The 65,793-nt window shown below is 43.3% G+C and overlaps 3 protein-coding genes, 1 long non-coding RNA gene and 1 pseudogene across 5 annotated transcripts; 1 reads left to right on the plus strand and 4 right to left on the minus strand.

Annotated features, from left to right (window-relative positions):
* Positions 1–5,039: 5,039 nt before the first annotated feature.
* Positions 5,040–7,643, minus strand: LOC133919322 (uncharacterized). The gene is made up of 5 exons (XM_062363685.1): positions 7,495–7,643; positions 6,775–6,820; positions 6,423–6,508; positions 6,242–6,300; positions 5,040–6,023 (listed from the first exon to the last, which is right to left on the minus strand). The coding sequence occupies exons 1-5, from the start codon at positions 7,609–7,611 to the stop codon at positions 5,921–5,923; spliced, it is 411 nt and encodes a 136-aa protein (XP_062219669.1). The 5' UTR covers positions 7,612–7,643; the 3' UTR covers positions 5,040–5,920.
* Positions 7,644–14,775: 7,132 nt separating this feature from the next.
* Positions 14,776–24,128, minus strand: LOC133919323 (uncharacterized). 2 transcript variants are annotated; one of them, XM_062363687.1, is made up of 5 exons: positions 23,933–24,128; positions 18,225–18,288; positions 16,170–17,975; positions 15,750–15,924; positions 14,776–15,662 (listed from the first exon to the last, which is right to left on the minus strand). In XM_062363687.1, the coding sequence occupies exons 2-5, from the start codon at positions 18,267–18,269 to the stop codon at positions 15,013–15,015; spliced, it is 2,676 nt and encodes an 891-aa protein (XP_062219671.1). In that variant the 5' UTR covers positions 18,270–18,288; positions 23,933–24,128; the 3' UTR covers positions 14,776–15,012. The 2 variants fall into 2 exon arrangements, with proteins under 2 accessions (XP_062219671.1, XP_062219670.1); XM_062363686.1 differs by having other exon boundaries at positions 14,776–15,665.
* Positions 24,129–29,913: 5,785 nt separating this feature from the next.
* LOC133919324 (uncharacterized) lies at positions 29,914–35,167 on the minus strand (annotated as a pseudogene).
* A 626-nt stretch (positions 35,168–35,793) lies between these two features.
* On the plus strand, positions 35,794–37,209 carry LOC133917600 (uncharacterized). The gene is made up of 3 exons (XR_009909701.1): positions 35,794–35,864; positions 36,004–36,069; positions 36,215–37,209. It is a non-coding gene; the product is annotated as an uncharacterized LOC133917600 (long non-coding RNA).
* A 1,912-nt stretch (positions 37,210–39,121) lies between these two features.
* On the minus strand, positions 39,122–56,486 carry LOC133919325 (CLIP-associated protein-like). Its single transcript, XM_062363689.1, has 21 exons — positions 55,969–56,486; positions 54,257–54,412; positions 54,100–54,162; positions 53,286–53,354; positions 53,000–53,165; positions 50,209–50,370; positions 49,466–49,563; positions 48,704–48,778; positions 48,553–48,621; positions 48,375–48,460; positions 48,178–48,295; positions 47,964–48,062; positions 46,924–47,281; positions 45,043–46,775; positions 44,822–44,920; positions 44,140–44,244; positions 43,989–44,063; positions 43,850–43,918; positions 43,680–43,748; positions 40,477–40,578; positions 39,122–39,658 (listed from the first exon to the last, which is right to left on the minus strand). Exons 1-21 carry the CDS (start codon positions 56,302–56,304, stop codon positions 39,500–39,502), a joined length of 4,266 nt encoding a protein of 1,421 aa, XP_062219673.1. The 5' UTR covers positions 56,305–56,486; the 3' UTR covers positions 39,122–39,499.
* Positions 56,487–65,793: the final 9,307 nt, after the last annotated feature.

Genomic DNA, 65,793 nt, shown 5'->3' on the forward strand with positions numbered 1-65,793 from the left:
CCAGGATAGAAGCTCGTGCAGCTCCTTCGGACGGCCCCACCTTTCGCGCCGTAGTGAGATGAAGGCGAGGACAGGAGCAGTGGTGGCCAGCAAGATGATGGTGTTGTTCGCCCTCGGTTGGGGTGCCGAAGTAGCTGGTTTGGCCGCCTCTAGTGGGGTGTTGACCGGGGCAGCAACTCCTCCTCCAGGCATGGTCACGACGGCTACCATGATGGCGGTTGGTGCCATGGGCGGGACGGCCCGTCTGCGGACCCCAGGATGCGGTGAGCACGTGGGATGTCCATAGAACGGGCGGCGCATCGTGTCTTTGGCCGCTTGCATTTTCCAGGCAAGGACACAGCGATGCACCGTGAGGTTCACCTAGACGGGCCTGCATTATGCCACTTCACCCCCCCCCCCTCGGCAAGCTAGGATCCCAACTCCGGGTGCTCTACTCACCAGTGGTTCCTGGGTTCCGGCCATTCCGCTTGGGGCGACCCGGTGGTCCAAGAGGGGCTCCTAGGCGCGCCGGTTGATCCTATGCTGTCGCAATGGGCCCTCCTGGAGGATGATCCGATGTCAATCGAAGCTTCTCTTGCGTGTGGTGTGACGGCGTGCAATATCCCACAGCTACTTGAAACCGTCACCCGGGTGATGCTGATTCCGGATGTGGCTGTGCTTGGCCACCTGGATGGGACCTCTGTGCTGGTAGCAGAGGTGACAACTGACATAGACCGTTTCATCTCTGAAATTGTTGTGTCTACAGACAGAGGCCTCATTTCCACGCCCAAGATGACCAGGCGCAATGACTCGTGGCCAGCAAATGAGAATGCAATTCATCGTAGTGGCAGGCTCGCTGACAAGAGGAGGACTGGAGGGGTCAAGTCTGCTGAGGAGATAGTTGTTGAGGTCCTTGCGAAGAAGCTGGGAGTGTTGTCTCCGGGTGAAAGCATCAACGCCCAGGACAAGGAAAGTTTGATCAAGATGTTCGAGGCCCCCCTGCCAGTTGTGGCACTGAATGCAATTGAAAGCTTGATCAAGGCAATGGACATAGATATGAACAAGCTGCCAAAGGGAGGGAGCAAGAGGAGGACTGAGATGCCGGAGTGATGCAGGTGTGGTGGCCGGTCAAGAAGTGAGATTGGAGAATGCAGTTCACCATATTGGGCTCTGTGTATCATTTCATGTTTTGTGTCTGTTGTTTGGGGGTCTTCGTTAGTAGGCTACTAACTGTTGCTCGGTTGTACACGGTTACGCGGTTTCTCCAATGGGAGAGGAGATCTGTGTTGCTGCTGGTTTCGGCCTGGAGTTCACCGATGTGTCATGACCACGGTGACCTTGTTGCGTGGTCAGCAGCCCTTAGCACACCGATTGCTCATGCGCCAGGGTCGCCTGCCCCTCATCATGTTTGTGTCGTTTGTGTTACATTTATGTACCGCCTGCTTCTGCAGTTAGCGAGGCTTGGCTTCTGTTTGTGTTGCTGAACTCCGCCTATGACTATCAGTGACATAAAGCTTCTATGCTGGAATGTTCGCGGCCTCAATGTGAGCATAAGAAGAGATGCAATCCATGAAATGGTTTGTGTTTTTCGGGCTTCGGTAGTATGCCTGTAGGAGACAAAATTGGATCACATTGATGATGACATCGTGGCGCAATCCTTGGGAGCGAGATTCACCGCAAACTACTCCTATGCAGTAGCGGAGGATATAAGAGGTGGAGTGCTGATTGTAGTGGATGATGCAAGCATGCATCTGATCTCCTCCACCAAGTCTGAGTATACTTTGATTGTGACTATTAGATACAAGGATGATGGAACTGAGTGGTGCCTAACATCTGTGTATGGTCCTCAAGGGGATGCAGACAAAGTGAGGTTTTTGGAGGAGCTTAAGGAAGTCAAGCGGGTAGCTGGCTTAATATGGCTAATTGCTGGGGATTTCAACCTAATTTACAGGACAGTGGACAAGAACAACGCAAGGCTGAATAGAGGGCTTATGAATAGGTTTAGTTCCACTATTGATGTGTTACGCTGGAAGGAGTTAGAGTTGCAAGGCCGCAAGTATACATGGACAAACGGCCAAAGCAATCCTACCATGACGCGGATTGACAAGATGTTCTGCCCTTTGGATTGGGATCTGCTATTCCCAACGACCACCCTAACAAGTTCAGCATCCACCCTGTCGGATCATTCCCCTCTTGTGATGCATGGTAATTCAAGCTATAGGAAACCACATTGTTTTAAGTTCGAAGCTTTCTGGGTGGTCATGCCAGGCTTCCACCAGGTTGTGCTTGATGCATGGAGCAAGCCGGTCTTCATTGCTGACGCCATGAGATCCTTTCACATGAAACTTTCGCGCACAACAAAGGCTTTGAAAAAAAGGAACTGGTCCTGTATTGGCAATATAAAGCTGGAGTTGGAGATTGCCAAATGGGCGCTGTACATAACAGAGGTCGCGCAGGAAACCCGATGCCTTTCCAATTTGGAAATTGAGTTCAGGGAAAGAATCAAAAGCAAAATTTTGGGGCTCGTTGCCATCCAGAAGATCAAAGCAAGCCAACGTGCATGGCTGAACCATATCAAAACTTCGGATGCAAACACCAAATTGTTTTACTTGCGTGCCAATGGGCGAAAGAGGAAAAACCACATTCATCTTTTGAAAACAAGTAGTGGGGTGGCAGTCACACAAGAGGAAAAGGAGGTGGAGATCCATAGACATTTCAGCTCAGTTCTTGGTTCTTCGTTCAGGCGTGAGCAGACCTTTGATTGGAGTAAGATAGGCTTGCAAACCCAGGACCTTTCAGTCCTTGAATAGGATATCAATGAGGATGAGATCAAGTTGGTTGTGATGGTCTTGCCGAGGAAGAAGGCGCCAGGTTCAGACGGTTTCACTGGGAACTTTTATCCTTCCTGCTAGAACATCATCAAAATTGACCTTGTCAAGGGTATTGAGCAGATAACTAGCCTCAGAGCATCCTGACTCAACTTGCTCAACTCTGCCAACTTAATTTTATAGCCAAAGAAAGATCAGCTAGAATTGGTAGCAGACTATAGACCAATTAGCCTAATCCACAGCTTTGCGAAAGTTTTCTCCAGGATTTTAGCCAACTGGCTGGGACCACTTTTGCACCTCCTAGTTTCAAATTGCCAGAGTGCTTTTGTCTGCGGGAGGTGCATACATGACAGCTTCCTTTACATGCAGTGCCTTTTACAAGACCTGCATAGGAAACGAAAGCCGGCCTTCTTCGTCAAGCTGGACATAAGTAAGACTTTTGATTTCATGCTCTGACCTTATCTTCTTGAGACCCTGCATCAGTTTGGTTTTGACTCAAGATGGAGGGAGTGGATCTGCTTAACACTGGGCACTAGCTCATCAAGAGTGCTGCTCAATGGCGCCCCAGGCAAACCTATCCAGCACAGAAGAGGTCTCCAACAGGGCGACTTACTCTCACCAATGCTTTTTGCTCTTGCGATGGAACCTCTTCACAAAATCCTGAGCCTAGCTTCTCATCTGAACATCATCTCTTCAGCGCATAAAAATTCAAGGGTCGTTGAGCATGCACTCTATGTAGACGATGTTGCTACTATGCTAAATCCAAGGACACAGGACCTGAAGGCAATAAAAGAGATCCTTTTGTTTTTTGGTGAGGTGTCCGGTCTTCATACAAACTTGGATAAATCTGAGCTATATCCGGTCAGGTATAGTGGCATCAATTTGGAGGAGATGCTACATGATTTCCCGGTGAATGTTAAGTGTTTCCCATGCAAATATTTGGGCTTGCCACTGCATTTGTGAAAAGTACGGAAGATAGACTACCAACCACTTATTGACAAGTTGGCAGGACGGCTTCCTGGTTGGCAAGGCTGCACCTAACAAAGGCAGGAAGGATTGAGCTAACGAAGTCGGTGCTGACGTCAACTGTGTGCTACCACGCCACTATTTTCAAATTACCGAAATGGCTAATTAAGGCGATTGACAAAATATGAAAGTGGTTCATCTGGCATCTGGACAGGTGCTAAAGAGAATGAGAAAAGAGGGTGCAACCTTGTTAACTGGGAGGTCACGTGTAGGCCGAAAAGCCTCGGTGGGGCTGGCATTTTGGACCTTGAGCATTTTTGTAGAGCTCTTCGGTTGCGATGGCTTTGGTTTTCTTGGTGTAATTCATATAGGCCATGAAAAAGGTTCCCTGTACACCTAGATGAAACTGAAGAGGCTCTCTTTGCGGCGTCAACGGAGATTATGATTGGAGATGGAACCAAAGCCAGGTTCTGGACCGATCGGTGGCTTGGACGGCAGAGCTTGGCATGCCTTGCGCCCAATCTGTTCAGCATCGCCAAGTTCAAATTGCGAACAGTCGCTCAAGAGCTCAACAATTCGCGGTGGATCACTAATATAAAAAACATTGATAACATGCTGCAACTGCTAGAGTTTGTGGCGGTTTGGATGTTGCTATAAGGGGTAGTCTTGGTGCTAGGCCAGCAGGATACGACCACTTGGAGATGGACTACAACCGATTCTTACACAAGGAGGTCCTCGTATGAGCTACAATTCAATGGCACAACACTACCCTTCCATGACATGTTTTTCTGGAAGGCGAACGCGGAACCGAAGGTGCGGTTCTTCACGTAGATGGCCATGCACGGCAAACTGCTTACAGCTGACAACTTGGATTTGAGAGGTATGGATAACGGAGTTGTTTGCGCCCTATGTCACCAACAACTGGAAATGGCGGATCATCTTCTTCTCCATTGCCCCTATGCCCAACTGGTCACTTCACAGGTAATGCTATGGTTCCATTTTGCTAGTACTGTTGAGGTGGCTGAATTTTAGGGCTCTCTCACGGATTGGTTGCATGACAATGCGGTGATGGGGCCGAGCAACGAGCGACATGCCATGCTTGGGGCAATCCTCTATGCGTGGTGAAACTTATGGAAAGAACGAAATCAACGTGTATTTGAAGGATGCAAAGAGGATTACAGGAAGGTGGCGTACAAAGAAAAAGAGGATATCAACAATTGGAGGATGACGATGACAGGCGAATATCAGGAGATCTATAGTTTTTTTCCCTTCTCGTTCAACCTTAGGTTGCCGGCCTTTCTCTTGTACGCTTTCTTTTTCTTTTCTTCCCGCCCTTCCTGTTAGTCTCTGCTGCTAGCCAACTTCGAGCTGGCTGCGCTGTCCGGCGAACTGCTTGTTGTTTATTTTGTGAATCATCCCTCCTTAAATGAATAGGCAGAGCACCTTCCTCTTTGCTTAAAAAAAAAACAAACCTTGGTGGCAGCTGATCGACCTGTGGGGTTGCCCAACCAACCTGATTCTTACAAAATTTTCTGAACCAGATTCTGAAGGCGATGACCATGCTGTCCGACGATGTGGGCACATAGCAAGCTTTCTGCCAGTTATCAAGGCCTGCCGCGGCAAATTTGCGCTCCTGAAAAGGATTTGAAGGGAAGAATGAAGATGAAAAAAATATAATGGCTCCATTCATGCATTTACACATAGCCTGAATGACTAAGCTGTAGGAATCTAGATATGGATATTAAAAAGAAGAGAGTTTTACAGCCTCATAGCAGACTGCGAGCAGAATGAATTTGTAATTTACTCAATTTTATTCTTGCTGGTGACTTGAATCTCTGCTTTTACTGTGCTTCTATAATTTTTTTAAGGTAACAAACAGAACTTATACAATTTGATCTCTTGAGTTACTGAACACAAGCACAAATGGATGATCAGTTCATGCCCCGAAAATTAAGCATTCTAATTCAGAAATTCTCATATATTCGAACATTGCTAAATCATTCATCAATTGTATTGTATACATCAGCAACCAATTTTCCCATGAACCATCCCAACATGGATCCCCACAACTCTTTCTCGGAGCTTTGAATTTGACGCCATCTGACCGTCGAAGTGCTCAAGCCATAGGATGGTCGTTTCCCTCTAACTCATGAAGAAGCTTCAGGCTGCTGCTGAACCCAGGAATGGTAGTCTCTCAGCAGCTGCTCCCCTAGCATTGGAACAAGTCTGTCCAGTAAGCCTTGCATCAGCCTGCCAAAAAATTCACTGCAAATGTTAAACCAAAATGATACCAGTGACAGTGTACATCGATCCAGCCTCAAAGTAAAACATTAGCCAGCATAATTTGAGATGTACTACGCGCCTAAGCGTCTCGATGCGATCCTTCAGAGAGCTAGTTTTAGAAATCTCTTGCAGAGTTTGTTTTTGGTAAACTTTAAGAAATCTCAAGAATATAAAGGCCTACGTACAAGTTGCCTGGTTTCTCCACCGCAGACAATGGAAGCAAGCTGAATGGCTTGGTGTAGACCTATAATAAACAGATAGCTTTAGTGTTCTTTCATTCTTTGAGGAAATTTCACAGTACAACACTGGTGAACTCGTCCATCTAGATGCTATAATGTGATGCTGATTTGAATGCATTATGCATACCTCTAAAGTGACCTCCAAATTGACATAGATGTCTAAGCACAGCCCCTCGCCATTGTCGCCCCATGTTATATGGTTCCTCATAAACGCTGTCACAATTCAGTAAATTCAGAATTTCATTAATGGTACAAGAACACCTAAGAGATTCTGCACAACTACCAATTTGATTGCGCTGTTGCAGAGAGACATGAGATGTTTGCAAATTGCAGATACTCTCATAGTAGAACTATTGACCATTCTTCTATAAGCTAAGGCCCTGTGAGAAATTGAATTGTTTCATGTAAAGTTCCTACAAAATTCCCATGAAATTCGTGTTTTCCAAACAGTCCATAGGTGGTGACACAAAGAAAGTTACCTGAAAAGAGTTCATTCTGCTGCTCAACTGACTCTGAACCCTCAAACTGCAACCGCAGGGGAATAGAAAAACACTCATCAGAGAAGACTTGCATCTCAAAGACGAAACCACGACGCATCAGATCATCGAGACCGCACATTCAACACTTGTTTTTCGATCGTCAGTTTGCCAAGTTTATTTAGAGAGTGGTGCAGATTGTTTTTGGTATTACACCTCCAAAAAGTATTTCACATGTTTTTGTAACTGGTTAAGCAAAATGAACCAAAAGTTGAAATCCCAAATTTTGGTTGGGGCACGTGCTTTATGTTTGGTCATTTGGCTAACTAGGAATGAAAAAAAAAATTGACAAATCAAAGCTAAATACTTACATACAGGTAATCTTCAGGGAACGTATTGGATCCGATAGTGGTCCTTACTACAAAAGGAGGACGCAAGACACCAAATGAAGTGGGCATGCTGTATCCTAGAGACTACCATAATGGAGATTATCGCCAAGCATGGGTGGATGTTTACTAGGAGGCTCGGACCTTGAAGTTGCCTTTTAATCATGTTCATGTTTGTGTTTAGTTCCATTTTAGTTTTGCTATTTGTTGGCCCTTTTTGCAGCCTACAGCTCATAAGTTGTAATAATGGATGGCTGTGTGCATGCCTTGTGTAGAGGCCGGAATAAAATCATTCCCTTATCTTAAAAAAAATCGAGACCGCACATGCGTCACATACCCTGCATGACAGCATCTCGATGGTGCAGTCAATGCCCGTTGGGTTGACGCGGAGGTCGAGCACCGGCACGACCTCGAACCCCAGGAGCCCGATGCGGCGCAGCGTGCAAGTGAACATGCTGGCCTCGGAGCCGGTCCGAGGAGGCGAGGAACAGGTCCAGCGTCAGCGCGGCGGTGGACGCTGCCGAGGCGAAGACGGTGCGGATGCGCGATGACGGGGTCGAACAGGATCTGGCGCATCGGTGCGAGGTGCGAGGCGTTGAGACGATTCAAGGTGGCGAGGCGTACAAACGATTCAAAGTGGCGAGGTGCGAGGCGTCGAGACGGCGAGGTGCGCTATCAGGGAGAGGCGCCAGGCAGCTGACGGCGGGCGCTAGCACATGGGACGAGGTGCCAGTGCGCCGTTAGGGAGATTGGCGAGCGTAAGGTTTCCAAACTAGTGTAAGAAGCGGGCGTGAGATTGTCAAATTGAGCAAATTCCTTATTTACCATTAAAATATTTTCCTCTTCCTTTTATGCCATCAAAAAAAACTAAGTTCCTTGCCTTCCAACAGTTCTTCAGTTTAAATGCACTGTTTATAGTTACTGTTCATAACAATTTTGATATAACAAATCAGTGTTTTCTATTTTTCCAAAAATTCTAAAAAAATTTATACGTGTTCCATAATACATATGCAACCTATTTTAATTGGATTCACTAAAAATACCATGTAGAATTTAAACTAAAATTCTTTAAAAAACTACTTTTATAAATGCTAATAATTGTTAGAGCCTCAAATAAAATCCAAAAAATCTGGAAAAAAATCACTAATATTCTTCTTATGTGATGGAATAATTTTTAAAATTATTTTCAGCTCTAGGTTATATAGAAAAAACCGAGTTCCTTTGTAATGCTCCATTTATATGCATTTTTATCAATATCAATGTATATAAATGGAGCATTACAAAGGAAATCACTTTTTCACCATATAACCTAGAGTTGAAAATAATTTTAGAAATTAATAAATCACATAATAAGAATATTACTAAATTTTAGAAAGGCCCTAACAATTGTTAGAAATTATAAAAGTAGTCTTTTTTGGAGATTTTAGTTTAAATTCTACACAAACTTTTGGGTTAATCTAATTAAAATAGGTTGTACATAGATTATGTAACACATAAAAAAATTTAGAATTTTTGGAGAAATAAAAGACCACTGATTTTTTAATATCAAAAGACCCCTTACCGATGAACAATACCGATGAACAGTCTGATGCCAGTGCAGTTAGACGGAAGAACCGCAGAAGGCTCCCAGAGTGGCATGGAAGGAAAGAAATATAAAATCGATGGAAAGAAGGAACTTTATTTTCTTTGATGGCATAGAGGGAAGAGTGAATTTTTTTATGGCAAATAAGGAATTGCCCCTTCCAAATTAGCATAAAATGCAGGGAAGGAAAGTGAGGGTAGGGGATAGGTAAAATCTTTAACTGTGGATCGTTTGATCATGTACAATGTACGGTGGAGATCGTCTGGATCTACTACAACTCATGTATGTTATAAAAGAACTTGTTATCTTCCCGTGCGTTGCAACGGGTGCCAAAAATTTGTTAAACAAAAGTGACATAACACATGTATAGTCATGCAAGGATCATTATTCCGCCAATTTCCTTATTTAATGAATGTCGTTTCGGATTCCTTCTAGATAAAATCCTGAAACTATGGTTGAAGTCAATGCAACGAGCTTTTCTCATTTAGATATGATTATGATGCTATGCAAAGTGCGGCGCTTGCTGCTCTTGGAGACCTTCATGATGAGCATAGAATTCATATGCTTGACTATAATGGTTTCCTTATTGCAGACTCTAAAGCTGAGTTTGCTGGTTTAGTGGTTAGGTTTAGAGGTAGGAAAAGCACGTACCAGAAAAGCACAGTACCTACTGATGTACCTTGGCAGCTTATGCACGATTTCAGTCTTCGGCATTTCATACGTTGAACTCCTCTTGAGCACAATAGTGCTTATTCTCAAACTGTCAAACAAATCAAGACCAACCGTTGGAGCACACAGGAAGCATTGTAGCACACAATTAGATATTATGAGAGCTGATGAATCAGGACTGGAACTCACCACAACGGCGGCGGAGCTTGGGCCATGTAGATTGATGTGGTCGGTAGTGACGGCAATAGCAAGCTTGGAGCCGGTGGTGTGATGAGGACAACGGAAATGGCACTTAGGTCTTGAATCTCGACGTATTCCTCCCCATCTGGCCAGCCCAGGAGCGCCCATGTCAAGCCAGCCCAGGAGCGGACATCTAGCTCAGTGATGGCGGCGTCCACTAGCGACAACGGTTGCATCTCGACGGCGTCCATGCGCGATGGTGCTGCGGCGTCCCGAAACCGATCAGCGGAGGCGCCGCATTCCGTTCTCCCCCTCTGATCCCGGCGGTGGAAGAGGACCTCGGTATCCCCGTCCCTCTGTCACGAAATCGATCAGTGGAGGCGTCACATTCTGCTCTCCCCATCTGATCCTGGTGGTAGAAGAGGACCTCGGCATCGCACATGACAATCCTCCTTGACCTCATCTGCGTCGTCGCCCACACCATCGCGCTGGCACCTGCATCACTGCACTGACGCAAGCACAGCCACACCCTCCTCCTCCATGACCTCTTCTGCCTGCCCAGGAATCGGACATGGCTGTGGCTCGGCACCTTCGACTCTACCGAGGATGCGGCGCTTGCTTACAACAAGGCGGCCTTCCGCCTCCGTGGTGACATTGCGCGCCTCAACTTCCCCTCCCTCCGCCAGGGCCGCGCTCACCTCACAGGTCCGTTTGACACCTCCGTCGACACCAAGTTCACCGCAATCTGCAAGAGCCTCACCGCCGCGTCATCGTCCAAGGCAAGCACGACGACCACCACCACGAGCGATGGTGTCGCAGTCAGGCCATCGAGGGTTAGTGGAACAAGGGCAGAAGGAGGTAAGGCAACAGCACGGTGGTGTGGGGGCAACATGGCGACGCAGTGGTCCAGGGGCAACATGGCGGCTCGGGAGCGTTGTGGTTGTGCTTGCAGGTGGGCGTTGTGAGAAGAATAGATTGCGTGGAATTATTGGATGTATTGCATTGAGCCTCTCGGGTGGTATAAATAGAGTACAGAAACTTGAGGGATAAGAAGCCTCCCTGATACATATGGCAGTCCGGGATTACAAATCCTAACTACCAAATATACTCTAACATTCCTCCACAGTCGTAACGGGACCATCGCAGATGGTCAGACTGGAGAAGAAGCCGAAGGTAGTAAGCTGACGGACTGACATCCCCCCGCAGTCGTAATGCCACCGCGTTGCAGGTGTTGCGACTGGAGTGGAGACTGACGAGTAGCTCATGCAAATGGTAGCCTTTTGTGCCAATGTCAAGATAGCCGAGAGCGAGGCGAGTAGCTGTGATCGAGGATGTTGTGCTTGAGGTAGCTGTGATCGACGTAGCCGTAGTCGGGGTTGCCGTGGTCGAGGGAGCTGCACTTGAAGCCACAGGTGCAAGGAGGCACCATGGTGACGGACACAGGGAGGCCCGAGGGAAGAAGATGGTGACGCGGACGAGGCGATCATAAAAGAGGAGGTCAATACCGTCGAGGATAAGATGTGCACTGGGTTTGCTAGGCCCGGGTACGCAAAGGTAGGGAGCCCAACCATACATCAATGTCTAAGGGACCAGTAGAGAAGGCATCAAAGGTCACGGTGCGCAGAGCAGCGAGGAAGAGAGTGCCGATGCAGCCCGCGGTTCCCGGAGTAGACAAAGAGGTTGAGGAGGAGGCAACGACTTGGCAACGAGGTTGTGCTGGACGAAGGTGGTAGAGGGAGGCAGAACCAGCTGCCTAGAGCGGCGACGCCGATGTCCGAGATAGCGTGGCAGCAGTGCTCGAAGAAACCGGCGAAGAAGACCCGAACAACATGACAAAGACCAAGGGCGCCGACGGATAAGGCGATGACGCGTCGAGAAAGGCGACGTCGGTCGGCCGAAACGTTGTGGCGCACGGACGGCGATGAAGGGCAACGTCGAGATCCTTTGCTCGGCCGGACCGCGCCAGGGAAGGTGTGGCGGTGCTGTGGAGGCTCGGCCACAGGCTGCAGCGCTACGGCCCGAAGGCGACGAAGCAGTAGCCCCGATGCTTGGGAAGAGATGCACGCATACTCGAGGAAGATGGGAGCCGCTGCCGATTGGCCAGAATAAACCCCACGCGATCGGCTGATCAGACCGATGACATGTGAGGCGGTCGAGACGTAGGCATCCTGAGTGATGGTGGCGATGACGAACCAGCGTGGAACGCTATGCGGACGGAGTGGCGAGGTAGCGACGTGTGAAAGTGTCCCTGGATCACCGCGCGCCCAGCCGTGCTGTACGGGTGGAGACGGGACCGACATGGCTAGACCTGTGGTCGACGTGGTCGGTGCAGACGTGACGGTCGAAGTAGTCGAGGATGCACGGACGTGGTCGAGGACGCGCGGGGGGCAGGCGCGCGACGTGGTCGGAGGAGGTAGCCGGGCTCATGCGCGAGGTCAATGCAGCCAGCATGGAGACGCGTGTGGGAGATGTAGGGCCAGTCCAGACGCGTGGCGCACGGAGCGAGCAGTGGGCGGTGCGGCATGGCAACGCACTGGATGGGCATGGGGACGCGTGGAGAGGATGGGCGATGCATCGTGATGCAGCCGACGTGACAGATCCAGGCGGGAGAGGACGCGTGGAGTCTATGGTGTGCTGCCGGGACGCGTGGAGACCGTCACGGGAGGCTGGAGTTGTGGCCGACCTGTGCGCGTGGAGATACACTGCGACCACACGGAGACGGAGACGTGGTCAGCACGTGTGGATCAAGCGTGTGGCAGCATGGTGATGGCGGGAGCAGACAGGCGGTGCGGCGTCAGCCAGATCGGTGGTGGCGTGTCGACCAGATCGGATCCAGCGCGTGGACGGGCGATGATGCGGCGTGGGATCCAGACGTTGGCGCCCGGCGGACAGAGACGTGCGGGAGCAACCGGACGTCGTGCGGGAAGCCGGATGCGTGGAGACCATGGAGTCGTGGACGAAGCGCGACGGGCACAGGAGCATGGAGACGGAGGGTGTGCGCCAGCGGGTGGAGACGGCCGACGTCCAAACGCGTGGACGGGGACGAGCGTCAGTCGACGGATCCCAGCGCGTGTGGAGACCGGCGGGAGCGCGACGTGGCGAGAAAGAAACAGGCGCTGTGCCGCGACAACACGTCTGGCGCGTGTTGGGCAGATTGACACGAAGTGATCCAGCCCGCCAGGCGACGCGACGTGTAGATCGACGGAGGCGTGGAGACCGGCGGAGGCGTGGAGTCGACCGACCAGAGGTGCGTGATGATGGACGGAGCATGGAGCCGTTGTTGTGCCGAGGTCGGAGAAGAGGTGCATGAAAATGACGAACGGCGGCAGACGATGCGAGCCGATTGTAGATCAAAAAATTAAGAGAAACGTCGATCAACGATGGTGATCGAGAAAAATTCGATGAAGAGATCAGAAGAAGACTTTTTAGGACGGCCGATCGACATGATCAACGGCGTGAACTCTAGGTACTGGTTGCACAGCTCATGGTGGAGATCAATCTCCCGATGGCGGCACGGCAGAAGCGGTGGTTTGTGGTCTAGGATTAGAACCTAAACTCATGATACTATATGAGAAGAATAGATTGCGTGAAATTATTAGATGCATTGCATTGAGCCTCTTAAGTGGTATAAATAGACTATAGAAATTTGAAGATAAACCTCTCCGATACATATGGCAGTCCAGAATTACAAATTCTAACTAACAAATATACTCTAACAGGCGTGATGATGTGGGAGAAGAGGGGCCCAGGCGCGAGTTGCGGGAGGTCACAACAGAAGGACGGGTGGAAGAAAAATCTACGGACGAAAATGTTAAGAGCGGAAGAAATTTTGACGCGGGAGGAAGAAAAAGTACTCACTTTTTAAGTAGAAGAGATAGATAATGTACTAGGTTGCATGCAGCTTATGATACAGATTTGGCCGAAAGTTTCTCCCGTTATCTAAAAAATATCGGAAGCTAGGACGCTATTCGCCAACCTACTTAGGGTTAAAACATTTCCGGGGTGTCAAACAAGGCCTTCTGTGCTGTGCTTATCTGAAGAAAAAAGCCTTGGCCTAGCTCGTATTGTTGTGATACATGGCCTAGGCGACCTATACTGGGTCATGTATAATTGTCGCTTCCGTCTCAATATGTCGATGCGAAGCCGCCACGCCACGGCCCACGGAACGCTTGGTCGAGCGACGGAGTGAGGCGAACTTGCGTGCTCCGCGTCGACGCCCCTCCGCCACTCTCCAGCGCGTGCCGCTGACAGGGTAAACCCAAAATAGCAGCAGGGCCTTGGTGGAGAACTGCAAGAGTCCAAGAGAGGACCATGCATTGATCGAATAAGCGGTATACAATGCAAGCGGCCAAAGATCATGCACGCAGCTACCAACAAGTGCGACACCTATCAACCTCACAGACATCACGAACACTCACGCAAGTGCGTAGCAGTCCATGTATTACGTACATCGCCCAGCGGCCAGAGAAGTCCGAATTTATTTTTATTTTAGCAATAGCTCGCGGCACAGCCACGCCGGCGCCGGCGCTCATTTCGGCGCCCGAGATGAGAAGCACGCACGCAAGAGCTAGCACTACTTTGGAGACCTGCATGTTGCACGATGCAGAGGCTGGCACAATCTATATTCTTCCATCTTAAAAAAATGTCGCACGTCGATCACTTCTTTCTCGGTGCTTCAGGATGGTCTGTCCTGCTTATAGTAACAGAGTTTCGTGTTGTCCGTCCAAAAAATTACTTGGAAGGCCGGAGTGAGTTCGGACAATGTACGGGCGGGGGGCCCAAGTGCTCCCGGACGGGTTCCTCTGACGTAGCGGGTGGTCACTGACGCGCTCAGAGGAACCGGTTCCAGTGCTCCCGGGGGCGGCGCCGCTACACCGACACACGAGACTATCAGCGAACTTCCTTTCCATTCGTCAAAGACGGGGACGCAGCCAGCACAACTTCTCAGCGCTGACGACCCTGGCAAGTCCCGGCCTATCGCGCGCGGCATTGCCGGGTTGATTCATCAGAGCACCGCCGATCTGAGGGTGCTCCGTCGCTGTACCTAACAAGATTGGCAATGTTTTGGTATACTGCGCCTAACAAACAATCTGGTTTCTGCCAGAGGAACTAAGGTCTAGTGCAGGGAACTGTGTGGCAAACGATTTGACCTGTGATTTTAGTGGACAAACTCTGCACATGCCACAGTGAGAAGCCTGGCTCGCTTATTTTTCCTTCAAAAACTTCTGACGAACTGCACAGTTAACATGATTTCATATACGAGGATGTTACAAAACTTCAGAATACTCCAGGCAGAACCAGTCAGAAAGACATACATAAACGAGAGAAGCAGGAGGATACAACGATTCAAGGAACAGCTGCCAAAACAAAGAGCATACACAAACCAGCTGTTTCCCAGAAAATTTACCAGTTACAAACGGTGCCTCATTGCCGAAAGCAAGTTGCGAAATCCAGCACAGTTTCTTCCACCAGCTCCTCCATTACTCCCCCTTCAAGCTGTTCAGTGATGTCAACCGCCTGCGACATCATTAATTTCACCCAGCCTCTTCCTTCAACCGCCTGCTTCACAATTCTATCCAAGATGACTCCAGAACTGTCTCTCTTGCTCACCACAAACATCCGTGCCCCATAAATCCAGTCCTTCAGAATACTCCAGATTTCTACCCCTAAATCAGGAGATGAGGTGCCCCTCCATGTTCTAAACTGTTTTTTACTCCATGGGAATGCACTTAGCAAGGCGTTCTCACCGATTTCAAGTAGAGCAACATTAACACTGTCAAAAAGAAGCCTTCGGTATGAACTTTGCTCTCGCAACTCCAGTACTTTGTTGCGCAGCACCGGGTCAAGAGGGTAATCGGGTAAATGCCAACCAGTGAAAGCCATACTTGATCGTGCACTGCCTAATCCAGCAGATGACATTATATTTTGCACGAGGACATGGCATTCTGATTCATCATCATCTACATCAGAAAAAAGAGAAGGCAGCCTTGGGGTGCAAAGTAACTGTGATTCTGAGGTGCTATCATCCCATGATAAGGAACAGGCGACAGCCTCAATTGCTGAAGATCTTGATACTGCTTCAAAGAACAGGTCAGCAGAAGCAATCAGGATATAACCAGATTGAGTAATGGAGAACTTTGGCACGGAAAAACAAGACTTACTTGCATTCTTGAAAGTTCTCCCATATGTTTCAGGTTCATTACAACTGCTATCTTCAGAGGGTGCATCAAGAACTGAGGTAGGGCTGGGTTGATCACGATTTAGGCCTTTATTTACTCCTAGTTTATCCAGGTTTCCACTTGGACAATCCATTGTTACACCAATTGAAGCAGTTCTCTGTCATGCAATTTCTCATCAGTTGTTTTGAGGCCAAGAAAACTGGAGGCCAACAATATAATTCTTATTCAGGAGTAAATAGGTAATCATAAGTAAACACACTCAATCGCGAAGGCACATACTGACACACTACAGGAATAAGTGCAACAACTGAAGCACTAGCAAAATATATTACATCACTGACCAGCTAGAACAAAAGCATATAACAGATTAGACTTGCATGATACTTGAGAAGAAATGCTTACCTCTATCGTGCTAGTTGATATTTGCGTGGCAAAACTATCAGTTTTGTCCTGGCAATGCACTTCTTTTTCGTTGGCATCCAGATTATGATTGTAATCCGGTCGACTACGAACAGCACAAGCTTCAATCCTCTCAGCAAAGCAATCAGATGGATGATAAGTGGATTTCTGCCTTCTTGGCCTTTTACTTCTAGGCAAGAAAAAATCTGAAACTCTTGCCTTGAAAAATGACTTTGACTTATTTGACACAACAACCACCTTCAGTTTGCGGCTCTCAGGATTTGAAGCTTGTACATTCGCCACCATGTTATCAAGCGTGGATGAAATCACTGGAACAGAATTTGATCTTGGCAATTTCCTGGGAGATCTCTCACCATTTTCACCGTTCTTTCTGGAAGTAGTTACATATGTTGATCGTATATTCGGTTCATTTTCCATGCCACATGACCGGTTGCTAGAAACAGAAAGTATCCCAGTGGTGACATCATCTTTCTTCGTTGCTTTAATGGAGAGTATCTCTGCTAAGGTGCATGTTCTCCTCGATGATTGCACTTGCTCTTGAGTGGTCTCATCACAGGTCACCATTGCCCATCGCTCTGAAAGCTGTTTCTTGCCTTCCCTGATTACTGATGACTCGGGAAAGTGGGAGATCTTGCTCAAAGATGAGCCTGAGCATGGACCTTCATATCTTCTGATGTAATTCCATGAATGTTTCGATAGGGGACTACCTCCCTCGGAGTCACTGAGGGTACCACCGTCTTCTTCAATGTCAGAACCACTGCTATGATCAACTTCTGAATCACTGAATGAGCTTTCATCCCCCACATATCCATTTGAGTATGCAGAAGATAATAAAGAGTCAGCTCTTTGAGGGCGGCCATGTTGCCAGTGCTGCATGTCACCATGCACTAGTCCTGCAGATCCTATGGTAGTCCTGTTATCATCTAATGATCCATTGAGAATATTCCGGTTAATTAACTGAATTGAAGTTGCCCTGGGGGTCAGCTTTGCCTTTGATATGCCAGGCTTCCCTGGTGTAGGCCTCAAAAGTACTATTCTACTTGGCTGGGAGGATATTTCTTCCTTTGAACTAGGATTCTGATGGAACTTTCTCATCTTCAATCCATTTTGCTTATTTACTCGTTCTGTTCCGGATTGCCTTACGCCAGTGATCTCAACAGATCTAATTGGTTTCAGTACTGTAATGCGTTTTGTCTGAGGCGGTGATCGGTTTGTGTGAAGCCCACTCAGCTGTCTTGAGAAAGCGGAGTTAGGTTCTTCAGGCAATTCAAGAAATATATCTTTAGTTGAACTTGGAACCTCAACATCTTCTTGTAACTCCTTTGTGTGAAGGAGCTTCTCTCCCATGGCAAAGCGTTTTGGTTCCATGAACTTCGCTTGCACAATATATAATTCCTTACTTTTGTTCTCAGAAGACCATCCTTTCTTTGAAGTTCGATCCTGAAAATCGCTTGTTCCTGATTGTTCTTCACATACTTCATAAACATCATTAGATTCAACTGTTTCATCACGTAATTGGTGATCTTGTCTCATCAAACTTATGGACTGATTATGCTCTTTCCCGTGTAAGGCCTTATTTGTTTCTTTTAAGTCTCTATTCAAGTCGTCGCATTTGGCATGGTGTACAATTGGTTCTTCAGTAGATAGATCCTCCTCAAGACCCATTAATCTGGCAATGACACTTGGAGGTCTTCTTTTTAACTCCACTTCTTTAGCCATCTCTTTTGCTAATAACATTTTCAATGAAGTTGCATTTGATTTTCTGCTTGAAGAACTGTCATTGGCTGCCTGTAGACAACCCACAATAGAACAAACAAGAATCAAGAAAAGTATCAATTGTATCAGGTCAATCAGAAGCATATATATATTTTACTAAATTAGTATTTTTTTTTCTACAGCTCATTCAGAAGCTTTCTTTTTATTTTTACAAAGCATCGTAACAGAAAGGTCCCTACAGTTCTTCATATCAAATGATATTCACCTGCATAATGTGTGCATGCAAAATGTGCATAAATAAATTTTGTATATGACACTCACAAGTTTTTCATCCACAGTATTGGTAAATTTCTTCAATTCTGACATGACTCTTTGAACTGGAAACCTGAGAGCAGCAACATTGAATAAGGTATTTTGTTAGAAATAACACAAAGTAAACAATTATACCTGGAAAAACTAGTCTTGGAAAAATAAATCAAGAAACAATTATACATATTGTCGATTTGGTCATTATTTGAAAGCAAAAGAAGGTGGAATATTATAATTCACTATCCATTGAATACAATGTCATCTAACCCCATATAAATCAGAATGATGACAAACTTTTAACAGAAATCCTGCAAGGTCTTAGTCCCAATGGCTCCAACTATTATTTCGCACAAGTAGCCCCACCAAACATCAAAAATTTAGCAATTAATATAGCACTTACTCAAGAAGCACCCAAAGAGACGATAACTGGAAATAATTGCAAGTGTGATATACATATGATCTTTATGGGCTTGACCGATAACAGGCCTTGCTATAGTGTAGCGAAAATAATCCTATTAAACTATAACTGTGATTTTAGTGATTAATAACAATATAGTTATTAGGACTAACATGTTTATTAAGAATATATGTTAGTATATTTTATAGATGCAATACATCAAGAAGCTATCGTAGTTAAGACAAAGCTTAGTTGAATTGGAGAAGTCCTAGGAAAAATGTACTCATTGGATGGTCTGGTGCAGAAGAAGTTGAACTCACCGAAACATCTCTAACAAAGAGAAGACAAGACTGAAGACTTCACCGGATAGTCATGTGCTCAGTAAGGTGTAATATCGAAGCTTTATCTGCAAAGAAGAACAGAACTGAAGAAGCCACCGGATAGTCCAATGTTGATGAAAAAGGTGCACATCCGAGTATTTTGACTCGAGATAGAAGAAGTTGAATTCACCGGAAGGTCCAGTGATCAGCGGAAGATATACACCAGAACAATTCTTGCAAAGAAGGTTGCAAGTGTTGAAGATTAGAGAACAATAGACTGGAAGGTCCGGTGATGGAAAGTGAGTGCGCCAGAGGCTTCACCAGAGCATTTCTTGTAGAGGCAATTCCAAATGTCGAAGAATGAAGATAAACTGACCGGATGGTCAGGTGTCAAGAGGAAGTGCACCGGAGGTTTACACCAGAGTGTTTTGCATAGAGAAGAAGTGACACGATCTGGTTTAGGATAACTCACTGGATAGTCTGGTGATGAAGATGAAGTATACACCACAGTATCCGGTGTTCACAAAGGCTTTGAGTGAAAGTCCAACGGTTGTTTCTGAAGATGTCACCGGATGATCCGGTGTTAGTACTACTATTCTCACCGAATCATCTGGTGTTAACAGCTTTTCTGAGCCATTGGGTTAACAGCTAATGCACGAGTTTGAGTCTATAAATACCCCTTCACTCAATTATTTAATGGTGTGGTTGTCCAGAGAAATCCATATACACTTAAGAAGATATCCAAGCCACTAAAGTACTTAAAGTGATCATCCAAGACGATTAAACACAAGATTAGAGAGTGTTTAGTGCTTATAACCCTAGAGTGAGTTGTAGCTAGATGCTGCAGCTTGAAGAAAGGATCAAGGAGTGATCCTAGCTTGTACCAAGTGGTACGCCAATGCCCTGGAGTCTTAGTGACTCGTCGGCAACTTGAGCTGGAGTTGCTCAAGCTTGTTAATCCTCTGACTTGGTGTGAAGCTGCGGCAAGATACGTGTACAAAGATACGGAGACCCTTGCCTTGGTGTATCAAGCTCCGAAGTGATCATAGCAGCAAGCGACCGGAAGAAATACTAGTGGTGAGACCTTGCCTTGGTAGCTTGGTGTTTTATCTGGTTTGAGGCCTTGGTGGCTCAAGAGCTGTGACCGGGTGCCGTCCGGACTCATATCCTTGGTGGAGCTCTAACGTGGACTAGGGGTGGCGTTTATGGCATCAATTCCACCAGATAAAAACCCCTTGTGCCAAGTTTGCTCTCTCTAATTTATTTACATTTTCGCATTTACATACTTGCAATCTACCTTGACGTATTTATCTTTCTAGAATAGTTTGATAGAATTGACTATAGGTTGCAAAACTCTTTTGAGCGGTAGAGTAGACACACTAGATAAATTTAGAGCATATTTAGATAAAAATTGAGATAGACTTATCTTGTAAAGTTTTTAAAATCAATTTAATTTAGATTAATTTCTAAGTATCCTAATTCATTCTCTTTTAAAACATCATCGATACTTTCACTACAGACCTTCCAGTGCTTAGGTTAAAGCAACTGATCAGTTCCTACTGATAATAGGTACCACACCCAGCTTAAAACCATTCATTTGGAATGTGGAATCCTGAGAAATAGACAATAGATTAAGTGAGACTCCAGGAACCTGGTGTGAGCTGGATAAACTGAAGCCAGGTGAACTAACTTAACTACAGTACTCCTGACGGAGAAAAAAATACTACCCACAGGAAACTTCGGCAGAATAGTGGCTAGCCGGAACCAAGGCACTAATGCTTGAGAGGATTGGATAAGTATGCTGAAAATATTTCACTAGCTCTTAGCATTTGGCACCGTTAGGATTTAAACTTATAGGATAAAAAAAGTCTCATGATATCACTGTAGGAAAATGCTCCTTTTCAGGAAAACTTCAAGAGCCACATGCTTAAGGGCAGCTCCAGTAGAGCCCTAAATTTACTGTGCCAGCATCACTGTTGCCTTTTTTTTTCTGATCAGCAACTCCCGTTTTCAAGTGTTACAGGAATAAGGGGGAAAGAGGTACTCAAATTTAAGGTACTCTCCCTCCTTCTTTATCACTGTTTATAAAGATTGATATGTGAGTTTGAAGGAAGGAGAAGAGTAATTAAAGGTAGGAAATAGAGTAGCTGTTAGAGATGAAAAAAATAAAGAATGCTATAATAGTGTTATAGGGAATTAATTTTTAGAATATCTGCTGGAGATAGCTTAAGGGCTGTTTGTTTTTTTATTATGATTCTAGGATTCTAATTTTAAAATCAAAATCGAAAATAAATAGGCCGATTCTATAATCCAGATTCCACAATAATCTAGAGACAGATTGTGCCAAAACCCATAATCCAGTAAGAAGGTGATTCTAGATTCTGGCTTGTAGATTATGGCTCATATTTACCCATCAATACCATTACAAACGTACCGTTTTCATGTTTTTTTCTCCCGCTAGCCCGTGCTCCCCGTCCAAGCTCCCGCCGCCTGAGTTCCCCACCGGCCCGATGCGTGCGCATGCCAATGGGGTACAAGCAGGAGCCGTACAGCTGCGGGCCCCAGCTTGGCGCCGTCGCGGTCACGCTCATCACGCTCACCGACCTCTCCGATCCAGCCACCGATGCCGCGGTGATGTCCTCTCTGCCAGCCTCCGTCGCGACCACGGTGCTCCCGGCAGCCGCACTTGACGACCTCCCCGCGGATATCGGCTTTGGCACCGTCATGTTCGAGCTCGTCCGCTGCTCGCTCCCGCACCTATTGACTGACTTCTTCGGCACCGAGGCGCTGTAGTTCATCACCGAGCTCAGCGTGTCGGGGTCCATCATGCGCCACCTCATGAAGGTCCACAACGACACCGCCGCCAGCGTGACCTCTCGGACCCGCTCCCGCTCCCGGGTGGCCCGCTGTTGTGCCATGCGGATCTCCCTCGACGTATTCCGGGACCGGACCGACCTGGTCTACACCATCCTGACGGAGGTGACTGGCGTGGTGCTCACCATGGTTGATGGGAGGTGGCTTGTGGCCGGAGCAGGGAGATTGGCGATGGCCTTCCATAGGAAAAATGGGGAGGAGAGAAAAGAGAGAGAGAGGTAGTCTGGAGGGGGAAGAGATTTTAATAATCGGATACTGTTTGTTTTAGATTACACAATCTAGATTTTAATAATCTAGATTCTAGATTGTGAGAATTAAAATCTAAGATCCTAAAATTATAATAAAAAATAAACAGTCCCTAAGGCTGAACTTCGCAGGCACTTGTAGGCCAGATTGGTGCAAGAGAATAGCAGAGTTCATGGCCTGCTCTTGTTCAATATTACACGAAAAGAAATTTGGCACGGAGAATGAAAATATTCGAGGGGGACAGAACAGCACTCGGCAATATGGAAAAGTGCAAGTTTAGCAGTCTAGTAGATAAAAGGACACAATAAAAGCAAGTCTGCAGAATCAAATGAGCACAAGTACGGTCCTGTTTTTTCAGCTAGAGAATGTAGATTATGATCTATAATCTATAAGTTTAAATAAACAGGTTCTTATTACAATCTAACTTGAAACAATTTTGTCTTTATACTGTAACACTCTATCAATCTGGGTTTCACCAAATTCTACGAATTATACACTTCAATTTTTACCATCTAACTTCTTACAATTTATAAATTATTTTTCACAATCTCTAACCCAAACAAACGAATCTTACTTGCAAAGATATGGACCCATGAGGACATGACAGTAACAAGACCCTACGTACTCCCAAAAGGAATCTTGTAGGGGGGAAATAATCTCTGAAAGGCTAATTTTTTTGGCAGATAGAGTAACCTGAAAAATACCCATCAAGAATACGGATTTCATTTTTTTTAACATTTCTTCAGATCAGACAAATATGACAACGAGATATGAATAGACACAAAGTAACTACAACGCCATATACAACCAAAATACTACCAAGATTTAGAGTATACTGAGTGTTTTCCTTCACGGTCTAAATTCCCGTCGTGAAGGGATTTTTATTTTCTTTAGTGCTTTAACAGTTTCTCTTCACGATTTCCGTCATAAAAGAATTTCAAAAATCATTCCTTTCAGGACGGGATTCTCTCTCTTTTTCCTTCGCAATTCTTTTTAAGGAAAGTTGTTAAAAATAAAATAAAATTAAAAATATAAAAACAGAGAAAAAAATTAGGAAGTGAACGAAATAAAGAAAATCTCTGCACCAGCACCGTCCCAAAGCTCCAGATTTTCTCTGAAAATCTCGTCAGCACTTCGAATCTTGACAGCGTAAGGATAGGAAAAGAGAAGGATGCTGTAATAAAGTAGAGGACATGCAATCTGCGAAGAATAAAATACACTGCCAAGAATGAGAATAACGAGACGTTTAGGCATGTACGTCTCCAAATGAGCCCTGAAACCGAGACAATTCCCCGATGTTGCAGTTTTTGCAGATTAAAATACATCATGAAATATAAACTTTGTCTTGGTTTGCTCATTGCTGACTCTTACTGTATTCTACTATTTTAAAAAGAAGCCTACAAGTAATTGCAGAACTACTGTCTATGGAGCACGACATATCGAGAAGGTGAAATAATATGCAAATCGATGTGTAATTGCATTCCACTCACCGAATCATAACTCTCTTTTATTTTTCAATAACCAAGCATTGAATCATAACTTTGCCTGAAATCATTACTTGTAACCCTTTTCTTTTTCAAGCGTAATTTTATTGGTAAAGCTTATCCCCAAATTTGCAAGTTCAACAACCCAAGCAAAGCAGGCTCCAATGCCCGTGGAGCGCATCAAATCCCCAGCAGCCAAAAATAGCGCGAACTCTGCAGAGCAAAACTCGAACTGAATCGGGAGCTGGCATCTTTACATCAAACAGGACCGACATGTCCCGCGGAAGTCACAGCCAGAGCGCAAGAAAATCCCAAGCAACGTCGGCACGTCGCGGCGTGAGAGCGAGGGAGAGGGAGCCAAGGAGGGAGAGTCTATGGATGTAAGAGACGGGTGCTAACCTCAAGCGACGCGGACGCCGAGCATTCGCAACCCACGGCGACTTCGCCGGCGGCCGGGAGAGGGGGCAGCGGACTCTGCCGACGCCGCGGGAGGGAGTGGAGCAGAGTGCGGGGAAGCGGAACTGTTTGGCAAAGCCTTCTGCGAGCCGTTTGTTTCGCTTGTCTTCTTTGTTTCCACCGCGGTGCGTTTCATTTGTTTTGCCGTTGCCGAATGCCGACGCGTCGTGGCTGCGTGCATACTGCGTACGTGCGCCGTGCGCGCGCGAAGGGCCAGGTACTGGTGGTGGACCGTTGATGACGAGCACGGAATGGCCCGAATGGGGGAGTTCCCGGCCAAAGGGAGCGCAAAGGAAAGTTTCTTCCCGGGGAAAACCCATGGGGAGGGTCCAAATTCGGCTCAAATAAGGATGAAAACGGTCATAAATAATCAAAAAATATTCTAAATCACTTTCACTTTCATATTTATTCTTGGAATCGAAATCAGAAACGATAATGTCAGAAACGATAATGTCGGAAACGATTACGATATCGAAGATATCAGAAACTTCAAAAATGAAAACATCAAAATAGAAACATATCGATTACGGCCAAGAACCGATAGTTTAGATTAGAAACACCGTCTCGTAGAACACGACTCAAACGAGAAGTGTGCATACAATTGTCGAGATATATTTAAGTCTTAACTCGACCATACAATGATATAACTCATAACTCATACATACAACGACACTAGTCTTAATTTGAGTACTCAAATAAATCTTAACTCAACCATATAAGATACAATATATTCATACTAGATAATTTATAATCCATTTAATATATTGATACAACAACGCAAAACTATTCCATAAGTATCACAAAATATACTACAACATAAAAATTACAAAGAACCCATATATTATATAAAAAATTATAAAATGACTAGGGTGCAACTGGTCATCTCTTATTTTAAAACATCTTGCCTGGTATGGAGTCGAGGCATATAAAAATTAGAATAGTCTGAGTCTAAAAAAATAGAAATTATCCAGAGTTTACTCAAAAAATTTCGTTGAAATATGGTATTTTAAAAATACGGTTGGAAATCAGGCTAGATTGTTTTTTATTTTGTTTTCATATTCGTCGGTTCGGAATCGGTCCGGTTTTAATAAGTTGCAGAGAAATCGAAAACGACCGGGAAAAATCAAAAAAACGATATTGATCAGTTCGGAATTTTACCGTTCCGTTTTCATCCCTAGACTCAAATGTGGGGCTAAGTTAATATTCAGAATTCTAACGCTTCCCTACATGGATGTAAGTTTTGTATATTTTTTTATTGAGTCAACTCAAACTAAAAAAAAATAGGCTAAAGATTCACTTCCACCTAATTAAATTGAGAAAATAAATAAACTAAATAGTAATATAAAATTACCCATTAGATACTCACTTGTATCTATATTCCGTACCCAACACCTACCACTATGATGCTGAGGGCCTGTTTAATTTGCAACCCAAATAAATGTTATCAGATTTTGGCGTACTCGCGAGATATGGCCACCATTTGTTTCCAAACAGACTTTAGCGTGCCCACTGAATTTTGGCACTGTATAACTACTACGCACAACCAACAAGGGCAAGAATAAGAAAGAAAAATGATCGCTCGCGTTTTGGTAGCGAGGGCAGAGAAACGGTGCTAGCGCTGGGTGACAACACCCACTGGCTGCACGGAAAATAATACAGAAAACCAGACATGCCTCTGATTTGCTTCTTTGAATCGTCAAATATCCTGGAAGTAGCTGGGACGATTTAGATTATCATTTCACATCTTTTTTTTCTTCAAAAGATCAAGGGTAAGAGGGAGGAGAACAAAAGGTAGAATATGCGCCACCTATTCAACCGGAAAAAAGGAACTTGTGGCAAGTCTGATCCAGTTCAATCTCTATTTCGTACTCTTAATAACTAGTGATTTTTTTTCCGAGTTGTGAAAGAAGGATCAAACTAGCGACCTCTTTAGTGGAATCGTAGAAAACCCCCAGAAAACATTCCTAAAGGTTTCAAAAAAATTATCAGACAAGCAAATTTTCAAGATCAAACTTAACTATGTCTTTTTTTCTCCGTGATTTTTAAAAATTATAGAGTTTGATTTCTTTTGAGAATTTTATAAAACTTGTACATATGTTTTTCGGAGGGGTTTTAACGATTTCACGAAAGAGGTAGTTTTGACCAAATATTTTTCCGTCCAATGTCCATCATTGGCAGCAACGGAAGCATCATGTATGGTGTCGATATTTACATGCAACTTTGGATAGTGGGGAAGGGATGATACACAGTGTCATTTTGTTCCTTTTTTTTCTTTCCTCGATCGCAGAAACAAACACCAAGTCACTCATATACAAGGAAATCTGTTAACAAACAGAGAACCAATTATCGTTTGACACACCCGATTTTTCTTTTTTTAAAAGAAAAGGAAAGTGGAGAAAAATCAAAAGAACCCGCGCCATTCCGACAGCACGAACTGCAGCTGCACGGTAGGCGGTACCCCATCTGCCCAACTCGGTACACTGGATCGATCTATCCGTTTGCAGCCAGCGGTGCCGCAGTTCCCCGTAAGTTTGGCCCGACAGAAGACACTGTTATGTGCGCAGATGTTCTCGTATAAAAATAAATTTTATAGGATTCTATATCTCACTATATCAGTAATTTTATAATATAATAACTAGACTAAAAGGAAAAGTGAAAATAAACATGTGTCACCTATAGAATTTGCTTTCTCCCACACGCCGAGGAGAGTGGACAAGCCCGGCGTGGTGAACAGTAACGACGGTCGCGCGCGGCAGGCAGCCATGGCACGGGCACGGGCACCCCCACCCCCACCCGGCAGCTCGCTCGGCGAGACGGCACAACAACGCCTGGCCTGGCTCCAAAAAAAAGGGAAAAAATACAACGCCTGCCCTGCGCCCATCACCCACCGAGCACAGCATGCACATCGGCGCCAGCACGCGAATGTTGTTGCACTGCCGCTACGCGACGCCGGCCGAGCCGATGGAATGAAGCAAGCGACGCGCGTACGGCCGCATGCTGCTGCTGCTGCTGCTGCTGCTCGGTGCATTGCCGCTTTGCCAGTCAGACAGTCAGTCACATGCCGAGGCTTAAGCAGCGTAAGCGTCTCTCTGTTCCTCGCTGAGCAGCAGCAGGCGCTTTCCGGCATGATCGGCGCCTTTTGGGATTAAATGATGAGCAGTCAAATCGCAATTCTTTGGCTGGCTAGCTGCTGTCCGTGCATGCGTCGGGTGCAGCCAAATGTTGCAGCGATGAGTGGGTGGGGAAGGTGCGGGGCTCGCTGCTCGCATGGCCGGTTCACAGTTGTTTGGACAAGCTCAACGTCTGCGTGTACATGAGAACGTTTGTTCCGTTTTGCGAGCAACTCATGAGAGTTTTCGACCTTCTTTAACGTGAGGAAACGACCGTTCATGTTGATGTGGTTGGAGCACGAGAATGCAGTTTATATAGAGGTTTTTTTTAAAGCTATACTAGAAGCTCTCGCTTCACTGAAGAAGGATGTAGGCGCTCCGGTTCAAGTCTAGGCGGGCGTGTTGCTCGACAGCACCCTTCACCATCTGAGCAAGCGCTCATTCCCCGCGTTTATATAGAGCAAGTATTAGTAGAATGGATTGATGCAACATGTTAACTATTCTAACTCCTAAGGTTCTTCGTAGAGATGATGCCAATAGCACGGAAGAGCAATGTTCTCCACTCGATCCCAAGAGGTGAAAGAGGAGTACATATTGCAAATTGCAATTCGATGCAACTCCCACAAACTTAGGAGCATGAAAGTTTGTGAGAATACTTGTTTAGGGTTCTTGAAGAACGGCCAGTCCACCACCAAGAATAAAACCCCGCTAGCACGGAAGTTCAAGTGATATGCGCGCGTGTTATCTTCTTAGAAAACAGAATGTCTATTTTAACTAACAATTATGCACGTGGTACACACGTGAAATAAATAATATTATAATATGAGCTAAAAAATTTCATAGGAAAAATCTAATTAAAAACACAAAGCTAAGGATGCATTGATTATAGTTATTGTATATAGATGGAAGGAAATAATGATTTATTAATACTTTTTAATGTTGATAGTGCCTATTAATTGCATATTATCAAATTCATTAGAGGTTTCCAAATAATTGAGAGAGGAGGAGATGAGAGATCAACTTTGATTGTGGATCGTTTAATCGTGTAAGATATACAGTAAATATCGTATGGATATGTTATAACTCATCTATTTATAGGAGTATAGAAATATAGATATTGTCTTTTACATGACATGTTTCTCAAAAGGAAAGCACCATGTTTCTCGGTGACATGTATGTGTGTACCGGTGAGTAAACTATGTTTCACAACGTCGTCAGCTGCAATCCATATTGTCCTATGAAGACCACCACAAAAGCTTCGCATCTTCCATTTCGAATCACAGATTTCTCTGGTATTTATACCAATTGCGATTTAAGTAGTTCGTAATTTCATACCGACGGCAGATGATTACCAATTCAATACCAGTCACCTTGGTGTGAATTTTGGGATATCTCTGTCATACCATAGGATGAGGAGGTCGCCTTTTTTTAAACGAAACCGGCAGGAGAGTTATCCATTATAGTAAAACTAGCAATTGCATATGTATTTCACACACATGAAATCAATCCATAATATAACAATGTATGGAAGGTAATATTGGACATCTAAGTGTGGAAGACAAATAATGAGAGATTGAATGTATTTTTAGAATGCATGGAAAACAAATATTAGACGTCTAGATATGGAAGACAATTAATATGAGATTAAATGTATTTTTGAAAGGTGGAACAGGGAGAATCTTTGCACGATGACTATTTGATCAACTCGGGTGGACGGTGGATATCGTTTGATTCTGTCATAACTCATGTATTTTATAGGAGTACAGAAGAAGGAAAACACGACGGGCAAGATAAAAAAGACCAAAAGACAAAGTCTAGACCATGGTTTTGGGAAACCACAGCCCGAGCAAAGGAGAAAAACCTACTCTCGCGCTATCAGGCAACCTAGGTGGTGTGTGCACGCGAAAACCCAAATGGTGGTCTCGTCCTTAATCTATTGAGCAATAGCATACGGGCGTTCCTTCTACTCAAAGATCCGCCTATTCCTCTCTTTCCAGATCTCATAACATACTAAAATGATGAGAGACTTGAGACCCTTCCGAGAGGGGGCGGTGCAATTAGACATGGAGGACCACCAGTCTTGAATCGAAGAGGCTTGAACCCAATTAGCCGGTGTGATGGGTGGCAGGCCCATCCAATGGGCCACAAAACTTCCAAGCAAAGCAAGTGTTTAAGTGTGTGTCGGTACACTCACTAGTATGTGAAGGACCGGTCGGGAGTTCGATCCCGACCTCACATCGGGGTATTTCCCCAGTAGCGTCTAGGAATAGTCCATGTTAGACTAAGATACACACGTGTGCGTTCAGTGGTACTACACCTTCGCGTGGATTGGATGCCCCGAAGCCTTCCAATCCCTACTTAACGTGTGTATGGATGCACATGCGTGTGTACGTATGATGTGAGTGTGGTGTGTGAGTAGTATGCGCTCTCTTTGTACACTCTTTAAAAAAACTGCGCAGAGAATATGTAGCTTTTTACTATAGCGTAGTACTGTCGAGTTCTGTATCCCGTTTGAATGTCCTTGAAGAAAGGCTCACGTGTTTGAGGGTAAGAATATTCAGTCAAAAAGCCATTGAAGCAACTGACCTTTATATGGACACAGCTGGAGGATTTACCTTGACCGTGGAGCTGTCGAACTACTTTTAACCAGTGTTACGACGATAGCCAATTATGGGATCGATATAACATCAACGGAAATAGCTGACTGTCAAAAACAAAGAGGGACGTAGAAGGAGTATAAATTTTCTAGTCATATTGACAAAAAGCATAGATCAGTTCCAAAGGAAAATTGAAATAGAATCTCTCTCCTTTAGCTCCCTGTCCTTACCCTTCCACTATCCAGCCTCAATCAACAGCAAACTCGCGAAAGTATACATTATGTAGTAATAATTGCAAACATCATACATTAGTTCAAGCGATGTTACCGGCCATTTTCTCCGAACTGAAATGGAAAGCTAATAATTTCACCTATGTAATTTGAAGTAGTATCCACATATGTACCTTCAAAAGTGAAATTTGCGTATAGCAGAATGTATCTCCACTAATAGAATCAAAATGAACGAAAAAAAGCACCTGTGAAAATTTCAGTAGACTACCACGTTATGCCATCTGAAGACAACATGGGAGCCTCCCTGATGTTATCCATAGCAGAGCAAGAATCAAAGAATGATAGACCAGTTGTACCAAGAACGTCATTGTTCAGTTTGCCCTGGACTAGCATGAAGCTCTGGTGATCTTCCAAATCGCTGTAAGAACTTCCATTTGACATGAGACCGAGCACGGCCCCCAAACTAACATGAGATTGGAGTTGATGCACTGATGACCACAATTCTGTAGAAGAATCACGCAAGCTATTCCAATCTTGCTTACAAGGATGCTCTGAATATGAAGACAGGGAATTCAGACCACTGTCATTTGCATCCAGGCACAAAGTGCCACTGCTGTCATTTGGGGGAGAGCTAGTGATATATCTGAGATGATGATGATCCCAAATTCCAGACTTGTTTGAAAAATATAAAGGGGGCAATGTCAAAGGTAACTTTTTTTTAGATAATGGAATCAAAATCCCAGCCTTCAGCGTGAATGCATCCGGCTCCAAAACTTATTACAAAGTATTGCACTTAAACATCTACATCACACATCTTGATCGTAGAGAAACTTAGACCAAAAAAAGCTAACATAACCTGGATAAAAAGTATTTATTAAGAACTAATTTTATTCCTAAACCTCCATCCATGGTTGGCAAATAGTTGCATCACCGTAGTCTCAAGAGTCTGGCATGCAAGACGAAGCATCTCTCAGTCTTCATCGCACTTTTGCAACAGCACCTGATCCAACACCTGCAGAAGCCTGTAAGAATTATCAGGCAGTTCTACCTCTGACGAATATTTCTCCTCCAGTCCAGCCAAACAAGACATACCAACAGCAGAATCATGCAGGCTCTTTGGGCCCAGCTCATAGTGATGCTCTGGAGTTGAATACATGGAACCCATGAAACTTGTGTTTGCACTCAACACCATGTTGTTGCTTTGACTTACATGGAAGTTGGAGATATATCTGAAATCATTGTGATCCACAATTTCATTTCCACTGTCCAAAAAGCTTGAAGCAGTTGATTTCGCAAGTTACTGATCAAACCTAGTTGAAAACCCAGCGTCATAATTATCACACAATCCTGCCTCTTTTGGGTCTTCCCTCTGCATTCGAACCGAACTAGGCATGCAATGTTGTATGGAACTGCAGAGGTCAGGTTGCCAGTAAGTATTTGAAATCGCAAATGGTACTGCATGCTGCTCTTCAATCTGACAAGGGAAGGACAATCTATCCCGAATTGACTCAGCGAGTGTTACTGACAACATAGGGCCCCATCCATTCTGACCATATGAAGCAGTTTGAACATTCAAGTTAAACTCATTTGCTGAAGCTGATCTTCCGTGGATGTATGGTTCCACTTCTACATCCTCTAGCAACAAGTTCGAAACCTGGTTGTGAACAATGCCTCTCTTCTGATCAGAACTCGAAATATCCTTACACACCCATGGCAGTGCCATGAACTCACGTGCTTCGTTACCCCCACGAGGCAAGTAATTTTTCCAATCAATAAAACTTGGACGGCCCCAATTGTATCCCCATGGTAAAGCCATGAATCTACATGCTTCATCACTTGCATAGGAAGATGACTTTTCACTCGTTCTTCTCAGTGTAGTTAATGAATTAAAGCCACTTTGCCTGTAATCTAGCAAGTTATCAAAACGGCTTTTGGGAATAGCAGGAGCTTGTCTGCAGTCAACTTTACTATGTCTCATAGACCCTTCATGGTGCTGCATTACATTAATAACTATCAATGGTATAACTGCTAAATAATAAAAACTAATGTTGAATAGGTGGCAGTACATTGTTGCCCCAAGTGTTGAATTACAAAGTGCAAAACATACCTTAGTTATGATGTTGTTGGCACCTAGCCTTTGCAGGATGTCACCTATAAATTCTGACCTGAGAAATTTTCAATAATTAGGTAGCAGTATATGAATATATAATCCAATGGACTTCTTCGATATATAATTACCACCTTCTTTGCAACAACTCAGCACTTCCCATTGACACTGTTTTTGCAGCTAGCTTTAATAATTTGCTTCTCTTTTCTGAAAAGATCCGTCCACTGACAGGCTCTCTGTCTATTAACACAAGTATAGGTGTCATGCACTTAGCATCCCAACTTAGTGTAGCAAATGTTAAGAAGTACTAAGAAATGTAAATAGTCAAAAGCAAGTACAACTTTAAGAAAGGCTTTCGCAACATCAGAAGTATCACAGAATTCATGAAGGATCATCATGTCCGAAAGACGAGACATCTAATCCATAACTTGTGCTTGTATCAGCCCATGATTGCAAGTAGCATATGAGAATTCCAGGAAATCCATTTTTGTGCATTTCAGCTCTAAAACACCAATACTTCAAGAAGACACCGTATCCATATTGGATACCGTATCCGATACCGATACGCGCCGGATACGCACCGGATACATATCCGGCAAGTATTCGAAAAAAATAATTATATAAATTATGGATACGCAATTGGATACTTCTCCGATACTTCGGGGATACGGCCCAGCCCATTTACTCCCACATGACCTAACAAGTCGCCCGCAGTCCCGCACATCAGCTATCACCCGCACGCTGCCCACACCCGCGACGCCCTCCCAGCCACATTCGGCGATGGCAGTGACTCTCCGTCTCTCCCCCTTTTCAAATTAATTGGTTAACAAAATTGGTCGGTGACAAAGCAAATTAATGTTGATACTACATATTTTAAAGTACCTTTTGTCATCTCATATGCAAATTACTGATAAGTTAAATCTAGCCATATGCTCTGATTTGATAGGACATGTTGGCAATAGTAGCCTCTAAGTGATTTAGATAATATAAACATGCCCTGCAAACTTATTACTGTTTTTTTTAAAGTAAAACGTATCCACGTATTGAGTTTCCTGGGAAAATAGCGTATCCCCGTGTCCATATCGGTCCGATACCGATACACATATCTGTATCGGTGCTGCCTAGCATTTCAGAATAGATGCATCAAAAGCAGGAAGGAAAAAATACATTGAAGGAACAGCCAATGATTGTGGGTATAATCTAATTTTATTCTTATTTAGTGGCACATATTTTTTTCTTCTCTCCTAACCTTGCTAAATAAAGACTAAAGAACAGGATATCTTTATTTTTCTTCTCTCCTAACTTTTCCAGGTATGTGATATGGCTGGAAAATTTCCAGCAATGTTGATACTGTATATGGTAAAACTTCAGCAGCAGCTATTAAAGCTACATTTACGTTAGAAGATTAGCATGTGCTCACCAGTATTTCTTGATATCCCTGTAACCTCAAATGATGCCTGAGCTATAGGTGTGAGAACATGAATACTTGGCAAGTAATCGTGTGAGTTGAACTGATGTGTATCCTTATCACCATACTCTGTGTAGAAAAGGATCCACAATTATAAGCGTCTAGAGATGCATCAATCATGGTCAGAGAAGGTCAGATAAAGGATATCAGACCAGAATGGGAGGATTTCACATTCACTTGCTTGTCAAGGATTTCCTCATTCTTGGGAGGTGTAGCAGGGGGATCATCACAACACGCAGTATTTCTCTGGACAAAGAACTTTTTGAGGGGAGTCACATTATGCGATTCTACAAGACAAGCAATAACACAGGAAATTAATACTAATTATCCACTGCGGATCATTCTAATGTTTAAAGTAAGAGGCACCAACAGAATAGGACAGCAAAGAAAGCGTATATAAACCCAATCTCATACCTTCTTTTTGTTTGGAGATCTGTGGCTCAATGCTTTGGTGAGAATGTTTGTATGAACGGGAGCTATGACCTGACTGTTCACATAGTTTCTTAAAGAACTTGTATTCGACAGTTTTTGCATCACAAACTGCACAGGAAATGTTGGATTAGCATATAAAAGGAAAATATTATATTAACTACTGAAAATGTTGGATACACGGATCAGTTGATCCTATATAAGAGCAATATCGAATTAAAGAGATTACAGTGGTACAAAACCCATACTACACCATCAGAGAACAATTAATACCACCTGGAAGCACAGAAATATCAAGAATCCAAGATGCAGAAACAGATAGTGTGTAACACGACTTAATGTACTGTGAAAATCCAAGACGGAGAGATATCTAAATTCAGTATACGGTAGAAAAGAGATGAGTTACACTGAGACTAGGGGCAATATACCTTGAGGTTTGTCTTTTGCAACTTCACGTATGTTAGCAACCTGTCTCCCACCTATGTGATGACTACCAGCTTCATCAGCAAATCGAACCTTTTTTCTTTGCCTTCCATCTGTCATTAGGTACTCATTGCATCAGACCGGAAAAAAAAACAGAACGATTGCCAGCAGAGATGTCAGTGAACAAAGGGCCACAATAATCAACCAATGGTACTTTGAGGAAAAATAGCTGGATTTAGCTGAGCTCAGCATGCAAAGTCCCAAGAAATTCCAAGTAAATATTTATGAAAAGATCATCATATGTCACATTTAATAAAATGGTAAAGATCACATGCAGGTAGGGATCGGAAGCACACAAAACCTATAATTGCCCTTCTTTTTTCCCCTTCATGATCAAACCTTAGGATCTCCTATCTTTAGCTCGTTCCAACTCAATTGCAATCGAACTGCAGATTTGTATCTCAAATCTAACCCAACCCCACAAAATCCAACTCAAAAGAAATCTCGAAACTTCTATTTCGATCCAAGAAACCCAGCATACATACATCGAAAGAAAACTAGGGAGATCCCTGAACCCGAAAGAAGCAGCGCAAAGCGGTGGAGTAGGGTGATACCTGGGGAGGAGGGCTCCGGGAGGGGCCTCGACGCCGGCGGGGGGTGGAAGGTCGAGCCTCGCGGGGGGCGAGGGGGCTTCAGGGAAGTGGAATGGAGCCTTTTGCTAGGGTTCCGGCGCTGGAGCCTGTCCATCGCCGCCGCCGCGCCGTCGCTTGGGTCGGTGCGCGCCAAAAGTCGGGGGCAAAGAAAAGGAAGCCGTTTTGCGGTTTGCGCGCCATCGGTTCTGACGCTGCGAACGAAATTTTATAAGATATGTCTTTTTGAAAGATCCGTAGGTTGAGTTTGATATATGTCTTTTGTTTCTCTTTCATTTATATGCGCAGCTATTGGATCCGGAGAGTAAGAGCGTGTATCAAAGTCCTACAAGGTCTTTCAGCAGAGGGTCTTATAAAATTTTCTTTTGGTAACAAATACGTCCACAAGTCTCTACAGCACGCAACACCGTATCGGTAACAAGGAAAAAAATATCATGCAGCACGCTCGAGTTACCCACCATGTAGCGGCAACACGATCTCAAAGCACCTCCAAGCAAGTCGTATGAGCGTGAGCTAACGAGCCGAGCCGAGTCATCCGCGCAAACCAGCCAAGCCGTCCACACGAATACGTCTATTCGATCGAAGTCACGCCCATCTTAATTGGAGACAACATCGTCTCCCGCACATTGCTCATGGTCGAGGAGCCCCGCGGTAACATCAAATCGCTCCATCACGGCCGCGTCCATCCTGCCATCCACGCTCAGGCGACAACGCCCGCTCGATGTCGAGAAACCGCTAGGTGGTTAGTTCCCTCGTCCCCCACCCCCACTATTTCCTCCTTCCCTCCCTCCCTCCCTCCCTCCCTCCTGGCAGTCGCCGGCAATACCCTAGATCTCCCTCCTACTAAAACTCTCAAGAAAGGTAACGTTTCTTGCCCAAAGATTGGAGCTTTAGTTCTAAATCTCTCGTCGACTATTTCTCCCTGTTTTCCCGATTAGTTTAAGACCTTTTATCCAAGGAATTTCATAGTGGTTAGTAGTGGTTGTTGCATGTGATACAGTGCGAGAGGATGGCGGAGCCCTCCAAGATAATCCACATCCGAAACGTCGGGCACGAGATTGCTGAGGTGAGAAGGGGAGGAGAAAAGGGAAAAGCTTGAATCTTTCCCCTTTTGTGTTTTCTGGGATTATTTATTAATTCGGCTTATCTGATTTTTGGGCAAGAGTTTTGATCTTTATTGGGTGTTTGCTCATTGTGCTCTTGTTTTTTAGCCAGGTCTGCTTCAACCGTTCGGGGTGGACTCCAAAATCGCCATGCTGTGTGCCAAGAACCAGGTGAATTCTTTCGCTCGCTTGAATATAAGAAAGCAAACATTGTATGTGTACCTTGTCTCTGAACGCCTCAAAAGTCCCATAGCAAGCACTTGTGCAGAAAAAAGGAAATCATGCCGATTATTAACTTGATATTCATATCCTAGGAAGCTTGTGGGGTCAATAGTCGTCTTGTATGATGTCATATTGTTGACGTAATAGATAAGGGATGCTCAACCGGACGAGCCCCACACTACTAAGTGCCAGCTGATAGTAGATATTTTCAAGACCACATGACTCACCGCGCGACCAGAGCGATTGCAGGGCAGGTATTCACCTAACCTGTCAAAACGTATTTAATGTCATCCACTCAAGTATTTTCTTTCCTCAGGCACTCCCTTTCGATGAGCAAGGTCGTGAGCATGCGTGGTGGAGCAGTGACCTGTCCCGTAGTATTTAACGCTACGGTATGGCCTGGCCAGTGAACGTGACGACGTTCGGTGATATGACTGGACGTGCAGGACGACCAGAACGGGGCAAGCTTGTCTATGCGATGTCATGATGGGCTACGGGTAGTTGGCTTCGTCAAGGATAGGTCTGCCACGGAGTTTGGCATGGTTCGTTTGATTGTACACCCTTTCTCCGGGTGTATAAAGGGGGAGGACCGGGCTTGTAGGAGGAGGATATTCTGGAATAAGTTCATCCAATTTTATAAGATAATACACATGATGTATGATTATTATTCTATGGAAAGTTTAAAATTGGATAAATCCATGTGTTCTTGAGTCTAACTCGATATACACCTATAAAAAATGTAGATCAACACATCGTCGCCTGGTATAACGCGTCCGGTATAACCTGAATTTATTGTCAGGAATCATCCCAACAAATATAATGTTTGTACTTCCTCATCCAATATTTGCACTACTTTCACTTGATGAACTAGTTATTTGTTTGCTACATTGCAGGGAAGAACAATTTTGCAAGTGGTGACTATGATGAGCCAATAAGACCTTCTCAAACTAATGGTTCTGCTCTGAAAAATCAATCAGAAAAGGATGTTGTACCAGAAATAACCCATGCCAAAGGCAACATTTCAATTTGGAGTGAAGATGCAGGACGGCAGGAAGACCGTGAAGCAGAACAAGGATCAGAACCTCATGACTGACCTCCACAAGGTAAACAAGATCCTGATTAGGAAGAATGGTGAGAAAGACGGAACAGACAATGGTGGCCATTATGATGGTGATTTGCCTAGCGTAAAGAAACAACGGCACTAATGTTGTAGCTCCCGAGCCTCACCGGGGTAGGGACCTATTTTTTCCAGAGTACGCACACACGTGCACACTTAGCGAGTTTCTGTATATAGCCTATGTACTTAGGACATGCACGCATATACGTGTGTTGAGAGTGAGTGTGTGGTATAAGTGGATTATGTGCGTTCTAATTTGTATCTCTCTAAAAAATTCTATAATGCAATTTATAATGAGAAATCATGCTTGTGAATTGTAGGCCGGATACCGAGCTGTAAGACCATTGTCAACCGTTTCCCTTCACGACCTAGATTTCCATCGTGAAGGGATTTTCGTTCCTTTCAGGGCTTCAATAGTTTCCCTTTACGATTTCCGTCACAAAGAGATTCCTAAGGTCATTCTCTTCATGACGGGGTTCTCTCTTCTTTCCTTTTGCGATTCCCCTCAAAGAGAAGCTGTTGAGATAAGAGGAAATAAATGGAATAGAAAAAAAAAAGAGAATCAAAAAAGGAATGAAATGAAAAGAATATAATTAAAGATAGTCTAAATAGCAAAGAAGGTATATATATACATTATCCAATTCCTTGGTACAAGTGATAGTGTAGTACACTGAAGATTCATTGTTGGTGTACTTCAATTACCAATAAATGTGAGTAGCGTATATAATTATGGTGTGTATTTAATTAGGGTGTATTTGGCTCTTCGAATGAAATTTTGTAGAGTTGCATCGTATAAATAGATTGAAAGTCATATTTGTTGAAAAAAATAGTATTTAATTAATTAAAGTTCTCTAGACAGGTTGAGCATAGTTTCTATTTATTTGATTTAATTTGAGACTCTACGAACAGATAAAAGAGTTAAAATAGTGATTGGTTATTCATATGAAGATGATTTTATAATATTAACAAATAGACATGCATGCATGAATCTAAGGCTTTGCATCCGTCGAACTAGAATGCAAAGTGAAACTCCCCGGTCAAGATGACACTGTATATTTACACCCGTCGAGCTAAACTACAACAGTATATGCTAACAACCAAACAAACCTTTTCTTAGAATTCTAATTAGTCAGAATGAGCGATATAGAAAACAAACCCACCCTTTATTGTCTCCCGTCACAAATACTTATACTTTCAACAAGATTCAAACTTTTATAACTTTCATTATTAATAAATTTTAAAGTTGAAAACATGAAAATTATACGTAAATTTATCTTAAAAAATACTTTCATAATATCATAAATATGTAAAATTTTATAAATACTCTATTCTTAGATACATAATAATTTGGTATGCGTGCAGTCAAATTTATAAATTTTAGACACTAATATACACAAAAATATTATGATTTTTCACATGAAAATTGTATCAATTGATTTGTCATGACAAATACTTTCAAATGACTATATATTCAATAAATTTTCAACAGCAAATGCTTAGAAAATGTAACGATAAAAACGGGTTGAAGATTGTGTCAATGTTCAAAACATAAAACCGAGATAGTTTATTATAATAAAAAATGTAAGACCGCGTCATATCCAAAGGTACATCTGACTAACACGTGCTGCAAGTACATTTCGAATACAAGGATAAAATCCTCCCATGCCACTGCAAAATTTCTCAATCACCAACACGGATAAAATAATCAATGTCACATGTAGAAAGCTACAATTGTCTTCACAAAGTCGAACAGCTAAATATTCACAACCCTTTTTCGTCAGCAATTTATCTATACACCAACCCCCACAGGAAAATGAGGGGAAACAAGCTCCATCAAGCTACATTTTTGTTCCTTGTACAATGCGAATGGTGCATGGAAACACAAAACACAATCCCCACATACAGGGGACAAATAAAGAAGGATAACACATATCACACGAAAAGCCAAAAGCTAAATACATGGAGGCATCTAGCCTGTTCTATATACAAATGAATGAAGCCCAAAACCCAGCTCATACAAACAAATATGCATATGGTACACAAAACAGCATGACTCATTGGCTAGCATCGACTGGTGCACCAGACCTTGCCTGTGATATCCGATTTGCATAGATTGTTACTAGGCGCAGCTGCGTGCTACTAAGCCCCTCCAGATATGGTACAAATGCTTTCCCAAGCATGATGTAGATATCCACTAAACAGAATACGACAGCCTAAAGGAAAGTGTAAATGATATCAGATACAGACCACCAGAAATACGCAGTAAAATTATAAAAGCAGAATTTGTCCTACATAACCCAGATGACAATGGCAGCCACCAAGTGCAGGTTAAGGGTGAATGATGTGAGCTAACAATGACCAAAGATGGACAGATGATCCGTTAGAAATTAGAAACAGACAGTGCACTTAAGCTTAAGTGAACAAGAACACTTCAATGGTAATTCATATCAGATCTGTGGCATATCCGGAAGTAATGGTGGTTTTCAGCATAACATGGAGTTAATGAATGGCCATAAATGGGTTCGGCTCTACTTTTCCTATTTAGGGCCCATTTGGATAGGACGGGATTGGGACCCAACTCCTTAGGATTTGGTAAATATAAAAAAATCCTAGTGCAATCCCACCGCTCATCCAAACATGCCCGTAAGTTTTGTGACATAGCTGGATCCTTCCATACTTTATAAAATAGGGCAGCAAGCCCCTGGCTTGCTTGAAGACATGTGCGTGGGTACCTGGTTCAAACCCAGGTATGGCGGGGATTCTGCCATATTTATCCCCGTTCTACGACCCATACTTCCCATGTTCCAATTCGGCTCACAACCAGAAGCCGAGATCACTGTTGTCACATGAATTTCAGGTCTTAATGTTTGTAAGTAAGCTTAGCACCCTTATCCCTCTTTGTTTGAGTACATGAAAAACCCTAGTTCTCATTGTTTTCTTTACATGAACTTCAAAGATTTCCTGATAGAGGAACTAGCATGGTCCTATGAGAACTGTAAGAAAGATGTTGATCAGAAGAATAGGTACCCACCTTGCGAACATCTGGACTCTTATTACTGAAAGCATCAAAGAGCACTGGTAAAAATGAAGGCAGTTGAGTCACCAATTCCTCCTGTGAGAGCCGCCCAACAAGCTGCAAGATTATCAAAAGAATACTACAGTCAACAATCGTTGCTCAGAACATATTCTGCAATGAACCAGAATGAGTGAATGACTCTCCGTGCGGTACACACTCAAATAAATAGTTGACAAGTTCAAACAATCCATTGCAGCATTCCATTGAATTGCAACACCATGCACTTCAATAATTCATAATGTTAGGAACATAGAGTCCTTATCCATTAAGTATAGGTTAGCTTACTAGAGTCCTTATCATGCACTCCTCATGTCCTCTATATATATTTCCCCCATATGCTCTTATTGAATACAAATTGTTATTCCTAACATGGTATCAGAGTAAGTTTTTTTTTTTTTGACGTCGCAACTCCGTCCAAATCCAATCTATCCCGCCGCCGCCGGCTTTCTCTCTGGTTGGCCGGCTCCCTCTCCCTCTCTGTCGGTTTCTCTCTTGCCGATTCGACCTATCTGTTTTTAGATCTAGTTCTATTCCCGTCAGCGTTTTTCTCTCTCCTCACTGGCTTCCCGCCCACCCATCTCGTCAGCCCTCTGTTCGGCTAGCTCCACCTCTTTCTGCCATCCAATCACGTTGTTTATCTCCCTCGGTCGTGACTTCATCGCGTCGTCCGCCAGCTGTCTTCATCGGTGCTGCTGGACGTCGCCTAGGGACCTGCTTCCACCGGGCGCTGCCCAGGACTCGCCGCCCTTCTACCTTTGGCTGGATCCACCTGCGCCAGGAGCCCTGCCACCATCGCCGACTCCGTCTACTGGATCTCCACGCCGGATCGCGCTGCTGGCTCTGCGTGCCATCGACTCACTTGAGCGCACGCCCGCCCGTGGATTTGCGCTGCTTGCCGCTTGACATCCGCTTAGGTCGACCTCTCTCGTGGCTGCCACCACCATTGCCAATTTGCACCACCGGCCGGATCCGTCGCCTTGCCCTGGCCCTGCTTCGCCTCGGAGCACAGTAGCCACCGCCGGTGGTCAGGATGGTGTCAGGGTACGACTTGCGCATGCGACCCGTGGTGGTGGACGCCCAAGACCACACGATGAGGCGGCTAGCGAAGGCCTTGCTGAAAGGGCAGCCCGTGACTCTCTTTCTCTCCATCCGGATAGAGTTGCATCACGGGTCGAGGGATCCTCTATTCATTGTGTTGGATGGACGATGGCTATGTTGGGTAGTTGAACTTCTTCTTGGCTTCGCGCTCGCGCTCTGCCGCGCGTACCTCTGTCGTCTGCCTCTGGTTTGGTGCCGCCACACGGGTCAAGCTGCGTTGACCTGAGGCTCAACCCGAACTGCCCTACAAGATTCAACCGCCAACCTCCAGCCTGAGCATCACCCGCCCGCTCGCACTGGACCTGGCTTTCACGACCAGATCCACCCCATCGGCTGTGCCGACCGCCTCCGCCCTACCAGTTGCCCCGGCTCCGCCGCCGCGCCACCTCGGCCTCCTGATCAGGCCACCACCGGGCTCCCATCCACCTCCGGCGGCTCCGCCTCGACCCGGCCCCGGCCGGAACCGCTGCCCACTTGCTCGATGCGACCTCTCCCTTCGCCGTTGAGGCCCCGCACACGCTCCTTCGCGATGTTGCCTGTTCTAGCTTTTTGAGCAACATCACAAATCCAAGGATCTTCCATGGCCGACTGTTGTTGCACTCTAATCGGGACATAGGCATGCGCAATGCTGATTTTTAGGTTGTTTTGCTATGTGCACACAGAAAGTGTACCAGGGTTTGCGCCCAAGTGCCTCTGCTGCTTCAGGTCACTACTGCCACTGGCTATCCTCGCCGCCACGGTGTCCCACTATCTCTTCTGCTAGATCTGCCAGCACACGGTCGTCAGATGTGGCCTCACATCTAGCTTCGTCTGTTCTTCTTGGGTCCTTGTCGTTAGTCGTGCTAGCCATCTGCATTTGCAGCAGCCTGTTGTCTGTACTCTCTCCTAATGGTTGGCTTTGCTTTGGTCCTAGTATCTTAGTCTCATTTTAGAGTCTTTGCAATTCCACTGAGTCCATCCAAGTTTCAGTCTCTTTGAGTCCGTCTATATCGTGGGAGTCCACATATTCCTTCGTCCATTCGTCGATTTCTTTCGTGGTTAGCTAAATTATATCTTTGTTTAGCTAATCCTTCCCGTAGTTATTGATGTGACTTAACCATCTAGACCTTTCCGTAGCTTAAATGGCAACTTCGTTTGTTGTCTTGCTACTCATTATCTTGATCTAGGGCATTATTGTGTCATCTTTGTCTTTCCATAGCTCTAGAGACAATTTTCGTTTGTCATCTTGCTACTCGCCGTCGCTTTGTTGCGATTCTTGACCAAGGGCATTCATTTGTTGTCATCAGCACGACTCTACACTCGTGCTTCGCCTTGCATTTTTTTGACTTGATTCGACAGGATTACAAAACTCCACTCTACGACAGATTTGAAAAGACAATTTTTAGATGTATTCGTCTAAGTTTCTTACTTAGTGTCACCTATTTCAAATGCAACGCTATTGTATACACTTTGCATTTGAGAGAGGGTGTTAGGAATATAGAGTCCTTATCCATTATGAATAGGTTAGGTTACTAGAGTCCACTCTACTACAGATTTGAAAAGACAGTTTTTAGATGTATTCGTCTAAGTTTCTTACTTAGTGTCACCTCTTTCAAATGCAACGCTATTGCAAACGCTTTGCATTTGAGGGGGTGTTAGGAATATAGAGTCCTTATCCATTACGAATAGGTTAGGTTACTAGAATACTTATCTTGTACTCCTCATGTACTCTATATATTGTCCCCATGGGCTCCTATTGAATACAAATTGTTATTCCTAACACAACATGGTAGGTTAAGCATTAATATAATGCCAAACTGCCTCGCTACAGACTACGACACCTAACCATGGTCAAACATGATCACTGAAAGGAATGGGGACTACTGAAACAAATAAGTTGCAGTAATATGTATTAAATGTGGAATGCTAGTGCAGTAGTTGATAATAGGAAAATATGCCACATAAAAATGTGACAAATTAAATTTAAGTTGATTATTTGTTATCTGATTTCTCATAAAATACAACAATGACATCTGAAGTTCAAATTGTCCCGTTCATATTACAGTGCGAAACTTAGTTACCTTTGTCAAACAGTTGATACATACGACAAGTGTCGTTTCATCATCACTAACCAACAAAGGCACAATAACCTGAAGCACAAGCAAACAAAACCATGGATAGTGTAAGTTGCCTGTTGCAACAAATAGTGAGGTAGTAACATCTTTTTAATTAATAAATGCTCTGGACATACAGCAAGGCATCTAAAAGGATCGTATTCTGCCAACACAACATTTAAGCATTTGTGTGCTTTGTTTGAAACCTGCAACAGCATTAAGAAAATATTAGGACATAAAACCAAGAGAGAACTTCTTAAGTGAAAGAAAATATACCTTCGCAACATCATCTTTGGTCACATGCAGGAGCTTTTCAAGGACAATCTCAATGGATTCTTCCATAGGATCTTTCTGAGAAAACAATAAGTAGACATTATTAATCAACACCCTATTACTTAGTTATATGCACGGCTAGTGAACAGAAAACCTGATTGTGGATCATCTCGGCAACTAACAACAGAGAAATCTCCCTCACAGAAGAATCAGATTGATCCAACACTTCAAGGACAGTTGTTAAAATCTGATTGAAATACTATTGAAACACAAAAAAGTTGATATTAGAACATGAATATCATAAATTTAATGACAGTACATTGATAGCAACTGTGCGTTGTAAAGTACTTTTTGAAACCCAATCAACAAGCAATGGCAATCAAATGTTCTTTTTCTTTCATGGTGAAACAGTCAAGCAATCATCATTTAAATAAGCCATATCAAAGAGAATAAAAAAATCAACATGGTGAATCATACTAGAAAGAGAAAAAACGGCAAGGTCGCCATATTTGGTCCATATGTTGGACAATGAAGAAAAAATGCAAAATCAACAAGACAAAACAAATACGAGCAACTTGCATGTGACACTCGTCTGCTATTTTTCCCTTGATCCACCCTGAACACTTGAGAAATTCTCCTTTATTCTCTTACCAGCCAAGCACAAGATGCAAAAAGATATAAGATTGAATGAAGTTTAACATATAATGCAAGTGTTAAGCCCAATTGTCAAGAGGAAAATTCACAAAAAAAGACATGACAGATAAAAGAAAGCGTTAATAAGAGTAAAGCTTTTCTTCCAAAGAAAATATGGGAATTGAAAAGGTAAGGCTGCAAACCTTTGTCCATATAGAGCTATCGTTATTGGTGGCAGCTATAACCAACTGCTGTAATGCCTCCCGCTTGTGTAGGCTTGAAACTTCACCATCATTGCCTATCTAAAAAAGTAGAAAAAATTATAATTGTTATGTTGTCCTGGGCGCCAAAAAAAAACATATGCAGCAATACTAGCAGAATCAACAGAGATGAAAAGAAGAAAAAAAGGATACTGCAGAAGTACCTGATGAAGAAGTTGTGGAATGCTGGGGCCGTTACTGGCATGTGGAATAGTCTTCACAGGACTAGGGTCAACAAATGGATCTCCCTCTTGAGTGTGCTCCCCAGCAGTTGCTACAACAGAATTACGTCCATCAGATGGAAGAAGATGGCCAAAATCCTGGCGAGGAGTACCAGTAGAATTTTCATCATCCATGGTGGCATCTGATTTTTCAGGATGATCTGTCCATGAATGCACAGTTCCTACAACTGAGCGGGCATTGTTCTTTAGTTCCCTATGTGCCATAAGAACTTCAGCTTCAGAGGTATGTTCCAAACATTGCTTAGCGTGATCAATGCAGACATCAGAGGTTGCTTGACCAATGGGGGTGTTAAGCAATGTATTCATCTTGTTCCCTGCTTCAGTGTCAAGTGAACTAGCAGAAAAGCGTCCAAATGGAAAGCTTTTCTTCAATGTCAGAGCATAACCATCTTCAGAAGAAGCTCCAGAATCAACTTGGTCAAAAGATTTGGGACGTGGACGTTCTTTCTTTCTCTGAAGGTAGTTTACCAAATCGACCTCAATACGAGGAGTATATTGCTTCAAAGCTCGCCTCACAATGTTCTGTTCTTCAATCGACAAACTAAGAATGAAATTTAGGACTGCTGCTGAATCAAAATAAGAATAAATTGATATGATTCCAGAAATGGATGTTTCCTTCAACTTTGCATTCTTTTCATGTATTAAAGGTGCTAGTTTTGAAAGCCAGAGCTTAAGAAAGCCACTGTTACTGTAACCTTCAGAATTTACTGTGTAATTGTTGAATGACTTATTTGCAAACTCAAGAACAGCCAGTTTTGCTTTTGGAGACCTTTGTTCATCCAGTGAACGTACTAGTGCAGGTAGCAATGTGTCGATAGAATACGTTTGGCCAACAATTTCCAAGGTCGACGAACATGGTTGTCGAACCAATTCCTTTGGATCAATAAATCTAGAAAAGACGTATGGTAAAGTTCTTTCAACATAGCTCTCAAAAGGCTTCTTGAATGCTGGAATAATATCTGCAAGTGTGGAGAAAGCTGCCTGTGCAACTTTGTGATGAGTATCATCCAAGTAACGGAAAAATAGCTTCATGACCTTTTCAAAGTTCTGAGTAATCTCTTGAATGCCTTTCTGTCCTTGTTGCAGCAATGTCTGAACAAAGTTAAACGCTGCAACTCTAGCTACCCAGTCTGAACTTGGACTAAGACCCCTAGAGAGTGCATCATTTAGAGATGCTGGGCCATCTGAATATAGAGATATGTCACTAGATGGGACGTGACCGTCATCAAAACTGTGCCTGCCACTTGCAGAAGCCATTGATACCACTTGTTTCCTAAGAGGCCTCTGGAAGTGTGGAACATGATTGTTAAGTGAATTTCTGTAACTGGCATCCCTATAGGGCATATCAACGTAGTGTTTGTCCATCTGCATTTTTGGTGATCGCCTGGTTGGCCATGTATCATTATTCTCATCCATAATTCTACCAGCTTGAGACCTCCCTGAAGATATTCTCAAATATGGAAGTGACAAGCCTGATATTGGTTCGGATGATAGATTACGCAAATATGGTGACCTTGATCGCTCTTTGACCCGCGTCATTGTGTCCACCAAACACGAACCACCATTTATTGTGCTAGTGATGCCAGCAAAAGATGAATCTGAAGCAGGTGCAGAAAGTGGGATAGGAGGATCACGAGAGGATGGATGATCAACTCCTGCACTAGGAGGAAAAGAAAAGGAAATTAAGAATTCTTTTAGTACTTAGATAAATAAGCTACAGAAGCTATAGCTACAAAGATGGCACTGCAGAATAAAAGAGATTCATTGTTTATTGTAAAATTCCAAATAAAGCTTAGTGAATACCAAGATCCAAGCTTGCTGAGTGCACAGCTGACAAATTGTGTCTGTCTGACATGCTTACACTTTTCAATAAACTTTCAATGGCTGAAACTTTTTGTTTGCTTGAACTAAGCACACTTTCTATGCTTCTTTCAGCACTTCTACCAATTGTCTTCGACTGTGACAATAGAAGACCGCTAGAGGACAGAGATGATTCAGAAGAAATAGCGGCACTCTTTTCAATTGCAACAATAGCTGAAGTACCATATCCAAAATGGGTACCACCTGCATGAGATGAAGCACGAGAAAGTTGAACACCCCTCTCATGCAATGATGGAGAAGAATACCGCTTGTGCATGACCCCATCTTCCTCATTTATTATCTGCAAACGAGTCCATCTTTAGATCAAAGTAACAGAAATTATGCGAATAGAACTGTCAAATATCCATGATGTTTCAACATATACTTTTTACAACAAAAATACGAGTTGCCATACAGGTATACAAAAATCTGCTTTTCCGGGAATAATTAAGCTTTAAGGTTAGGCTTGAAAGAATTTACGCAATGTTCATAAACCAACTAACTAGCAGTGCTAACCTACTCAGCCTTAAACTAATCAAGGTAAAATATATGAGCTACTTCATAAAGATCTAGAAGTACAAGATTTACACAGCTACCAATATACAGACAATTCTGAGCTGTGAAAACTGAAATATAATTACACCTTCGAATTAAACACAGGATTGGCATCATGGTAAAAATACTTGAAATGTTTCTTCAAACATTATAGTAACCAAGATAAGTAGGATTACTCTTCCATGAGATCTAGTGATCCATGGAAAAATCTAGTACAATGTTCTTAGGTGGAAGATAAGTACATTGTTCTTTCAATAAAGAGCTATTGCTTACATTTGTTTGAACTGCCAACACAATGCAAAGACGTTTCAAAAAGAAATAGATATAAATTCAGGTTCAAGGGCACTTTGATCCTTCAACCTCACCTTTACTATGTACACATTTTATAGACTGAATGGAAGAGCATGCAGAAAAGTAAAATGATATACCCTCTGTATGGCAGGATCAAATGACATAAAAAGCCGGCCTGAACGCTCGGGCCATGTTTTTGTGAACATCCTATAGCAAGCCCTTGCCGTCGCACGGACCTGTATTTGCAAAAATGGCATTAAATATAGCACAAATACAGAGAAAATATTCAGGATTTCAATATTAAATATCAATATGAATTAAGTCAAGAAATTTGGATGGTGTTATTCCAACCTCACTCATTGCATCTGCAACACAGCACTTTATTAGGTCTTGATACAAATCAGCTGAACGTTGTATTTCTGGAGCATCTGCCCAGTACTCCAATATTAGGAGTGCATATTCGCAGCACCTGCAATAGTAGCAAATAGGCATGAATAGCTTACAGATCAATGGATGCTCAGATAAATATAATGCTGAAACACAAGTACCTAGCACGGAGGACTGCACTGCGATCATTCTTTGCCGTGCCAGCTATAAGTGGAAGAATACGTGAAACCTTGCAGTTCTGCAGGATCTGCGAGATATTACATGTCAGAACAGGAGATATTACAAGATATTACACGTAAGAAAGTACCACAGTTCAATGAAAGAATGTAGGCGTCTCACAGTTTTTATGCAGTTGTCTGCAGATTCGGCAATCACGAACACAGTTATGACAATGAGCTTAAAAAGTACCTGGGAATTTCATTTTATGTTAGCCTTAATGATGAAGTATGAGGCCACAATTGTGGAGTACTGAAATGTTTTCTAGGATTACCGGAATAAATATTTCAGCACATGCTTCAAAGTCGCCAAGAAGTTCCTTCGATAGTACATTAAGTAGATGACATGCCTGGAGAAAAGACCAAGTCAGCAAGGTTTTCCATCACCAAGTAGTTTGTCTTGTCACTGCATTCTTTACCAGAAAAATGTTATAAAAGAATTTCTATAATTCCTGCATTGCTATAACACAAAACAACATTAGACTTGTTAAGAGTAGTGGCATAAATAGAATGTGTGTGTATTTTTGGCAATGGTTTACTTCAAACTGAATAGTGCAGGTTCCTGTGTAGCAAACAATAGATGATCCTAAACCTCTTTGGAGTTTGGACACATGTTGAAATCCTGGAGAAAACTGGTTATCTTACTGAGTTTGCCTCGTGGTAAATGGAACATTTATTTCTGCTTATATTGTATCAGCCATGCTTCTTGATTAATGTTACCTACCATTCTGACTATCTTTTTTATTTTATAAATACATCCCGACAATACAGTGATATTGCAAGTAAAATGCCCGTTTATGTTGCAAGTGCTGTGTTTTCATGCACAATCAGTTCACTCAAGCGTGTTGAAGAATGGTTGACTGTTTACTCGTACATCAACACACCCCCTCATGTCTAGGTTCCATTAGGCTTACAATGTGGAGCTTCCATGGTTGCAGTTATTGCTTTTTTCCCTCATATCTATTCATACTTGAACAGCAAGAACATGATTAACTTTCTCTAATCAAAAGAAAGATTTACAGGCAAGAAAGGAATACCTGTTTAACTATGCTGGACCGTCGATCAGATAGCTGCGAGGACAATGGAGGAACTAGCTGCTTTAAGAGTATAAGAAATGATGGGTAATCAATTGCACCTGATAAACAGAAGACTTAGTTTCAAATAAAATATGCAAATCATGTTAACAAGAAAGGGCTTAGTGAATATGTAACATCGCATTCAAACAGTCAACACTAGAAACTATATCTTCTAAAACAGTCAACACTAGAAGCTGTTCTGTTTTACTTTCCAATTCAGTTTCATGGTGTTAGCTTGTCTTTCTCACATGAATTTCTGTTCGCGTATCTGCAACTTTAAACTGCTAATATGGCATTTGTACACATGATGATTCAAGTCAATAGCTTAATTTTCACAGTATTGTTCTCGCGTTTCTTTAAAAAACAACTCTTCAAGTAAGTTATCACACTGCCTACCGCACTGCATAGAAAAGGATCATTTCTAATATCAAGCAATTTTAGCATGCATCATATCCTCTCATTTCAAATATCAAACTTCATTGTATTATATTATGCAGATAAAATTTACTTTTTTTTAAACCTGCTCGCGCTAGTTTTCTCAGAAAATTCAAAACAAATTACTGAACTTAGATGCTAACAATTTGTCAGTTTGCATCTTGGTTCAGTTTTTACATGTTACAAGAACTTCAAGCCCGCCATGAAAGCTACTCATTGACAAAACTGAATTTACATATAAAAATAGGACACAGGTGATAAACACTAACCTCCGTATACCAAGGCTTCGATCCTTTGCATAGCAGCAATACGTATAGACCAGTCCTTCTCTGGATTAAGGGCAGATGCAACCTTTTCGAATTCTCTAAGTAATTCTTTCTCGGAGTGAACTCTTATGGGTTCCACTGGCTTCTCATTAACATCCGTGTCACCTTTAAGTGGCACGAAATTCAGTGATATATGACAAAACAGTGAATGTGATTTTATTGACAGGAAAAACATCAGAAATTGTGGTTTTGCCTAAATCCACTGACTACTTACACATTGTTTTCTAAATTGTTTTGGTAACACAAGTCCGCACAAAAATAGTGGAACTGGAAGCCTCTAGCTTATATACCCAAAAAGGTGTTGTTGCATCCAATAGACATAAATATGTCAGTGCATGCCCATGACAAAGATAGATGTATTTAACACATTAAATATAAATGGAAATTTAATGATACAACACCAACCATGAATTTTTCAATCATTAACGAGCAAAATACTCAACAGAATTTGTGAAGGATTAATGTATGGCATAAATCATGTGATGTCTGCTCCAAGTGTTTCACTGGACAACATCCGACATCTGCAACTGTTGTCTTCAAGAATTTAAGAGTTATGAACCAACTAAATGTCTTTTAATGATTATTACACGAACAAAATTATATAAAAGAGTTGCATGTGGAACAGAGGAGTGAGCACGCTACGTCTGCTAAGCAATATACTAAAAAATTACACCCTGCTCTAGTAACTCTTCTATACATACACCTTCTGCATCATTAGTAGCAACAAATACCACTATTCTTAAATTCAACCACAGAATTCAGTTTTTTACTTAACAGTATAAAGTGCGCATGAAAGGAGGGCCAATATAGAAGGCTACTTGCTGCAGTAAGAGAGGAAAAAGGTGTTAGGAATATAGAATCCTTATCCTTTATGTATAGGTTGTTAGAGTCCTTATCTGGTACTCCCTCATGTACTATATATATTACCCTCATGGGCTACTATTGAATACAAGTTGTTATCCCTAACATGGTATTAGAGCTAGGTTTTCCCCAAGACGTGGCAATTCGGCCAAAAATCTAGATCTACTTTCCACCCGTCAGCTTCTCTTCCCTCCCCGCCGGCTCCTCTTCCCGATTCCTCGATTCGACACTATCTCAGGCCGTGGTGGTGTCGGTCCCCTAGAAATGCCTCTGTTTTCCTGTGTCGATCCCACTCGTGCGGCTGGACGCCTGAGCTCGGCGCCCCCCTTGCTTGGCCACCTGCCTCAATCGGCTGCCTGCTCGCGAGCTTGCATAGCCGCCCCGCCTACATGTCACCGGCTCTGTCAGCCTGCCGCCTGCTATGCCTGGCATCTAGCCCATTAGGCCCACCGGGGCTCAGGAGGCGGCATATGCACGTTCGCCTAGAGCTACGGCGGCATCGACTACCTCATCTACCAGCCCGACGGTCGACGTCAGTGCTCTCCCGACCGTCCAACAATGAGTAGCCGAGCGGCTTCTTCGGCTGGATCCGCACCACCTAGCCCACGTGCCCCATTGCCGGATCCGGCTCCTCACGGTTGGATACGCTCAGGACAACACCTCCCGCGCCGCCTCCCCCGGCGCCCAGCTGCCTACTGCGTCGAGGCTCCTCCGTCCCACGCTGGCCGGCTCCACCCCCGATCTCGGCACCCCGTATCGGTCGGCCTCCCGCACCAAGGCTCCTCTTACGCTCCTCCGCCTTCCATGCCGTGAGGAGCCGGATGTGTACACTATGGTTCTATTACTCTGGGTCTAATGCAAGGGAGGGACACAAACATAGTCTACTCATCTTTGTTTTGTAGGCATTGGGCTGTCAATCTCATGCTGCTTTGTCACTACTTATATTTGCACCTTGCATGCAATATGCTAGTTTGTGGTCTGATGTAGTTTGTTGTGTGCTGCTGCTTGCTAGCTTTTGTTGTCGTTGATGCTATTGTGCTAGTCGTTGTGTGGTGGTGCTACCGCTAGGCTATGCGTCTAGGTCTAGTTTTAGAGTCTTTGCAATTCCGCTGCATCCACATCCAAGTCTTAGTCTCTCTTTGAGTTTGTCTATGTCGTGCGAGTTCACATATTCCTTTGTCAATTAGTCGATTTCTTTTGTGGTTAGCCAAATATTCGTCTTTGTTTTGGCAATCCTTTCTCGTCGTTATTGATGCAACTGTGTCATCTAGGTCTTTTCGTAGCCTTAATGACAACTTCTTTTGTTGTCTTGCAACTCATCGTCGCTTTGTTGCGATTCTTGACCAAGTGCATTCTTTTGTTGTCATCATCACGACTCTACTCATGTGCTTCGCTTTGCACTTCTTCGGCTTGATTCGACAAGATTACCAAGGCTCCACTCTACGATGGCTTTGAAGAGATAGTTTTTTTTATGTATTAGTCTAAGTTTATTACTTAGTGTCACCTCTTTCATGTTAAGAATATAGAGTTCTTATCCTTTACGTATAGGTTATTAGAGTCCTTATCCGGTACTCCCTCATATACTCTATATATTGCCCCCATGGGCTACTATTGAATACAAGTTGCTATTCCTAACAAAAGAAACTACATGCTGCAGTAAACTATCGTGGTAATGATGGCATGCTCTAGAAACAATCATCCGAGACTCCGAAAGGGTCCACTCAGATGCATACAAAGAAGAGCAAGGAATATCTCATTATGCTTGGCCATTACTTAAAATCTTTGTAGCCATAAACCAATACATCTTTTTTCATATTTATAATACTAAACAAATAGAATGAAATGTTCCAGCAAGCTGAAAAGTATAACTTACCTCCAAATAACGTGTTTTCCCTTGGCATGCTTTTTTTCCTTGGACTGCCTCTTTTTAGATTAGCACTAATAGATCTAGATTCCTTAGCCCTACGCAGTATTTTAGCACCATCGCATGAGGGAACTTTGGGCTCTATTTTATCTAATCTTAAATTTATTTCCTTTAGCTGCAAAAACATCAAACAAGGCAAAGAAAGAATAATCACAATCTGACAGCATTATGACCTTTAGATGTGAGAACATGACAATTTCACCATGACAAAGGAGTAAAGGGCCGCATGGATTACCATATAAGAAGGTAGATTATGGCGCTGCAACTCTTCATGGAATTGAGATCCCATGGTTTTGTACATCTCCTGTCGTGAATATAGATAATGCAAACAATTAAATTACACATGATGTGCTTTAACCAAAGAAATATTAAATGCAAATCTTTAGAGAGAATCAAATGCAGAATAGTTAATGTCTTAAATTTGCATTTACAGGGGAAAAAAACTGGTCAGCCCACAAATGACTCCAAGATACATATTATCCATCCACCCTTCGATACACTAACCCCTCTCTATATTATCTTTAATATGTTATATGTAGAGCAAATAAGCCTTTGTTAAATTATAAGGCCTTGAGAAAAGAAAAGCAGAACAAACACTTTGGAATATTCAGTACATATTTGGGAACGGGTAAACTGCATAACCTCAAAAGTTTCCATTGATTCATTTTTCCAAAAAGAAAAAAATTAGAACAACAAATTCAGCACCAAACTGAAGCAAATGTTGGTAGAAGACAAGTAAAACACAGCAAGGAAATGATATTACATTATTAAATAAAGAGGTTCTGAAATATTAGAGATTAAGTATGGGCTGTTTGAGAAATGGAAAGCAACCAGAATAGAAGGTGCAAGCTACTGATTTTCACCCTTTTGGTGTGTTACACTTGACGTACGAACAATGGAAATATAACCAAGAATTTAGACATAAGTGGAAAAACCAAAAAAACATGAAAAAAATGTTTAATAAACAGCAAAAGAAGAAGTGTGAGTTGCACTACTTTTTCTTTATGAAATTGAAAAGGGACAACTTGGGCATGTTTGTAGTGACCCACCTCAATACATGAGATTGCAGCGTCTCTAACACTTTGGTTTAAATCATTCATCAATTGCAAGACCTGTAAAGACAAAGAATCTTACCGTTAGCAACTATGCAATAAACTAAAGGGAGAAACTATTCGATCAGCAAAAAATAAAATCATCCTGGCATACAGGTGAAAGCAGCACTCGCTGTAGCGGGAGTTCTGTAGAAGCAAAAAGCCCAACTGCTGCTGCAACTGTGCGTACAAACTCTTCCCGCACCCTCCAGCTCTTGTGAGTCCATGCATAACTTCCAGCTCTTTCAACAACGATTGTCGGCAAAGAAACCTGAGATATGAATAAGGTTGGAATATTATTCTTTAATAAACCAGAGTGCAGAGAGGAAAAAGAAAACATGCTCTGAGTGATAATCATACGGTACAGGGTAAAAAACAGGTGTCCTGTACTGATGAATGAAAATTAACATGGCAAAATCAATAGTGCAACTCAAAAGGAGAAGTTTTCATGCATGCCAGGGATATGCACCATAGGGGAAACATATCAAAACCCAGAACCCCAAGGAACATCTTTTATTAAAAGAGTACAAATTAACTATGCAATGATGGGCAACATCTTGTTTCAGGTACAAACTAGACATTAGTCTGAAACTCTATGCTTTGGTTTCATTAACAAAATAGGACCAGCAGTTTGCCCTCTATTTCTCAAAAAGAAAGAAAGAAAGAAAGAACACTAAAAGTTGGTTTTGAAATGTTCATTTCTCAAGAAGCTGCATCCAGCCATCACTACATCATTTCAAAAACAAAAATCAACATCAATGCAACTTGCTGTGCACAATAACAATTAAATGAAGGTGATAATGTCCGCAAAAAGGGAAACACTTATTAGGTTCGCAAATGCAGCATGTCAAAAATCCACAGTTGCCCCTAGAACCGATTTCATGAATTAAGATTGACCAACAGGACAAGATGGAGAACAAACTTCTGCAGAAATGCAAAATACACTAACCATACAGGTACACATAATCTCCAAATCTCCATCTCAAATACCAATCCACTCAAGTAAGCGAAATTGATTAAAGAGCAGAATAGAAGATATTGAGCTCCAAATTGGTATCTCCATTCAAATCAAATCACTGCACCAGTCACCCTCAATTCAGGATAACAGTTTGATCATTTCAACAGAAATTACAGCTTAATTCACCAAACTGTCGTTAGAGTGCCTGTGAAATATTTCTTGTTTAGAAAGAAGTGGATGCCCCTGTCCCCCTCTAAAGAAACCAAAACGCAAAGGCCTACGACAAAAGTAGGCATAATTCAGACCCTGTACAACACAGTGCCAAGCAAGCATGGGCACACGCGCACGCTTCAAAAAAGGCATTCAGAGAATGCCCCTGCAACGTTCAAAGCCGCAATAACGAGTCCCAAAAGATTATTCGTTACACAAGCAACCAACAGATTAAGTCTTAAAAAGGTAAAAGACCTCCCAACCAATAAGTTCAGTTTGGTACTGCATTCAAGTATAGAGTAGAAATTGACCAAATTTGGAGCCAAGCTCTAATTCTCCACCGGAACTCAAATTCACAACCACATCCGAGTCAAGAATGCAGAACGCCAGCAAAATCAAATCCACATTCCATAATCGACCAGAACGCTACCAATATAAGTTAACAACCTCTGATCTAGCTCGAAATGCATAGCAACAACACGCCGCAAAATACCACCTCCTCGTTCCATTCGAAGCATGCAAGACTACAATTCACAATCTCAAAGCACCCAAAATTTGAGACCTTCACCCAACATATTACTGACATTTTCCCCCATACGCCAACCTGGAACGAGCAAACAATCTCTGTCCCAAAAGGCAACAGCGAAAAAGAAACCGACCTCCATGAGGGTGACGAGGAGCTGCCGGGCGGCGTCGCGGACGGGCTGCTTGCCGTCGCCGAGGCGCTCGACGGCGGCGGGCACGAGCGCGTTGAGGTGGATCTTAAAGTGGTCGCCGGCGAGCACGGCAGCGGCGGAGAGCGCCTGCAGCCCGCCCTGGGCGACGCGGAAGTTGCCGTCCCTGGTGAGATCCATGCAGGTGTCCACCAGCGACGCCACCTCGGCCACCGTCAGCCCCCGACGCGCCGCGGCCTCCAGCGCCTCGTGGAGACGCTCCACCCCGGCCAGCCGCTCCTTCGTGTCCTTGGCGCGCGCCGCCTCCAGCGCCGCTTCCATCTCCGCGCCCCCGACGATGACTCCGAGGACGAGGAGCGGTAGCGGTGGTTGGGTTTAGGGCTCCCCCGGCGATTTCGGGCGGAATGGGAGGGAAGCCGAAGGGGAGGAGCGGCGAGCGGTGGGATCAGAGTATCAGACTTCACCACTTGAGAGGGGAAGGGAGGGCAGCGGAGTGCGCGAGAGTACCGAGAGAGACAGAGGATGTTGGCAGTTGTTATGCACTTAGGTCCCTGTACTTTTTCGTAATATTGCGTGTAGCTCCGTTGGGGGAGTATCCACGTAATTCTATCCATTTTGAGAAAAATAAAACGAAATGCTAGCCGTAGCAGAAAGTATGTACCGAATATGACGTTCTGTATAATATTTCCTTGTTGTTAATCTTCAAATATATTCGAACATATTTACCCTTTGCATCGGCATGTCTAATCAGTAATCCCAATGTTCTCTCTAATAAACCTTTTATTCATACGTGGAATAATAAATATTTAATGTTCTCATGAATATAAAAAGGTGACTGTCTGTATATTGCGGGTAAAAATTCACATTGTGTCAAAAAAATTATGTCATTCAGCCCAGCTCAGATGGTTGAATGTATAGACGTACGTATAGATCATCTAAGTTTGAATTTTGATACGAATTTAAGTGCCTATTTTAAAGAAGAAAAAATTGTCATGTGCATCCTGAACATTAAGGAATGTTTTAACGTTTTGTTAGCGTATAAGCCAAAAATTATATTTTCATTAATAAAAAATTCATGTTTTTTATGCTTGTACTCGTTGTGGACACAACAAGAATCAACGAATATCAAAGCAAATCCCACAAATAGAAATTTGATAATTAAGCAAAGTAATAAATCACTCAAGAAATAAAATAGCAAAACAACTTTTCTTTTAAAAAAAACTCCCACTTTTAGAAAATAGCAACTGCACAGGTATTTTACACGTAAAATTAATGCAGGATATAGCAATCCGAAAAAGTAAAATAGTACTCCTATAGCATAAAAAAAAAGAAATTTGCATATATGATTATTGAATCTAGGTGGTCGTGCGACGTGGAGATGGTCGTCGTCGATCAACGGAGGGTGGAGGTAGCCAACGCTCATCTGCGAAGGTGATCGATACGTGACTAGAGTTAAGATTGTTGCTGGTCGATCCGTGTATGCAGTAGTATGGATCGAAGACTATGGATGGATTTTGGAAATAGAATAAAGAAGGAAAATAGCACAATCATTGGAGATTTTATCATAATTTTAAAAGAGATGAAGAAAATGACATACTATTGATTGATCTTGGCCTTTCATTATGTGATGATCATTTATCTTAATTTAAATTTTAAAAATAGAGTGACAGAAGAAAAAAATAACACACTGCAATCAAGGAAGACGATCAAGGATAACGCGTGGGGAGTATGTTGATTATTAATTGGCTAATTGATTATGATTTTCTATATTATATGAGAGGGGAGAAAACGGGGGACCAACTTTAATTGTTGACCATTTAACTGTGTAAGATGTACGGTGAAGATCGTTTGAATTTGTTATAACTCGTCTATTTTATAGTAATATAGAAATATCCACCTATCTTATCCTAAATAAGAAACTTTTCGAATTTCTATTAACTAAAGTATAAGGTTATTGTTGGGCCTTACTTTGGCTAGATAACCTGGTGACAAATTTCAATCTTGCATGGTAGGGTCAAGCCGTGTCAAAGCTAGCCCCTGGTACTCCGACATGCAGGGCAAACCACAACTTAGGATCCAAAACAAAATCAAATCATCTGTTCACAGTCGTTTGTCATTTGTGTGCGTACTATGAAGCTAAGCTGGACAAATGGTTTCAACGCTGACAGTTAAGACTGAGTATGCCACAGTGCAAACTGCAGCATGTACTGTACATTCCACCTGTGCTGTGCTGCTTGCCTGCACAACTGCAACTGACAGAATGAGCGCGATGCAAACCGCAGCCTCAGCCAGCACTGGGATAACGAACAGTGGGTACCAGGAATTCGGGAGAAACAGAAGGCTACTTCTGGGAAGACCCGGGTGGTAGAGGATTAGTTGAGGCGTAGCGTCATCATAGTTGGTGCAAGTGCACCATATGATTGACGTTTTTTGACAAGCGGTCCCAATTGGAAACTTAGAAACAAAAACGAGCTGTCTCGGAGCAGGCAAGCGATGAGAACGATACACGAGCTAGCGTACCCAGGCAACGATTGGGCCCTTGGATAAGGCTTCGTAGTATAATGATCCTCGCACTTGTAGCAGCCCGGCCGGTACGTAGATTGAGATGAAGTGGCGGCGCCAACTCTGCTACTCTGACATATGCAAAGGAATGGCGCTTGATTAGAATACAGAAATCAAACGGTGGCATGATATTTTGCGAGTAGTTTTCTTTTTCCTTTTTGGTTGTGCTGGGGTTTTTTTTTTTCTGTCGTCGTGTGATCCATCGAGGTGTCGCGATCTGGAGGAGATGGATGTCAGTGATGTCGACCGTCCAACGGTATTGCATCTCTTTCTCCCGCAGCTGAAGACACTCGTCAAAGCACCTCGCATTTTGCAGGAAGGACTGGACGAGATTCGTTTCGACGAGACGAGGAGGAAGAGATGATAATTAAACGAGGACAGAAGAAGATCGAAAAGACTTGCAAATTATGTGGGACGAAACTCCTTGCATGCAGATGCAGGCTTCCCTGCTTGCGAGGAGAGGTAGCCTGCTAGCAGCTGGGGCCTGGGAGTGGATTTTCTTCGTTGGATCGTTTGACCTGTGGGAAAAAATGAACCAACGGCCGGTGAAAGTCTGCAGAGGTGCCTTCTCCGGCACATGAGCTATTCATCAGAGAACTGAAACTATACGTATATGGTGCAAGCTGACGACGAAGTCGATCCAACCATGATGTAGTTTAATGGAAGTTCATAGTTCTGCATCAGAGAAAAAATGGTTCACCGTGTTGATACTGAGCTATCATCCACCTTATCTAGGCCTATGCTTATTTATAAAAGGACGAAACAAAACGATAAGGGTCGGATTCTAAATTCTTTCGTGATCATAACAGCTTAACTGAAAACACAGCTCGATTCTAATTTGGGACGGAATGGAATTTTGCTTCTACAATTCCAACTCATTTCCTGGAACCAAACGGAGCCCAACACCTAGTCATCATAAATGAACTGTGATTTATTAATTTAATTTGCTAAGGCAGAAATGAAAAACGATGATAATACCCAAAACGAGAAAGCAACACTGTACTAGATAAAGTTTACCTTGCAAGCTAATTAAGCTTGAAACTGTCGTTAGCACAAGTGCACAAGCATAACCATAACCCATGCATGTGGTACGACTAGCTTGACAATCTATCTATCTATCTTATCCGGAGACAAGGAATTCTATGTTGTGGGTACCGGTTGTTTTCCAGCTAGCACAAGTATACAGTCAAAATCATCGTTAATCAGATCGATCCGGTAGGCCGTCTGGTGTAGCTTACAGGTGGAGCGACCTGGTACACGACACGACATGATCCAAAACACAATCAATTTCACCTCTGAAAAAGGAGCAAACTTTGCTTTTAGATAAACAATTATTGTCATGAAACTTGATGATAAACATGTACCGTTGGTAGTTTAATCAAATCAGTACAAGTTTTCACTATAACTTTAACACACGTTACATGAACAGACGAACTGTAAGAAAATATAGATGACAGTAAACCTGACAAATTCATTGATAATCAAGTAAGAATGTGTACTAATTATAAAGAGTTAAAGAAAGATAACCGATGAAGTGGCGGTCAGGAGCTCGAGCTCTCGATCTTGCACTACGTCAAAAGCCTCTGAGAAGGTTCCGAAAAGAGCCCGGCGATAAAATAAAAAACCTATGAGCCAAAAGGAGCAGTAGTTCCGAAGGATGATGACACGTCGGCGGCACCGTACCTAACCATGTGTTTCGCGTCACAAATGGCGCGGCTAGCCAGGTTCACGAGGTCCAGCGAGATTGAGGTCACATGCATGCGCATCCGTCCCCTCGTCAGCCTCACCCAATCAACAAGGCATCCTCTGATGGATTTGGGTGGTCACCTCATGATTATATTCCGTGCGCGCGCAGCAGATAACTGTGGTGATCAAGTCACCATGCAGACACCTATCATACATTACACACCAAATGCGAAAACAAAATGCCGAATGGCGCTGCGCTTTGGCGGATAGTGGACAATCCTCCATCTGGTTGGTGGGGCGATGAGATGAGCAATCGCTAATCACTTTTGCCCACCCTGTTTGTTTGCTCTCACGCTCTGCCTCTACCTGAATGCGCTGGCCCTGGCGTGGCGACCCTGCTTTTCCTTCGATCTTATCTTTGCTGTATCTTGGTTATCGATTGTATGTATCAAACTCCTTTATCATATGTTGAGGGGTGATACGCTGCTAATGAGCGGCTTTGATAGTGTGAGATCATATGCTAAAAATTGACAAATATAAAATAGCATAATTATAAAATTGGCAAAAGTGTAAAGTTATTTGTGCAAAAGTAGTATATTTTTAGAAGATGTACATGTGATGATGATGCTCATGGTAGTATAGTGGTTTTGATACGTGTAATATACTCGCGTGAGTGGTTTTGTATGGATTGATGTAGTCAATTTTGTGAAACTTGTGCTCAAAATTCGTTGTTAGTTTTGTTCATATGCAGGTGTCGTTTTAAGGACGGACATGGTCGATGACAAGACTAGGACTAGAATTAAGAAGGAACTGAGATCAAGATAGTTAGAAGGTCACACAGGACGTTTGGGCTAAGGAATGATGCACGTGAAGATGATCACGTTATAAGACGTATATCTCCGGTTATAGTGTGGTAGTGATAGTTTGCACGCAGAGACGTACATGAAAGTTATATAGTCTGTGATGTAGAGTGTCATGTGATGACGCTTAAAGTTTTTATTCTAAGCATGCATGGGTATGTGCATTTGAATAAAAAAAAAAGGAAAAAGTGCATTTTGTGCACTGTGTTGATTGGCACGGAGGGTGCTGTGGTGCTTGGGTTTATTTTTTGAGAAGGCGGTGAGATTTAATAGATCAAATGTAGTACAGACATATTATAAAATAGGAACTTAGGAAGAAGAAAAATATAGGTCATGTTGCCAATACCCTAAGCTTTATCTCTGATTCATCGTCGTTGAACATGGTCAAAGAAATCGTAGCCGAAATCCACACCGACGAGAAGAGGCTATTAAAGGCCATTACATTTTTAGCAGCCATCAAAAGTAACATCCCGCAGCCATGATGCATTAACAACGATGAATGCTTCAGGCAATCTCGCTGGCCAGAAAGAAACCCGATGTCATCAAGCACGTCAACGGCTCGGAAGGGAGAATCGATGCCTCCAACGAACACATAGTTGACCCAAACTTGAAGCACGCACCCCTTTTCAAAGATACAGCACACACCAAAGTTAGTACAACCAAATCCAAAGAGTACGAGAGTCTGTCGATGAATTTGACTCGGAGGAAACCAAACCTTTACAGGACAATGTAGCAAAAATAACCATATTATATTATGATTGTGATTTTGATGGTTAATAACAATATAGTCATTGCGACTAATATATTTATCAAGAATATATATTAGTAGATCTCATAGATGCAATACATCAAGAAGTCACCATAATCGGGATAAAATTTGATTAAATTGGAAAAGTCTCAAGAAATTTTGTCTCGCCGAATGGTCTGATGCAGAGGAGTTTACATTCACCAGAGCATTATGTCTAGAGGCTGATAGCCTCACCATATAGTCTGGTGAATAGGATATGAGACCACCAGAGTATTTCTGACCAAGGGGGAGAAGGCTGAGAACCTCACTGGATAGTCCGGTGATCTGTATTAGGTAACACCGGAGTATTTCTTAGAGAAGAATGCATATGCAGAAGACTAAAGATCAACCGACGGGATGGTCCGGTGATTAGTTTGTGCACACCGGATTATAGCACTGTAGCATTTCTTGCAGAAGTAACTGCAAGTATTGAAGAATGAAGAGCAACCCATCGGAAAGTCTGACTCTCTGAAGATGATTGCACCAGAGTATTTACACAGAGAGGCTGCAAAAGGCTCAGATGGCTCAAGATAACTCACCGGAAGGTTCAGTGATAGATTTGAAGGTACATCGGAGTATCTGATGTTCATAAAGGTATTGAGTGGAGTTCCATCAGCTAATTTCTGAGGTTGTACTCACCGGATGATCCAGTGTTAGTACTACTGTTCTTACCAAATCATATGGTGTTAACAACTTTTCTAAGCCGTTGGAAAAATGGCTAGTGCATGAGTTTGAGACTATAAATACCTCTCCACTCAGTCATTTGAAGACATGATATGCTGCTAGAGTCCAAAGAAACCCATATATACTTGAGAAGACATCAAAGACACCAAAAGTGCTTAAAGTGATTATCTAAGGTAATTAACCACAAGATTAGTGAGTTATTGATGCTAATAGTCCTAGAGAGAGTGTTGCTAGGTGATTGCTGCATAGGGAGTGGATCAAAGAGTGATTCGAGTTTGTATCGAGAGGTATGCCGGAGCCTTGGAGTCTTAGTGACTCGCTGACATTTTGGGTCTTGGTGGCTCAAGCTTGTTGACCCTCCGACTTAGTGTGGAACGGTGATAAGATACGTGTATGAGGACACGGAGACTCATGCCTTGGTGGTTTAAGCTCCGAAGTGATCATAGCGACAAGTGGCCGAAAGAGAGGCTAGTTATGAGACCTTGTCTTGGTGGCTCATCCAGCTTAAGGTCTTGTCTTGGTGGTTTGTTAGCTCAAGAGTCATGATTGGATATCGATCGAAAGCATATCTATGGTGAAGCTACAACATAGACTAGAGGTGGTATTCGTACCATCGATACCATGAGATAAAAATCTTTTGTACCGAGTTTGTCTTTCTATCATATTTATGTTTCCGTATTTATATTATTGCAATTTACCTTATAGAGTAAGTTACAATTCTCTTGAACAGTAGAATAGGCAGACTAGATAAATCTAGAGCATATTTAAATAGAAATTAAGATATATTTATCTTGCGAAGTTTTCGGAGACAGATAGATATTTAAGTATCATAATTCACCTTCTCTTAGAACGTCACCGTTCCTCACAGACAGAGAAGACATCATAGACGACGCCACCACCATTGCCCAAGGGAAAAAAACTCCTTCAAACCAACACCACAAACCGATATCATAAAAAAAAATAAACTAGATACTAAACCTAAAAAACCTAGAAAATATAAAGAGAAAATACTACTGACCACGAGGACCGGGCCACTTTTCTCCTCCATAGAAAATATAAACTAAACTAGATACTAAATCTAAAAAAAACCTAGAAAAAGCTGTCGAAGATGAGGGGGCTAGCCGAATTGGCGGCGAGGATCTTGTTCTGCACTTTTCGCTGCTTTCGTCGCCTCCGGAACGCTTGCGAGAGAGGATGAGTGCCTTCGCGTTTTCCACTTTGGTCCAAGGCTAGCTAGTACAGCACAACATGGTCATGGATGCATGTATTGTGCTTGGCATGGGCTACTGAGTTGAAGCCCGGACTGCACAGCAGAGGGAGCAGCCGGCTGGGAGAGCCCAGCATGCGATGCTGCTCCTGACGAGGCTCAGCCCGAGCGGGAGTCCAGTGGTGGTCGGCCCATGTGGGCTCGGTCAGCTTGGCAGAGGAGATGTGCACAAGTGGGCGCGTGGCCGTGACGGCCAGGAGAGGCCAGGAGCTGGCCGATGGCCCAGGCGAGCTCGGTTGGGAGAGCCCAAGTCGTTTTCGGCTGTCGGCCGGCCGACTATAAAAGCCCAGGTTACTGTGCCGATCGGTTGGGGGTGGAATAGAACGGACCGACCGGTCGAACGAGCCGCTGGTTTGGTGGTAGCGCTGGGTGCCCAGCCTACCCGCACGACTCCGATCCCAAGCCTAAACACTCGGGTGTCGCACCAAAATTTTTCCTTAATGTGAGATTAGTTTAGATTAAATTAGAGTACACATGTGTGCATATTTAATATTATTGTATGTTTATATGTATTGAAGGTCTCGTGCTTCTTAATCATTTGTATAGTATGTATATAGATACGTACGCGTGTGCATATATAGTGTGAGTATGAATTATGTGGATAATATACGTATTTGTTGTACTAAAAAAATAATAGATCGGTGATGACAGAGTAGTTGAGAGAGAATAGACAATACCTTTAAATGTTTCTGAGATGCATCTGAGTAAGTCATCCATACAATAAAGTACAAATTTTGTAAGTTTTTTTTTGTCTTTTGTGTTCGTCGTTTTGTGATGATTTTCGATAAATCACTTGTTGTTGTGGCATATCTTAGTTTGATATATCCAAAATCATCCTAAGACATCAAGTTAACTTTCTAAGAATTTTAGTTGGTTAAAATTTTGTAATTTTTAAGATATTTATGTTTGATATATTTTCGTCATAGTCTGTTATAGTCTACTTGCATATTTTATATCTTTAAATTCAGAGATATGATTGACCGAATTCTTAAGAATATAGTTTCGTATCAGCAATCTAACCGCTGGATCTTTCTGAGCATCGTTTGTGATGACGTGATAGCAGTTTGTTCCGAACTGAATTGTGTGAATAAGTAGAATATTTTATTAGGTCTCACATTAGGTATTTTGTGTATATTCGACACCAGATAACTTACGTCTGTGTCTGGAATTGAGAGGATAGTTTCTACATTTCTTGACATGACATCATAGGCGTGAACATTGTGGTCGGATCTCGGATGTTGCCATGATTATCTTCTGCGACTACCTGCCATCGCCAACAGCACCAAGGACTCTAACAATCCGCGGCTCAAGCAAATTTATCGCCGTATGCCGTGACAAATCAGTGCGAGTGTCCAACAACCAAACACCAGTTGTGTAGTCCTGCAGCTTCCAAATCTCCAACGCGCTACTGCAATCAGGTGAGCCATGGCGAAGGTCTCTGACCATGCACAAGCAACCGGCAAACTCCAAATGCAGTCCTAATGTACCGAATGGTGGTGACTGAACCCACCAAAAGGTTTCCTTGGTGATTGAAAATGTGATGATGGCAACTGCTGGTGGTATTCATGGGCACGACAAGCAGCAGCTTGGGCCACGCCGACGCGGCGTGGGCGTCGGCCTCGGTCTCCCTGGCCATGTGGAGGGCGCAGAAGTCGTCGGAGCCGAGGGTCATGGCCCAGGGGCGGCACATAGCGCGGAAGCAGAGGAGGGACTTAACCGGCAGCCGCAGCAACACCTCCGTCATGATCTCGTCCGGCACTCGGTCTTTGATGCTCTTATTGGATCTCATCGGCACCCCGCCACCAAATCGCAGTGCCCGACCGGATCAGAGATCGAATTAACGGGGGCGATCTGGGCTGAATGAACAAGATACGAGAAATTTCGGTTCTTAGCCACGTGAAGAAGACTTTGGATATGTCGTGTACCGGCGGCCAGCAATTTAGGCCGTCGGCACACCTGAGCTC

This window comes from Phragmites australis, chromosome 5 (assembly GCF_958298935.1).
Source record: "Phragmites australis chromosome 5, lpPhrAust1.1, whole genome shotgun sequence".
Classification (NCBI taxonomy): domain Eukaryota; kingdom Viridiplantae; phylum Streptophyta; class Magnoliopsida; order Poales; family Poaceae; genus Phragmites; species Phragmites australis.

Coding starts and splice junctions, on each gene's coding strand:
- LOC133919322 (XM_062363685.1), bottom strand. CDS start 7,611: ATGTTCACTTGCACGCTGCGCCGCATCGGGCTCCTGGGGTTCGAGGTC. Junction 6,301..6,422: donor ATTTGGAGGTCACTTTAGAG/GTATGCATAATG, acceptor TGTTTATTATAG/GTCTACACCAAGCCATTCAG. Junction 6,024..6,241: donor GTGGAGAAACCAGGCAACTT/GTACGTAGGCCT, acceptor ATTTTTTGGCAG/GCTGATGCAAGGCTTACTGG.
- LOC133919325 (XM_062363689.1), bottom strand. CDS start 56,304: ATGGAAGCGGCGCTGGAGGCGGCGCGCGCCAAGGACACGAAGGAGCGG. Junction 48,779..49,465: donor GGTCCAGCATAGTTAAACAG/GTATTCCTTTCT, acceptor TCTTTTCTCCAG/GCATGTCATCTACTTAATGT. Junction 48,296..48,374: donor AGTGCAGTCCTCCGTGCTAG/GTACTTGTGTTT, acceptor CTACTATTGCAG/GTGCTGCGAATATGCACTCC.
- LOC133919323 (XM_062363686.1), bottom strand. CDS start 18,269: ATGTCAGAATTGAAGAAATTTACCAATACTGTGGATGAAAAACTT. Junction 17,976..18,224: donor ATACTGTGGATGAAAAACTT/GTGAGTGTCATA, acceptor GGTTGTCTACAG/GCAGCCAATGACAGTTCTTC. Junction 15,925..16,169: donor TATCAACTAGCACGATAGAG/GTAAGCATTTCT, acceptor ATTGCATGACAG/AGAACTGCTTCAATTGGTGT.